The sequence below is a fragment of the Quercus robur genome, chromosome 9 (genome assembly GCF_932294415.1).
Source record: "Quercus robur chromosome 9, dhQueRobu3.1, whole genome shotgun sequence".
In the NCBI taxonomy this organism is placed as follows: Eukaryota; Viridiplantae; Streptophyta; class Magnoliopsida; order Fagales; family Fagaceae; genus Quercus; species Quercus robur.
In genome coordinates, this window is record NC_065542.1 from 27,677,369 (window position 1) to 27,749,457 (window position 72,089).

The window sequence follows — 72,089 nt, forward strand, 5'->3', positions numbered from 1 at the left end:
TATCACATATTTCCTCATTTGTGAATGGGTCGTGGTGTTGTATAGGAGATTTCAATGCAATTCTGCATCAATCAAAAAAGCAAAGTAGACATCCACCTCAGTATAAACAAATGGAAGAGTTTCAGGCAGCATTGGAGTTATGTAATTTATTTGATTTGGGTTTTCAAGGGTACAAATTTACGTGGAATAACAAAAGACTTGGGGCAGCTAATACTAGAGAAATATTGGATCGAGCAGTTGCAAACCATGAGTGGAAGGAAAAGTTTTCAGCTAGTACTCACTGCCACGGGTTCAGCCATGCATCTGACCATGTTTCGATTTTTCTCCAGACTAGAACAGACCGTGATTTCAAGGGAGGAAGGCCTCGTGGTTTCAGGTTTGAAGAATCTTGGCTAATGTGGGATGATTGTGAAGGAGTGATTATGGACTCTTGGACCAATTCAGGTGGAGTGGCAGATGGGCTACATGCAACAGTGGACAAGATTAAGGGGTGTGGGGCTGATTTCTTGGCTTGGGGTTTGGCCAAAACAGCTCCTGCTATGAATGAGATAAAACTCTTAACTAAAAAGATTGAAAAGATGAATGAAGAAGAGTTGACGGAGGAGAGTAGAGAGGAAGTCTTGGCAGCAAGCAAAAAATTGGATGATCTTCTTCTTAAGCAAGAATTTTTTTGGGTACAACGATCTCGGGTATCCTGGTTGAAGCATGGAGATAGGAATACAAATTTTTTCCATTCAAAAGCTTCCCAAAGGTGCAAGAGGAATTTCATTCATGGTATTAAAAACTAACATGGTAATTGGGTGGAGGACATTGGAGAGGTGGCGGAGGTGGCTATTAATTATTTTGAGACAATTTTTCACTTAGGTACATGTGAAAGGATGGAAGAATGTCTAAACACAATTTCCCCCAAAGGATGACTATAGATATGAAGGAAGAGTTGTCTAGGCCATGCAGTGTGGAGGAAGTAAAAGCAGCATTATTTCAAATGGGACCCACCAAAGCTTCGGGACCAGATGGTATGAATGCTCTTTTTTATCAAAAGTTTTGGCATATAATTGGTAATGATGTTAGTTTTGCTGTGTTGGATTTTTTGAATTTTTGAAATATGATACCTGAAATAAATTATACTCATATTGTTCTTATTCTAAAAGTTAAGTCACCGAAGAAGATGACAAATTTCAAACCCATTAGCTTATGCAATGTTATTTACAAAATAATTTCTAAAGTGCTAGCTAATAGACTGAAGACTATATTACCCCAGTTGATCTCCCCCATCCAGAGTGTTTTTATGCCAGGTAGACTCATCACTGATAATGTGTTGCTAGCTTATGAAACTTTACACGCCATGCACGGGAGAAAAAAGGGGAAGAAATGAGCCCTAGCCTTGAAATTAGATGTCAGTAAGGCTTATGATTGAGTGGAGTGGGCTTTCTTGAGGGGTCTGATGGTTAGACTAGGATTCCCGGAGGAATGGATGACTAGGGTGATGAGTTGTGTCACCACCCCTTCGTTCTCGGTCCGGATTAATGGTAAAGCATATGGAAATATTATCCCTTCGAGAGGGCTTCGCCAAGGGGACCCTTTATCACCTTATCTATTTCTTTTGTGTGCAGAAGGGTTTACTTCTTTGCTTTCCAAAGCAAAATATGAGGGGCGGCTTCATGGTGTCCAAATTTGCAGAAGGGGGCCTAGTATTTCTAACTTGCTTTTTGCAGATGATTCTTTAATTTTCTGTCAGGCAAATCAGGAAGAAGTGCAGGTGATTTCTGATACATAGCAATTGTATGCAAAAGCTTCTAGACAATGCATTAATTTTGAGAAGTCGTCTGCATATTTTAGTAGTAATACATCTGAGAGACAAAGGCAATGGATCAAGCAAGCTTTGGGAGTAAGGGAAGTGGATAGATTTGATTCTTAATTGGGTTTGCCGACTTTGGTTGGGAGGGCCAAGTACCAAACATTTGCATATCTTAAGGAACCGATGTGGAAAAAACTTCAGGGGTGGAAAGGCAGAATGTTATCTTATGCTGGAAAAGAAGTACTAATCAAAGTAGTGGCCCAATCAATTCCAACGTATACTATGGGAGTGTTCTTGTTGCCGATAAAGCTTTGCAATGAGTTAGATGCCCTATGTGCATGATTTTGGTGGGGGCAGACCAGTGACGAACATAAAATTCATTGGAAGAGTTGGAATTTTTTGACGAAACCTAAGAAGGAAGGTGGCCCCATTCTATTCAAGTTTCTCCACAATGTCAAGCTTGTTCTAAATCAAGAGAGAGATATCATAATTCATGTAATCCTCAAGAAAAATAAAAAAAGACTCAAAATAAAATATTTTTGTCTTTTTGAAAATTTTTCAATGTTTTTGGATTTTTTTTATTTAAAAAAACAAAAACAAAACATGTCCACAAATAATTAAAAGAATTAAATCAGGGACAAGTCAACAACACTCACCTTAAAGAATCTTTTCTCACCCATCTAGCACGAGTCTTCGGCTTTGTAGGTGAAAATCCATGAGAAGCAGAGTGTATTTGAGGGATTACACCAATCTTCTGAGAAAGACTAAAATCCTGCAAATTCCTTTCACAAGCCAACAAGCTTAAATTTTTCAAAAGAATATGAAACAATTTATATGGACTTATGGTAGGAGAAATATCATCACAAATCCTAGACTGAAACATAGAATGCTTAAATTTCAGTTTATGACAATTAGGACGAATGTGACCACAGACACCACAAAAGTGGCAAACAGGGACAAATTTAGGAACATGAATATTCCTAGTGGGGTTTCCGGTCACAGGCTTTGGTTCTTAACTCAATAAAGAACAATTTGGTCTAATATGACCAACAACACCACAAAGGTGACAAGTAGGCACAAAAACAGATTTATTGTGCTCTCTAACAGTAGGTTTAGACTTAGGTTTAGAAACTTTAGCGTCTACATCAGAACTTTTACCTTTGTCTAACCTAGCAAAATAAGTTTTTTCTTTATTATTCCTCTTAAAAGGAGGGATATAAACTTTCTCAGTTTTAGGCTTAAGAGAAACAGAAACACTTCTGTTATCAACAGCAGGCTTGATACTAGTCAAATTTTCAATTTTAGCTTTAGATTCAACTAACACTTGTTCCAAGCTTTTCATCTTCTCATCTTGAGAGGAAATTTGATTTCTCAAAAATTCATTCTTTTTATTAGATTCATCTAATCTAACAAAAAATTCCTCTTTTTCAAGATTAGCCAATTTTAACTCTTCCTTGAATTTCTTAGCAATTTTCATAGATTTCAATAATTCCTTACGAAGAGTTTCACAGGCATCAATAAAATCAACAGAAGCATGAGCAGAAACATGATCAGAAAGACACTTCAAATTATCCATGACAATAGGGGTCAAGGATCAGCTCTTAGATCAAAAGATCTAAAACAAAAGAGCAACCCGCTCTGATACCACTTGTTAGTTTTTAGACCCCTTAACAAAAATTGATTTAACCTAGGTAATTAGCCAAGTTGTTACTTAGTCCAATTTGACAAATCTAGGTTATCACAATTATAGAGATCATATCATGCAAAGCAGTGGAAAGATAAATAACACAAAGATATGGTCACCTAGGAAACCAAACCGGTAAAAACCTGGGGAGGATTTGACCTAGCTATCCTCAAGGTAAACTTGAATCCACTATCTTGAAAGAATCGAAGTTCATACAATAAGACTTACAAGCCCCCACACTTGACTTCTTATTGCTACCCACCAGTAGAACTTACTGACACGACCACGTGCAAGCTCCGAATCCACGGACTCCTTTTTTCTTGGATTCACCACCTAATACAAGCACACCCGCTTGTCTTTTCTTTAAGCTTCAATGGTAGCAACCGAGTTGATCATCAAAGTGTAGATAAAATCTCCTCCTTGAAAATCCTAAGTTTGTGTAAAGGAAAGCTCCTCTAGATCTCACAAGAGATTTACACAAACAGCAATATGAGCAACAATACAACTCTCTAGCAACCAAGGCTTTAGAGAGGTTTGGGTACAAAACCCTAAAACCAAAAGAGGCACAAGAGGCACTCTAATCTCTCTTTCTTCAGTCTCAAAAACGTGGCTTAGGGTTTCCTTTATATAGTGGGAGAAGTAGATCTGAAATCCTAATCCTTAATGGGCTTAAGCTGTTGTTTGGGCTGACTTAAAATTTTGCAGATACGATTTTCGATTGATTGAGCCTGTTCTTCGATCGATCGAACCAGGCAGAATATGAAGTCTTCTTCCTGCAACTTGTATGTTCTTGAATCTTGACTTGAATCACTTTGAGTATTGTCTAATAAAACCTATAGACTCTAAGATCTATATCTAGACAAGTTTGTGTTCATGATTTGTCAATTGTTCTAAACATTTAGAACCTAACATGGGATATTAGGAGCTTTAATCTAGCAATGCTGGCAAAGCAAGGTTGGAGGCTAGTACAAGACCAAAACTCACTCTTATCTAGGTGTTTCAAGGCCAAGTACTTTCCAAGATGTAGCTTCATGGAGGCAGCTAATTGTCCTAACAGTTCCTATGTTTGGAAGAGTGTGCTAGCATGCTATTGGAGGGTGGGCATGGGTTCTTCAATACAAGTAATGGAAGACAAGTGGATACCGAATCATCCTGAGGATAAGATTCTGTTTCCAACTGAATATGATGAATGGGAATGGAGAGTCTCAGATTTAATTGATTGGAGTGTGCACCAATGGGATAGGGAAAGGATTTACATGTTATTCAATCAGTTTGATGCCAAGGAAATCCTTAGAATTCTGTTGAATAGGAGACAGGTACAAGACAAATTGGTGTGGAAGTTTTGTCGCAATGGAAAGTATGCTATTAAATCAGGTTATCATGTTGCTCGCATGTTAGATGGAGACACCAATGGGAGGGAGGAGAGTTCTGTTCAGAGGGGCGACCACCGAGTATGGAATCAGCTTTAGCAACTCCATGTACCTAGCAAAATCAAAGTTTTGGCTGGCGAGCTTGCCTTAATATTCTGCCATCAAAGGTGAACCAAGTTCGAAGACAAGTGCTGCAAGTAGATAGGTGTGAAATATGTCAACGATGCCCGGAGACGGTTATCCACGCAATCTGGGAATGTAGCGCTGCTCAAGATGTTTGGGCTGGGTCTACTACTCGGATAGAGAAGTGTGATAGAGAGAATGATGATTTTATGTAGCTTTTTCAATTTATGATGGCCAAACTATCAGTTGAGGAGCTTAAGACATTTATAGTCCAAAGCTGGCTCATTTGGCTTCGACGGAACTCACTGTTATATGGCAACAGTATGCAACATCCGGGGTAGTTAAACAAGAAAGCCATGGATTTTTTAGAGTATAGAGAAGCTCAGACTTCACTTTGGTTCAGCCTCTCCTGGTTTTCTGCAGAATCGGAAGCCTTTAACGGGTCAGCTGTATAAGCTGAATTTTGATCCAGCTACTTTTGCTAATGGATTAGGGGTAGGTGCGGTGATTCGCAATGCAGCTGGGGAGGTTATGGCAACTTTATCAACAAGGGGTGAAGTCGTGGCTGACAGTGAGGAGGCAGAAGTTTTGGCATGCCGGAAAGCTATGGAGTTTGCTATTGATGCAAGGTTCTCGGAGTTGAATGTTGAAGGGGATAATTCGGTGGTTATGTCAGTTGTTTCCTTCACTACTCCAAATTGGTCTCACCTAGGGGTGATTTATGATGATATTGGTTGTTTAGCAGCAAGTCTTCGTTATGTGTCTTTCAATTGTATTCGGCGTAGTGCCAATTCAATAGCCCGTTCCCTAGCTCGTTATGCTAATGTCCTAGATGGGGAAGTTGTGTGGTTGGAAGATTCACCACCATAGCTCGTGATGCTTTGTATTTTGACTCCTCTTTTTTAAATGAATGAGTTTTGATTGGGCTTTCAAAAAAGAATGTCCAATACAATTCATTCTAGTAAAACTACAATGACATTTAATGGTTAACATTTTCAGGCTATATAATGTTTTAATTGTGTTGGAGAGAATCCTCATCTTTGCTTATGTTTGTGGCATGTATTTTATCAATATTTTAAACATCTTCGTCTAAATTGTGATAGGTTATATTTTAGATGGAAGAATTGAATTAGAAACTTTCTAAAAGAATTTTGACAAGTTTTATTTCATACAGATTTGCCAATCTCATAATTGGCTTTGAGGAACTACACTTAGGAAAAACCACTTTTTTAAAACTCATGTAACAAACATCTTTGAGAAATCTCAATGATTGGTGGCGACTTCATACACACTCTCACACTTTCACAAGTTGTGCAAGCAACGCATGCACGATATCACCATGAGGTAATGGGGCCACCATCTCATCTATCTCAAGCACAAGCACCTAGTTGTCATTTACCCCAACCTATCGATATACTATTGGTTCACTGTAGTAGGATCCCCGTCATTTATGACAAATTGACTTTAACAACCTTGGGAAGCTAATATCACATCCTAGATCTTTAACAATAAAACTCCAAAATAAACCTACTGGTTTCCAAGAAATTTCAACACCCACAAAATATATGCTAAGAACAAAGCAAAGAACAAATTAAGCAAACATACACAAAAACATACAGAAAGAGAAAGATAGAAGCATATTGAAATGAAATCTTCATTGTTAGGTTCTAAAAGTTTTGAACAATTGGCAAACTGTGAACACAAACTTGTCTAGATATAGATTCCTAAGTCTATAGGTTTGATTAGACAATGCTCAAGGTGTTACAAGTCAGAATACAAGAAGATTCAAGCTGCAAAAAGAAGAATTCAATTTCTAAAGAGTTAGACCAATCGAGAAACAAGTTCGACCGATCGAAAGACGAGTTCTGCAGAATTTAATTAAAGCCCATCAACCCATAGGCCCATCAAGTGATTAGGGTTTCAAATCTATTTCACATAGTATTTAAAGGAAACCCTAAGACACATTTTGAGAAGATTTTGTGAGATCTAAAAGGTATTGTGCCTTCTCCTTTCGAAATCACAACTAGAAATCATTCTTATACCATTAGAACCGGTAGATCTAAAATTGTTGCTACAAGATCAACAATTGATGGTGATCTGAAACCTTTGAGTGGGATCTCAAAGTCACAAACGTGGGAGTTTGTGTTCAAGCAAATTCAAGATAGAAGAGTCCGTGGAGTCAGTGCTACACATGGTCATCTTAGTAAGTTCTACAATAAGTAGCTTTAGATTTAGGGTTTAAATCTATTGTAATCTTCCATTCTATCATAGTTGATTTGTTTACCTTGAGGATAGCTTGGTGAAATCCTCCACAGGTTTTTACCTTGAAACTGTTGGTTCCATTGGTTTTCCTAGGTGATCATATTACTATCTTCTTTATGTTTCCGCACTAAAGTAATATGTTTGCATGTGTTTAACCTAGATCTCATAATTAACCTAAGTAAACACTTGGCTAATTTATTAGGTTAAACTAATCTGTTTTTAAGGGGTCTAAACAAACAAAAAGTCATGTTTAGTTTCAAGCTAATCAATTATCAAATACACCTAGGAGAACTCTTGAAAATTAATGCTACCCACTCACAAAGTCACAATGGATCACGTAGACAGTGGCTTTGGTGGCTTCTGTCTGATTGCAGTGGCCTATTCTAGAATCTGGTGGCATATTAGATCTCTGGTTACGTCACCTGAATGTTTCAGTTTCTAATTTAACTAAATGGCTACTTTAGGTTTTAATTTTCTGAATATATTGTTTTAATTGTCTAATTATATTAGACAGGTTCTTTGTTTAGTGTCAAAATTTTCTGGAAACATAAAAGAGAAAAAGCAAATAAAAATCACATAAAACAACCAAAATCATATGAGCAATAAAACGATGATGATGATAATAATAATAATAATAATAATAATAATAATAATAATAATAATAATAATAATAAAGCACCAAAAGAATTACTTTTTTTTTTTGAGGAAAAATAAAAGAATTACCTCGTAGTAAATGACTACTAATTCCTTAGAGAGAAAAAAGAAAGCGGTTTTTTTTTTTTCTTTTTTTTTTTTTTTAAGATTAATCAGAGAAAGAGAGACATTTATTTTTGTTTGATTTTAGTAACTAACTTGCCGGTTAGAAGGAATAAGGGTTCGAGCTGCGGGATTAGCAGCATGTTGTAATTATCTCTCAAAAAAAAGGAATAAGGAAAAATGGAAGTGCCTAATTTTAAGGGATATTGATAAATAGCTAAAATTTAAGAGTTTTTAAGTTAGTACTTTTACACATTTAACCATATTATTTAAACTTTCTAAACATATAAATTTGAGGGTAATTTGGTACGCAAAATTATGAAACCCAAATAGAGATATCTTGTTATTAGTAGTATAGAAGATAATAAAGTTTCAACGAAAGTATGATCATGTGTGTTAGCCTTTATTATTTTATTTACAAAAATCTGACATGGCCCAATACTATTGGATGGTGTAAATAAGGTCTTTTACATCATGTCCTTAATTGAGTTTAACCTTTTGGTTTTTATATATGGGTTTGGTTAACGGGTGCCTTTCGGGCACTTGTTAATGCACTATTTTAGAAAAGTTGTAATATCACTCTTATAGGAAACATAAAAAGCTGTTAAAAAAAATAATTACTTTTTTTTCCCATAAAAAATTTCTAAAAATACTTTCTAAACCAATATTTTTAGGGCACCCATTAACTTTTTTTCCTTTATATAAAAGGCTCTCAATCCCTTCATGGTAAAGTGTATAAACTATTCTAAGCATCAACAAAAATTCTGTTAAATAAAGAACTTCTTTAGTTACTTTATTTGAGTATGGCGAGGTCAATGGTCAACTATGTCATATTTCAATTCGATATATTCTAATATTCCTTTATGCATAATTTATAATTGTGACGAAACTTCCGCAAACAAATCTCAACATTCTGATGAAACAAAGAACAGAAAATCGGACTAATATAGTTTGGTGTATGTTACCATTTAATTTTGATTAAAACTATTTCTCTTTCATCTCGAAGTGAGCTAAGACAAGCTGACTAGAGTCCATGCTGCGCCTAAAAACGTGCAGTGTGATATTAATTATACCAAACCAAGCAGGAAAATCATTGATTGTCACAACCATATTTCTTTTTAAGTACAGAATGTGCAACCAAAATGACTTGGTGCAAGTTGCCCATCCAAAGTGCCAAGCTGAACCCTTCTGAAGCTTTCCGTCTTTGTATAGAAATAGAATATATTTCATTATGGTCAACAAATTGATGCAGATGACAAATGGAAGAAAAAATGCAAGTCCAAAATAAGGACTAGAAAATTTAGTCAGCGCTACGTAAAATTATGTAAGGGTCCGAATTCGATTATTTCATTTCTTATAAATGGAGACTTTAAGATGTAGTATTTGGCATCATACATTTGAAATATTGTTTGAGAGGAGGAAGAGAGATCGAACATGAGTGATAGGCCAAGAATGTATTGACCCCTTTGGTAACTCAATCAAATTAATTAGCCAAGTGAAATTAATTAGATTCAATTACATGCAATAAGCGTGGTAGCACAAAGAAATCACCAAAAACTAAATGCAGCAAAAATTGAATTTGACATGGGTGATTTGTTTACGAATGGGGAAAACCACTGAGACAAAACCCCATGAGGTGAATTTAAGGTCACCACTCCCGATAATCTACTATTATCAAAACAAATGGTTATAAGTAAAAGGAATCTCAGTACCTAATACCAAACTACAGTTGAACCCTTACCTCAATACCCAATTGGACTTGTAATGTAGTGACAATCTCTCCTTTCAATGCACGGCTCTAATACATGACTAACCAATCAATGCACAGATCCAAGTACGTAACTAACACACCAAGTTCAGAAAGATGTTGGCTGCAAAGTTCTTCAATTCATCCAATGATGAAGATCAAGAAGCTCCTTGGTTACAAAACCCTTGGCGTAAAAACGCAGCAGCTTCTACAAAGAATATGATGAACTAGGGCAAATTGTCTCCAGTCACAATATGCATGCACAATGACTTTGCATTAAGTTGCATAACCTTGCATCATCTTTGACGGCCCTTATAATAATCCTTATATATGTCTAGAGTTGTGAGAAAAGAAACCCTACACAAATAATTTGGATATGCGTGAAAAACAGATCTGGAAATTTGAATTTTGTAATTCTCGATAGATACAAATTTTGTCAAGAGCTATTGAGAATTCTTATTAAACCTTGATAAATATTATCTATTGAGATTTAATGAACATCACTTCTTTACTTGTTTCTTGGACAGACTTGCATGGCTTAAATACTAGACTTGAACTCTTGTTCCTTGAAATACTAAAACATCCCAGATCTATCCAATTACAAGTATAGTGCATTTTGTCAAAGAATTAGCCAATTTACAATAACATATGTTCTAACAAGTTCCAAATATTTCCTAACAATCTCCCCCTTTGGTAATTCGTGACAAAACCACAACAAACAAATGAAGTATGAGAGAAGTCATAAATCACTAAACTTATAATCACTTGTTTAGTACAATAAAATATAATCCTAACACAAACTCTTGAAAAACTTTGCAAGAGGAGAGTTCATGGCATGATAGATTTTGGCAACCTGTCTTTCTGAAACATTTTAAACAAAACTCATCAAGGCATCTTAGTGTGAAACAGAAATAAAATATTACATACATTAAAGAAACATGTGTATAAAGAGAGAAAAGAAACAACACATGGAGATATAGGTGAAATGATAACAGCATCATCATATATATAAAAGATAAATAAGTACAATGTTAGTTATCACTAAATGGTCACAAGACCGATGTACAAAAGGATAATGTAACTACAAAGAAAGAAAAGAAAAGTACATAAATCCTCACTACATCCCTAAAAAACAAAGACACTCCCCCTATCAAAAATTTCCTATGCTAACTCTCTCCCTAAATACATGACTACTCTCATCCCAAAACTACTCCCCTTTTTTTTCATGAATGACAAAGGGTAAGTCACTGAGAAGTCGTCATCTCCTTATCATCGGAAGAGCTAGCATCCTCATCCTCATCATCATCATCACTAGCACCATCATCATCATCCTTGTCCTCAGAAGCCTCTAGAGAATGAGAGGGAGATTAAGACGTGGCGAAGCCACCCATGTGAGCCTGTCGTCGTGCGATACGACTAACACAGATGTTCACCTAATACAACTCAGTAGTGAGTGAATCAAGGCGAGCATCGATATGCTCAAGCTATGTCATGATGGCCTCAAGCATCACACCACCACTCGAAGAAGAATGAGCAGAGGTGGATGGAATGGAAGGGTCTGAAGGAATCGTCTTCTCGGTCTGTGGTCGCTTCGGTTGAAGCTGGGCCTCGCTCCGTCGAACAGACACCACGCTAATGGCACCCATGACGGTGAAGTGAGAAGACTCGGGATAAGGATTAGAAGAATGGCGAATGATCCTCGTGATAGCTGAATGAAAGATAAGCTTATCACTGGTCGTCGTATCTCTATAGACATCTATGAGAGAATGAAGTGAGAAGGAAAGTCTATAGTAAGGTCCTCAATGAGGGAAACCAAAAGGCGAGCACAAGGCTCAATAATGGAGTTATAGTGAGACAAGGGATGGAGAACAAATGTCATCACCATGTTAAGGAAACTTGGACCTTTTGCAAAGCCCAAGCATGAGGTGTTTTGGCGTTAACCCCATAAAGAAGGTGTCTCATAGAAAAGAGACAGAAGTTCGTCTTTGGACATAGTCCTCAAATGTGGACACACAAGGTAATCAAGATGAGAAACCCGTGGAACATGTAGTACCTCGAAAATGAGCTCTGGAGTGACTACGATACGTGTACCTCGAACCTGCGTAACAAACCGAGGTATAAAGGTATCAAAACCATGCATATTGGAGTAGAACTCCTGTATGATCACGGTGGGACAACTCACGGGTATCTCACATAGAGATTCCCATGCCCGACTATGAATGACAGTGGGTAGTATCGAAAAAGTCCGATAGAATCACGTGGCGTTTCGAATGAATGCCACGTTTGGAGAAGTTCTCCAAGAAGTCCTAACAGGCCTTCTCATCACAAAATCGAACATGAAGAGGAGTAGGATCAAAGGAAGATGCCCTAGAACAAAGAGGGTTCTGAGATGGAGCGGATTTGTGCTTGGGTGCCATGCACAAACTATCCGAGAGAGAGAGAGAGAGAGAGAGAGAGGAGACAAATAGAAACATCACAACAAAGTACCAAAAGATAGAAAATAAAGGGTACATATGCATGAAAAATGCATGAACATGTGGTATGCAAAAAACATTGCATCATGGGTTCAACCCAATCCAAACCTATCAGCACACAATTTTCAACATATAAACACACATCTAAATGCATTTAACATTATGAAAATGCAAATGGAATGCAATGCATGATCATATAGCATTAAAAACACAACACCCAACCCAAAAATTTCACAAGAAACTCAAAAGTTTTCAAAAACCCCCAAAAATTTCACAAAAACCCAAAACTTAAGTCTAAATGCATGAAATGCATGAAGAACGAAGGATTAGAGAAGCATACCAAGGGATAAATGCTCAAACTAGGCCAAAATCTAAGATGGTAGGAGGTTTTGAGTGAAAGGAGGGTGTTTGGGAGGTGAAAAGAAAATTTCTGTCGAGAGAGAATGAGAGAAATGAAAACTAATTTCGCGCTGAAGCTATTTAAAGAAATCACAGCTCAATGGATCGAGGATCTGTTAAGCACAAAATCTCGACAGATAGAATCTGTCGAGGTGCTATCGAGAATTTGTTGATGGCAAAAATACCTAGATGGATCGAACAGCTATCAACCAGACAGAAACTTTCTCAATGGATTATTGAGAAGCTATCAAGACAAATTCCAGATAGCTCAATGGATCAAAGATGCAATAAGATCTGTCAAGAAAAAAAGTCCAAAGGTCTCAATAGATAGCTATCTATCGAGGATCTGTCAAGAAGCTGTTGAGCTAGATAAAAAACAGTTTCTCAAAAGGAAAAAAAAAAAAAAACACACATAAATGAATGCAACCAAGCAAGCTACTCAACCAAAGATCCAAACAACATTTTAAACTTTCAAAAACATCTCTCAACAAGAAAAATGCAAAGCATTCAAAGATCCAAAACACACACACACACACACACATACTAAATAAGTCTAACCAATTTTATATTTCAAAAAACAAGTCAAGACAGTTTAGTGAGTACACATTAACACATGTATCCCTTGTGATGGCCAAATCACATTGTACCTGCACATGTATCAAAAGTAGCAAAGAATATGCGTGTTGTGTGTGAAAACATCACAAGAGTGCATAAATGTCCCAAGTTATGACGATTTGAGATATGAGAAAATCAATTTTAACTCACACACAATCATAACTGCTTAATGGGGACTATCACCTTCGAGGTACATCCTATAACTCCTACATATCCTAGAAACATGCTTGCAACCTTGTTAGTTTTTAGACCCCTTAAAACCACAATCAGATTAACCTAGGTAATTAGCCAAGTGATTAATTAGTCAAATTAACAAATCCAGGTTAACACAAATATATCATATCAATGTATAGCAGTGGAAAATAAAAAACATAACGATATGATAACCCAGGAAAACCAAACGGGTAAAAAACCTGGGGAGGATTTAACCTAGCTATCCTCAAGGTAAAAAGCAAATCCACTAGAAAGAATCGAAGTTTTACAATAGCAACTTAAACCACTAACATCCTATTGCTACCCACCAGTAGAAACTTACTGACACGACCACGTGCAAGCTCCGAGACCATGGACTCCTTCTTTCTTTGGCCTTTGCAAAACACAAACACCCACGTTTGTGACTTTGAGATCCCACTCAAAGGTTTAGCAACACAAACTCTCCTGTTTGTGACTCCAAGACCACCCTTGAAGGTTTAGATCATTAGCACCTTTGATGACTAAAGAAGGCAGCAACTTCTACAATACCGGATCTTGAGATTCTTCAAGTAATAACACCGGTAGAAGATATGAGGGAGCTTTTTAGGAACAAAACCCTAAATACAAAAAAGGCACTCTCTTCTCTCACTAAAAAACCTTATAAAAACGTGCTTAGGGTTTTCTTTATATACTAGGAGAAGTATATCTAAAACCCTAATCCTTAATAGGCTTGAACTGCTGTTTGGGCTTAATTAAAATTTTGCAGATACGACTTTCGATCAATCGAACCAAACAAATTATGAAATCTTCTTCCTGCAGCTTGTATGTTCTTAAATCTTGACTTGAATCACCTTGAGCATTGTCTAATAATACCTATAGACTCTAAGATCTATATCTAGACAAGTTTATGTTCACAATTTGCCAATTGTTCTAAACTTTTAGAACCTAACAAACCATATTTAAAAGCATTTTGATTCTTTTTTTTTTTTTCTTTGCATATTCTTTTTCTTGTTAGCATAGCATGCATGGGCATATAAAAGAAAGAAGAAATACCCAATTATGTTTTTAAACATTACAATTTTGCTATGTCGAAGCACACAGATGTTATTCATGATTGGAGGGCTTTAGTGGTGAGATGGTTATTTATGCATTTCTCTTAGGATTTTTTTAGTCCTTCCCGTCAAAAAGAGTAATATGAGTATTAAGTATAAAAGATTACTTAATCGTACTCATTACAAACACGAGCCACAAAACTCACTTCCTTAGTTGTGCATAGAGATGCTCATCTAAGCTACAAATGATACAAAGTTTAGAAATTTTGTTTCAATGGCCGTCCAAGGTACACAAGTACCAATGTATACAAAACAGACAATATTTTTGTATTTTTCTAATTTTTCAATTTTTTTTATGAAAAAAAAAAATAAAACAAAACTGAAAACGAACATACAAAAACATAGCATAAAACTAGACTAACTGTACAACAAGAAAGAAAAACAGACAAGTAATGCATAAACAAAAAAAGGGAGAGAGAGAAAAAGTAACTAAATCACTTTGAGCCTTTTTTCCTTCCACACCTTAAAAGAACCTTTCCATTGAGCGAACCTTTGATCTGGCGGTGAGGGGGAAGAATTGAAATTGTTCAAGTTAGAAAGGAACATGAGGGCTTTAAGAAGATCTCCAAGAGGAGTAAAAGAGGATGGAAACTGATTTTGGTTTCCAGATAAGATCATACTATTGCTCTGTTGAGCGGCTAACCACTTGTAGCAATTTGGACAAGTATGCCCTAAAACTCCACAGTGATGATAGAGATGCTGCTTCTTTTGTTTGGACTTTTGGTTGTTACCCTTCTTAGTCCTTGGGTTTCTAGTTTCTTTCTTTTCAAGTTTAGGGGGGTGCTCCTAAAGTTGAGTTGCCTTTGTCTACGTTCTCACTAGCTATATCAGTTTTGCAATCATTATTCTCAGAATTAACATTATTAGCAGGTGAGACAAACACAGTAGTGCTAGAATAAGCAATATTATGAGAAGAAAAATTATACCCCAAACCGGTTCTATCAGAAGCAGATTTCATCAAGCTAAGCATTTCATCAAGTTTTGCACTAAAAGTCCTATCCGTTGAGCTCTGACTTGAAACAGCTCCGTTTTAAGCTTCTTGGTCCTTTTAGCAAGAAAGTTGTTCTCAAATCGCAAAGCTCCAATGGTTTAATTTGCTTCATCAAACTTTGTGGAGAGCTCCTCTCGATCTAGCTCAACATCACTCAACTTCTTGGTGGCTAGCCTATATAGTTTCTAATGCTTCTTAGAAACCTTGTACAATTTTTCATAGGCTGTATGGATATCATCTTGATCATCCATTTTCTCAAACTTAGAGTCCACCAAGTCCTCTTCATCATCTACTATTTCTGAAACCCCATCAATAGGATCAACTGTAGCAATGAAGGCATTCAAGATTCCTCGTCATCTGACTCATCATCAGGCTCAGTGTCACTCAAGGTAGCAGCAAAGGCCTTGCTTTTCCCAATAGTCTTGAGATAAGTTGGACATTCTTGTTTCATATGTCCAAAACCTTGACATCGAAAGCACTTTGGTCCGAAGGGAATAGTGTACTGACCGCCTTCCTTAGCATCCTCCTTCCCTCTATCTTGGCTCTTAAATTGTGAAGAACTGGATTGCTTACGGTCCTTGTCAAATCCTTTTGCATTAGCATCCTTCATAAATTTCTTGAATTGCCTAGTGTTGTAATATTTCATCTCGGAATCTTCATCATTAGAAGACTCATCTATATCACTGCTTTTGGCCTTCAGTGTCATGCTCTTACTCTTGCTTGATTTCCTGATCCTAGTCAGACTCAATTCATAGGTTTCCAAGTTGCCAACCAGCTCTGTCAAAGGAATTTTGTCAATTTCTTTTGATTCCTCAATGGCGGTGATCTTGGCATGGAAACTTTCCGGTAGAGATCTGAGCACCTTTCTTACAACCTTGGGTTCAGGAATGGTTTCCCTAAGTAAAGGCGGAGTTGACTATGTCCTTTAGCTTGGCATTGAACTCGTCAAATGACTCATCCTCCTCCATCTTAGTCTCTTCAAAACTCGTAGTGAGCCTTTGAAGTTTTGAATTCTTGATAGCCTTAGTCCCTTCATAGGTTGTCTAAAGGATAGTCCATTCTTCCTTAACAGTTTTAGTAGAGGATATCTTCTTGAACTCCTCATTGGTGACCGCACTAAATAAGGTATTCAATACTATGCTGTTGAAGTTTGCCGCTTTGATCTTGGTATCATCCCAATCAATCGGCGCTACCTTTGGCTTTGTCCAACCAATCTCCACAGCTTGTCGTACCTTCTCATCCAAAGACTGCAAGAAAGCTCTCATGCGTACTTTCCAATATGCATAGTTAGTGCCATCAAATAAAGGAGGTATAATTGGAGACTGTCTTCTATCCTTGACAAACAGTGGTTAATGGATCACACAGCAAAGATTAACCCTAATCAGAGTGTGCTCGCTCTGACACCATTTGATAGGCCAAGAATGTATTGACCCCTTTGGTAACTCAATCAAATTAATTAGCCAAGTGAAATTAATTAGATTCAATTACATGCAATAAGCATGGTTGCACAAACAAATCACCAAAAACTAAATGCAATGGAAATTAAATTTGACACTCTCATGCATACTTTCCAGTATACATAGTTAGTGCCATCAAATAAAGGATGTATAATTAGATACTGTCCTCTATCCTTGACAAATAGGAGTTAATGGATCACACAGCAATAATTAACCCTAATCAGAGTGTGCTCGCTCTGACACTATTTGATAGGCCAAGAATGTATTGACCCCTTTGATAACTTAATCAAATTAATTAGCCAAGTGAAATTAATAAGATTCAATTACATGCAATAAGCATGGTTGCACAAACAAATCACCAAAAACTAAATGCAACATAAATTAAATTTGGCACGGGTGATTTGTTTACGAATGGAGAAAACCACCGAGGCGAAACCCCACCGGGTGAATTTAAGGTCACCACTCCCGAAAATCCACTATTATCAAAACAAGCGGTTACAAGTAAAAGGAATCCCAGTACCTAATACCAACCTACAATTGAACCCTTACCCCAATACCCAATTGGACTTATAATGTAGTGACAATCTCTCCTTTCAATGCACAGCTCCCAATACGTGACTAACCAATCAATATACAAATCCAAGTACGTGACTAACACGCCAACTTGAGAAAGATGTTGGCTGCAAAGTTCTTTAGTTCATCCAACAATCAAGATCAAGAAACTCCTTGGTTACAAAACCTTTGGCGCAAAGACGTAGCAACTTCTACAAAGAATATGATAAACTAGGGCAAATTGTCTCCGGTCACAATATGCATGCATAATGACTTTGCATCAAGTTGCATAACCTTGCATCATCTTTGACGGCCCTTAAAATAATTCTTATATATGTCTAGGGTTGTGAAAAAAGAAACCCTACACAAATAACTTAGATATGCGTGAAAAACAGATCTGGAAATCTGAATTTCGTAATTCTTGATAGATACAGCTTCTGTTGAGAGCTGTTGAGAATTCTTATTAAATCTCGATAGATATCATTTGTCAAGATATCTATCGAGATTTAATAAACAGCACTTCTTCACTTGTTTCTTGAACAGACTTGCATAACTTCAATACTAGACTTGAACTCTTGTTCTTTGAAGTACTAAACCATCCTAGATCTACCCAATTACAAGTAAAGTGTGTTTCATCAAAGGATTAGCCAATTTACAATAACATATGTTCTAACAAGTTCCACATATATCCTAACAATGAGGATAAGAGTCTTATTTGGTAGCCAAGGATGACTTGCCTGCTGCTCCAAGGGGTTTCAATTATTGAGTCTAGAAACTCTTGCATGGTTCTTAGGCAGTCTCTCCTTGGCTAATCTGACAGGCTCTTCTTTCTCATGTTGGGCTTTCTCTTCTTCTAATTGTAAGCCTTCAACATTATTTTGCAAGCATGATTCGTACTAGAATGTTGGAAGCATGAGTTTAAGATCAGGAGTAAAGGTACATGAAAATGAAATTCTTGTTAATGGCTTGCCTTCTCCTCCAAACAGGTTTAATTGTATGGTTATGTACTAATTAATCTCTCACTCATTGCGCTAATAGGCTATTCTTGATCTCTAAATTTGGGCCTTCGTTTGCAACAAGCACCAGGTCTTACTTCTACGAGACAAGTGTGGATTGGGCATTGTAGTAATAAGAGATGCTCAACCCAAGGAGTATGTATGGCAGCATTGTGCAAACAACATACGTGAAACAAGGACTGACACCGTCAACATGAAAGAGATAGACTCACAAAAGTTATTCCAAATCAAATGAATTGATTTTCAAAAAAAGAAAAATCAAATGTACATAGAATTAATGGAAGGACAAGGTTTGGCTACAACTCCATTCAATGTCTTTTTATTGGATATAAATTTTGACAAACCTATCATTGGATTAAATTTTCTTCCTATTTCCTCCATATATACTTACAAAATTTCTAGAAGATCAAAGATCAATAAGTATGTTATTAATCAAATATTTATATTTCAAATTTTTGTAATCTAAAATTATGTATAGAAAAATAAGTTAATGGATCTAATAGAAAATAATATCTGATTGCCATGAAATTTGACATACGTGTTAAGAACATAAAAATCAATAAATCATGGTCTTGCATTTCTTCTTCCATTTGTCAACTGCATCAATTAGCTGACCATAATGGAATATATTCTATACAAAGATGGAAATCTGAAGAAGACTCCAACCTGGCATTTTTTTGATAGGCAACTTGCACCAGCTCAATTTTATTGCACCTTTTCTACTTCAAAGGAAACATTAGTGTGACAGTTAAAGATTTGCCTGCTTGGATTAGCATAATTATATTGTGCTGCACTTCTGCACGTTACTATGGTGAAAGTAAAGTTTTAATTGTTAAGAGAAGCACGGACTCAAATCAGCTCGAGGTTTATTTATTTGTGGAAGCTAACGTTAATTACTTCGGGAGGAAAAGAAATAGTTTTTTAACTAAATTAAAAAGGCAAGTGTTTTCATGCCCGTAACTATATGTGAGTCTGATGAATTGTTTCTTCTTTTTTCAGAATGTTGAGACTAAGGGGCTGTTTGGTTTTTGTGTTTCCATCACCCATAACTTTGTTTCCATCACCTATAACTCAAAATATGTGGGTCCCATTGCTGAATGGTTTGTTTGGGGATGTTTTCAGTTTTTGTTTCCATCACTTAATTCTCTTATTTTTTAGTTATGAGTTATGAAAACTGAAAACACATTTTAGGTGTTTTCAAGTTATGAAAACAGAGTTTTGATGGCATTTTTGTAAATACACACACAATGAGGGACCCATCAGCTGCAACTTTTGACTTCACTCTCCTCTTTTCTTTTTCTTTTTTCTTTTTTTTTTTGTCTCTCTTCTTTCTCTATTCTTCAGTTCGTTCTTCTTCTTTTTTTCTTTTTTCTTTTTTTTCTTTTCCTTCCTTTTTGCCAAACACATTCTCAATTCGTTGTTTCCTTTTCTTTTTCTTTTCTTCCTTTTCGCCTTTCTCATCTCAGACCCATTAAAAAAAAATCAAGAAACAAATTTTTCTTTCTCTGTTCTTCGCTGCAAGCATTAGATCTTCCTTCTTCTTCTTTTTTCCTTCCTTTTAGCCTTTCTCATCTTAGACCCATAAAAAAAAATTCAAGAAACATACCCACAGAGGAATATTTGAAGAAGAAGACATACCCATGGAGGAATGATGGTGATTGGAACTTCCACTGGTATGGATCGGTCTTTTGGCACACAAAAGCGACAAATAAGGGGCTGGGTGATGGTGGAGATTGGCGGCGCTGGGTGATGGCGGAGATCGGTGCTGCAAGTCCAAACTGTGATTTCCGTTGTTGGGTTGGTGGAGGGGTTTGGGAGAATATCAGGGGAAAAACGAAGAGAAAATCACCAAAAAAAAAAAAATGAAGGGAGAAAAACAGGGGAAAAACAAAGAGAAAAGCAGAGAAAAAAAAAAAAAAAGAGGACAGTCTTATGACATGGGTCAGTGTATGGGTCTCAATTTTTTTAGATTTTTTGGGTTGAAAACATAACTCAATGATATGTGCCAAACGGGTGGGTATGGGAAATTGGAGTATTTTAAGTGATGAGTGATGAGTGATGAAAAAAGAAAAATCAAACAGCCCCTAATTCTGCTGTGGAAATTCACATGCTACAATTACATTTTCTCTTGTAGTCTACTCTAAATAAACACATGTATATACAATTGAAAATCAAACTTAGGATTCACCGACACCCTACATGCTAGAGTCGGCAATGAATCTCAACAAAGAACAGTTTTGACCCTTCTTTTTTGGCCTTGGTCCATATATACTCCTAGTTAATTTTATTTTATAATGAAATTAGAAACCTTGAAATATTTAATCAATTCAATGATATATACATGGGGGGAAACTGTTTTAATGGCCATTTTCTTTCTTTCTGCTGTTTTTCAACAAGTTAAGAAATACAATATTGTTGATAGACTGTTGAGGCCGGTATCATGGTACAAGTGTCAATAAAAGTAATGTTAATAATAGGTTAATGTGAAAAATGATATTATCTCAATTACAACTTGTCACAACAGCAATAATGATTGATGGAACACAAACTCGTCAGTAAGAGTGGGCAGATGGAATCCCTTGTGGTGTGCGAAGGTTTGTTCGATGAGGGTCACCGGTGTGGTGCCTGCCACAACGTCTCTGATGCCAAAGTTAGGATAATGATCAAACAAAGTAAAGAAATAGAATGTACTCTCAAAGTGTCAGTGTATATCGTACCTTCTGTTGACTGTGTGAGAGCTTTATACCTGCGGCCTTAGGGGCTAGCCGTTGGGGTTGTTAATGCTTTCTCAAGTAACGCCCCTGGTCCAGTAATGAGACTTTTAAGAGGCTCCCAACGGTCTGCTTGGTTGATTTCGTAACTGCTCAGGTCATTGATTGACTGCATTGAATGACTCCCTGCCTTCATCAGTGATGATAGCTTTCTTCGTTGTTCCTGATGACTTCGTCAAGGATGCTTCCTTCGTCATTAATGTTATCTTCGTCCGTGGGATGTAGAATCGTCATTCCCATCAGTTGCCCCCCAGGTTCTGGGGTCGTCGGTGACGTGTCATGATGATCACAGAAGATGAAAAGTTTTTCTTGTGACTCTTGGGGTTCTGTTCCGCTGTTAATGCTTAGTGGCGACGCTACACGCAATCATGGCCACGTGGCGCGTGATGATCTGTGGAATTAATGGTATGACCCTTGGGTTTCCCGCTGGTTTTTCAATCGTTTTTTGGCCTAAGTTTAAAACTTCTCCTCTTTAATTTTTCCTTTACTTTTCAGAGAGCAAAGACAAAAAAATTCCCCAGTGATACTCTGAGCATTCTCTTGAGACCTCCTTTCTTCTCCAAATCACCTTGCGTTGTGCTTTTGTTGTTCCGCCATTGGAGGTGCGTTTCTCTTTCCTTTTACTTCCTTCTTTTTTCTTTTACTGTAGCATAATTTCTGATTCTCTATTTCCTTTTATTTCTCTTCTGTTGTTGGTCTCTGTTTTTCTTTTGGGGATTTAGTTTGTACCGTATTTCTCTGCCCTCTGATTTCTGCATTTCCATGGTTGATAGCTTGGAGGTTAGGATAGCTTGCCCTTCGATCTCCTTCCTTTTTGCGCGTCTAGGGGGGTCTTTGGGTACTTATCCGTTTTTAGAAAATTTTGTGTTTGAGGGCAATTGTCTGAGCGTGGTTTTGGGCGACTTGTTACCCTTGCTCCGTCAATCGCTTAATTGGTTCGAGGGTTTAGGAAGGAGAGGGTTAATGTCTGAGGTTAGGTCTAGTGACCTTGAGACTGGGTTGTCATCTAGTGGTGACCCGGCTGAAGGAGATAGAACCGTCTCTGGCCCTCGGGAGGTTAGGGCTTTTTACGCCCTCAGAGAGGTTTGTGGTTTGGACGCCGAAACCGTAAATAGGTTCAAGGATAGGTTTCAGTTTCCATCTAGGGTTCGTGTTCGTCTACCTAGGGAAGAAGATAGGGCCTGCCACTTTTTTCCAGGTGAAGTATGTTTTTACGAGTCAACTTTCACCTGCGGGCTTAGACTCCCCGTCCACCCGTTCCTGATGGAACTCCTAGCTCACTTTGGTATTGCTCCCAGGCAGCTCATGCCTAACTCGTGGAGGATCGTGATCAACTATATGCAAATATGGTTGGCCTCCAATGGGGATATGATCAGGATAGGTGAGCTCACCTACTTGTACCGTTTGAAAGAGTCCAAGGAGTAGGGTACGCTGAGACGATTAAGAGCTGGGACAAACTGGTTGACCCTCGGTCTCTTGCATTTTACAACCTCGGTCCTAACCCGTCTCCTTACGTTCTTCGTCAACTTGGTATTGAAGGCAAAAAAAAGTAAGTATTATCTTCGTCAGTGCTGATTCTTCTTATGTGCACTTAAGCATTCTTGATAGGCGTTTTCTTCTTGCAGAGATGACGATAAAATTTAACAAGGACATGTACGCGAAGATGAGATCGAAGAAGGACGAACCGTTGTCCAATCTGGGGAAGAAGACTGTGCTTGTGACCGGGAAGGGTCCTGCTCCCATTCCCCTTAATATCGTTCCTTCCATAGCTTCTAAAACGACGAGGACTGCCTCCCCGACCGCTTCAATAGAGGAGATTCCTACTCCCGGCTCCAAAAGGCCGCGTGTGGCTGGCAAAGGGAAGGAGAAGGAGAAGGCTGATGCTCGTTCGTCCACAATATGGGATGACGAGACGTTGGCCGTAGACAGGGCTCACGAGGTTGTCACTCCAGCGGATTTGAGGGCTCTTTCTGACATGTCTTTAAACGATGTCACCTCTCGTCATGTTCACAAACTCGTCCAAGTACGGAGTTCTTCCTTCTACATTTCTTTTTTTTTTTTTTTTTTTACCGACGACTTCATAATTTCCTCCAGGTGTTGGGAGAGAGCCTCCATATTACCACTGAATATCTCACTCAAGAGGCCAAGGTGGTGTCTCTGACAACCCGAATGGAGGCCTTGGAGAAAGAGAACTCTGACCTGAAGACAAACCTGATCACCTCCATGGACGAGGCAACTTCATTAAAGGAGAAGGTCAAAGTGCTGGAGGACGACCTCAGGGTTGAGCGCGGGTTGACTCATGAGAAGGACGAGCAGCTTCTTGCAGCCAAAGAGAAACTTGTAACCATCGCTGCCCGATCCGTGGAGGCTTTCCAGACCACTGACGAGTACAATACTGTGCTCTTCAGTTAGTATTTCAAAGGTTTTGAGCTTCTCCGGAGGTATATGATCAAGCATCCTTCTAAAGTCAACATGGAGAGCCTGGATCTGGAAGAGGTGGACAAGGAGATGGCTCTGGATGAAGCGACTCAGTCTTCTGCCCCGGGTGATGATGCGCCTGAGCCTGCTGTTGACGTACCAGCCAGTGAAGACACTGCTGATGCCTGATTTAAATACTTAGAAAATTTTTCCTTTTGTTTTATGGTGGGTGCCCGTCTTGTTTTGGGCCTTTTCTTTTTGTAAATCTAATTTCAAAACAATCAATTTTATTTTGAAAACAATGATAGTGGCCCAGTGGTTATGGGCTTGAATGAAGCATACTTACTTTTCCTCCAGATGTTTTGGTTGATTTACATTCGTCTACACTTTTGTACCTTGTTAATCGGTTGTTGCATCCCGTTTTGATTTGATGTATGGCTCTCTTTTCTCCGTCAAATAGACTCCTGCCATTTGCACCTGCCAGGGGGTTCTGCCTGGGTGGCTTATGTCCGTCCAGGCAGACTCTTGTCACTTAGTCTTTTTTTTTTTTTTTAGATTATCGTCAGTAACTTACATCCGTCAAGGCGGAATCTTGTTACTAAGTCTTTTAAACCTCCTAGGATGGTCGTCAGTAACTTACATCCGTCAAGGCGGAATCTTGTTACTTAGTCTTTTAAACCTCCTAGTATGGTCGTCAGTAACTTACATCCGTCAAGGCGGAATCTTGTTACTAAGTCTTTTAAACCTCCTAGGATGGTCGTCAGTAACTTACATCCGTCAAGGCGGAATCTTGTTACTTAGTCTTTTAAACCTCCTAGTATGGTCGTCAGTAACTTACATCCGTCAAGGCGGAATCTTGTTACTTAGTCTTTTAAACCTCCTAGGATGGTCGTCAGTAACTTACATCCGTCAAGGCGGAATCTTGTTACTTAGTGATTTATAGGCCTTATGATTGACCAGTACTGCCTGCAGAAAGACATCAGAGGAATAATTCTTTTATTAATTTCAAGAATGAATGCATTCGTCTATTCCATTTACTCATGGTATTTCTTTAAATGCTCAATGTTCCATGGTCGAGGGAGCTTTTGTCCGTCCATAGTTTCCAGATGGTAACTTCCTTGTCTAGAGTAGTGAATGACGCGGTAAGGCCCTTCCCACGTAGGGCCCAGTTTTCCTTGAGTAGGGTCTTTAGTTGCTGTAGTGATTTTGCAAAGGACGAGGTCCCCTATGTCCAGTCGCTTGAGTTTAACCCTCTTGTTGTAGTACTCGGTCATCTTTTTTTGATACTTTGTCATTCTACTGGATGTGTTATCTCTTACTTCATCCAGGCAGTCCAGGTTAGGGATGGCAATGGGGCAGGGCGGGGTCGAAGGATGGGGTCTTCGTCCCCGCCCCGCATGGTTTTATCTTGCCCCATCCCCGCCCCGCCTCGCATGACGGGGAATACTTTCTCACCCCATCCCCGCCCCTTGGGGCCCCGCGAAGCCCCGCCCCGCCCCGTAAAACTCTACTTTTTGTTAATTTGCCCTATAACTAGTACAATTTTTTTAATGAAACTTATTTCATTAATAAAAATATACTTGAAATTACAAATTTATCCCATCAAATCAAATCAATTTTTAGAAAAAAATTGAATAATATATCCAAGTGTTTAACAAGACAATTATAAAAATAAAATAAAAATCTCATATTATAACACATAACAAAATAAAGACAGAGAATCACATTGGGTAGAATAAAATTTGCTATTATTAATATGTTTGTTTAAATAGTAGGGTTTTAGGGTATGAAAAATTTACAATTATAACCCTTAGTAATGCGGGGCGGGGCGGGGATGGGGAGGGGCGGGGCAGGGCGGGTCTAAAAAGTCTAAACCCATCCCCACCCCGCCCCGTGGTGCGGGGCTAAAATCTTGCCCCATTCCCGCCCCACTGCCTTTGCGAGGCGGGGAAAACCCGCGTGGGGCGAAGCGGGGAGGGGCGAAATAAGCGGGGTGGGGAAAAATTGCCATCCCTAGTCCAGGTTGAGCCGCAGTTCATCGTCATTGAGTCCTTCTCTGAAAGTTCCTCGTTTGATGCTTTTTACTCCAACCTTTACTGGGATTACTGCCTCCGTGCCATAGGTAAGTCTGAAGGGTGTCTCTCCTGTTGGGGTTCTGGCTGTGGTCCTGTAAGCCCACAGGACACTAGGTAGTTCTTCTGGCCAGGCACCTTTTGCTTCGTCCAGCTTGGTTTTGATAATCTTGAGCAGCGTCCTGTTCGTCACTTCTGTCTGTCCGTTTGCCTGGGGATGTCCCGGGGATGAGAACTGATTCTTGATTCCAAGGTCTGAGCAGAATTCTCTGAAACCTTGGCTGTCGAATTGCCTCCCATTATCAGATATGATCGTCAAGGGAATCCCGAACCTGCAGATTATGTTTTTCCACACAAAGCTCCGGATCCGAGCCTCAGTGATCGTTGCTAGGGCCTCTGCTTCAACCCATTTTGTGAAATAGTCAATAGCAACTAGAAGGAATTTTACCTGACCTTTACCTTGGGGCAAAAGACCGACGATATCGATTCCCCATTGTGCGAATGGCCATGGGGAAGCTATAGTCGTCATTTTCTCTGCTGGAAGCCGTTGCACATTCCCGTATCGCTGGCATTTGTCGCACCTTCTGACGATATCAGCAGCGTCCACCTGCATGGTTGGCCAAAAATACCCTGCTCTTATCACCTTGTTGACCAGGGATCTGGAGCCGGCATGGTCGCCACAGATTCCACCGTGTACTTCCTCCAGGATGTATTTGGCCTCTTCCTCGTCGACGCACTTCAAGTAAGGCATAGAGAAGCCTCTCTTGTACAAGACGTCATTCAGGATTGTGAATCTGGCTGCTCTCTTCTTGACCTTTCTGGCTTCTTCTATGTTTTGAAGGAGGTGCCCATCCTGGAGGAAAGATATTATGGGCATCATCCAGGTGTCTGTGCTCTGGAGGGTGAACACTGCAACCTCTTCAATACTAGGGCGTTTCTGGACCTCTATTGCCAAGTCCATGGTCGTCCTCCCTTCTTCTGATGATGCTAGTTTTGACACTTCGTCAGCCCCCATATTCTGGCTTCTTGGGATCTGTACGAACTCCACTGTATCGAACTCCTGAGTTAGTTGTCTCGTCAGTTTTAGGCATTTCTGCATCCTTTCTTCCTTTGCCTCGTACTCTCCCCTGATCTGTCCGATTACCAGCTTTGAATCACTCTAGATCAACAAGTTTTTGGCATCAAGAGCTTTCCCAAGCCTCAGGCCCGTCAATATTCCTTCATACTCGGCTTCATTATTCGTGGCTGGGAACTTTAGTTGGACCCCATATTTCATCACTTCTCCGTCGGGGGTGGTTATGATGACCCCTACTCCCCCCTTCTTTTTGGCTGACGAACCATCTGTTTGTATTGTCCATTTATCAACTCCGTCAGGAATTCCATCTTTGTCTGGGAGAGTGAATTCAGCGATGAAGTCGGCCAGAGCTTGCGCCTTGATAGCAGTTCTTGGATGGTACTCGATGTCAAATTGACTAAGTTCAATTGCCCACTGGACCATTCTCCCTGCTGCTTCTGGTTTGTTCATTGATTTCTTGATTGGTTGATCCGTCATCACAAGGATAGGATTTGACTGGAAATATTGCCTGAGCTTGCGCGAGGCTACTATTAGTGCAAACGCAATCTTTTCGATCCTTGGGTATCTGAGCTCAGCTCCTTGGAAGGCTTGGCTGATGTAGTAGACCGGGAGTTGCTTCTTGCCTTCTTCTCTAATCAAAGCTGCACTCACTACCGAGGCTGACACCTCCAGGTACAGGTATAGGTTTTCTCCTTCTTTGGACGGGCTTAGAAGAGGTGGGCTGCTCAGATATTGTTTCAGTTCTTGGAAAGCCGCTTCGCACTCGTCAGTCCAAGCAAAGGCCTGCTTCAAGGTCTTAAAGAAGGGCAGGCATTTGTCTGTAGCCCTAGAGACGAACCTGTTTAAAGCCGCTATCCTTCCGGTAAGTTTTTGAACTTCCTTGACGGTCCTGGGGGACGTCATGTTGATGATGGCTTGCACTTTTTCTGGGTTTGCTTCTATTCCTCTTTGGGACACCATGAATCCCAGGAATTTTCCCGTAGCAACCCCAAAGACACACTTACTTGGATTCAATCTCATCTGGTGTGCTTTGAGGGTTGTAAATGTCTCCTTCAGGTCGTCCAGGTGTGCGAGCTCTTCTTTGCTCTTGATGAGCATGTCGTCCATGTACACTTCCATGTTCCTGCCAATTTGTTGGCTGAACATTTTGTTCACCAACCTCTAGTACGTAGCCCCGGCATTCTTCAGCCCAAATGGCATCACCCTGTAACAGTAGAGTCCTTGGCTTGTGATGAAGGCGGTCTTCTCCTGGTCTTCTTCAGCCATCCGTATCTGGTTGTATCCTAAGAAGGCGTCCATGAATGTCAGTAATTTGTGTCCGGCTATGGAGTCCACAAGCTGGTCTATCCTGGGTAGGGGGAAGCTGTCCTTTGGGCATGCCTTGTTCAGGTTGGTGAAGTCTACGCACATCCTTCACTTCCCGTTTGCTTTCTTCACCAGGACTACATTTGCCAGCCATTCAGGATAATACACCTCCCGGATGAACCCTGCCGTCAGGAGTTTGGTAACTTCCTTTTCAACTGCCTAGTCTCGTTCTGGAGCGAAGGTTTTTCGTCGTTGCTGGACGGGTTTCCGTTCTGGATCCACATTCAACTTATGCTGGATGACTTCTGGGGATATGCCCGGCATGTCCTCGTGACTCCATGCGAAGACGTCTAGATTCTCTTTGAGGAATTTTATAAGTTTTGTTCTCATCTCAGGGCTCAACGTCATTCCTATCTTGGTCGTCTTGTTCACCTCTCCTTCTACCAACTCCACCATCTCTAGGGCCTCTATCCTGTCTTCTTCCTTCTCCTCAATCATCCAAGAATGGTTTTCCTTCCCAACCAAGACGGCTTGGTAGCATTCTCTTGCCAGGACTTGATCTCCTTTCACTTCACCGACACTATTATCTGTTGGGAACTTTACCTTCAAACAATAAGTTGACGTTGCTGCCTTCCACTTATTGAGAGTGGGTCTTCCAACGATGACATTGTAGGATGAGGGACAATCCACCACCAGGAAATCTACTTGCCGAGTCAACTGCACTGGGTAGGTCCCCACCGTCACCGTCAATGTCACTATACCCCGGGGGTAGACCCTGTCTCCACTGAAGCTGACGAGTGGAGAATCAAAAGGGCGTAGTCTTTTTGGATCTAGTCTCAGCTGCTGGAAGGCTGGGAGGTAGATGATGTCCGCAGAGCTACCATTATCGACGAGGATTCTTTTGGTATTGAACCCTTCTATATTTAACATTATGACAAAGGGATCGTTGTGGGGTTGCTTTACTCCCATGGCATCTCCCTCATTGAAAGACATGTCTTCGTATGTTCGTCGGTGCTTGGAAGGGGGTACGGTGTGGACGCTGTTAACTTGTCTCTGGTATGCCTTTTTGAGTGACTTAAACGACCCTCCTGAGAACGGCCCTCCTGTGATCGTGTTGATCTCCCCGATCACTTTGTTTGGAGGATGGGACGGACGATCGTCATCCCGGGAGAACGATTCGTGCTGGGTTTTGTCGTCGTTTCTGGACTTGCTATATTCTCCTTTCTTCACGTATTTCTGTAACTTCCCTTTCCGTATTAACTCCTCTATCTGCTCCTTCAGGTCCCTGCAATCTTCGGTGTTGTGGCCATGATCCTTGTGGAACCGGCAGTACTTGTTCTTGTCGCAGACATTAGGGGATGAGTGCAATGGTCTGGGCCATTTGAGATAATGCTCGTCCTTGATCTGCGTGAAAATCTTGTCAACAGACATGACCAGAGGAGTAAATCTTACTGTCCGAGGATTTTTATCATCTTTCCTCTTATTCCCATCGTTGTTCCGACGATCTGGTCGATCTCTCTTGTGCCCCCGACGATCGTCTTCCCTCCTTGGCTTGTCGCCTGGCTTCTCGGTATCCTTTATGGCAGCTAAAGCGTCTTCAGCATTCATGTATTTTTGTGCCTTCAGGAGCATTTCTGCCATCGTCTTTGGTGGATTCTTAGCGAGGGAGGCCACAAGATCTCTAGACCTCAGCCCTGCTTTGAAGGTCGTCAGCTGCACCTTGTCATTGGCTTCGTCCACCTCCAAAGTCTCCCAGGTGAATCATTTGACATATGATCTCAGAGTTTCCTTCTCTCCCTGCTTCACGGTAAGTAAGTAGTCTACCGGCCTTTTTGGATGTTGCCCCCCTATGAAATGGCGTAAGAAGGCGCTGCTTAATTACTCGAAGTTGTCTATGGACGAGGTCCGCAACTTCGTGAACCATTCTCTTGCAGCTCCTTTGAGAGTGGTTGGGAAGGAGCGACACAGTTCGTCAAGTGGTTGTTGAAGACCCAGAGTCGTCTTAAAGGTACTAAGATGATCCTGAGGGTCCTTGAGTCCGTCGAATGGCTCTAGTTGAGGTAAACGGAATTTTGACGGTACGGGGCATTCAAGCACCGCTGCGGTGAAGGGTGAATCCGTAGCCCTTACCATTTTGTCTACACTCCGGTCCGCTTTTTCTTTGATGGCGCTCCTTAGTTCGTCCATCTCTTTCCTCATTTCTCGAAGAAGATCTGAATTCTGTTCGTCCGGGGTAGCTGGCCTTTGGGGGGTACCTCTCCTATGGCTATCCCCTTCTCCCTCCAGGTTACCCTTGGACCGGCTTTCATCCTGCTAGGCCTGCTGAACCTGCTAGAGTCGTAGCTTCATCTCCTGGTTTTGTTTGGTAAGTTCTTCAATGGTGGCTGCAAGGGCTTGAACTTGCTGGGGCAAGGCTGCTGAATCTGGGTTGGATTCCATCTGGATATAGAGAATGAATGGAAACTACGTTTTCGAATATGAATCTGAAAACTCATTTCCCACAGACGGTGCCAAACTGATGGAACACAAACTCGTCAGTAAGAGTGGGCAGATGGAATCCCTTGTGGTGTGCGAAGGTTTGTTCGATGAGGGTCACCGGTGTGGTGCCTGCCACAACGTCTCCGATGCCAAAGTTAGGATAATGATCAAACAAATTAAAGAATCAGAATGTACTCTCAAAGTGTCAGTGTATATCGTACCTTCTGTTGACTGTGTGAGAGCTTTATACCTGCGGCCTTAGGGGCTAGCCGTTGGGGTTGTTAATGCTTTCTCAAGTAACGCCCCTGGTCCAGTAATGAGACTTTTAAGAGGCTCCCAACGGTCTGCTTGGTTGATTTCGTAACTGCTCAGGTCATTGATTGACTGCATTGAATGACTCCCTGCCTTCGTCAGTGATGATAGCTTTCTTCGTTGTTCCTGATGACTTCGTCAAGGATGCTTCCTTCGTCATTAATGTTATCTTCGTCCGTGGGATGTAGAATCGTCATTCCCATCAATGATAATGAAAACAAAATTGTGACCTTGGATAAGGATTATTTTTTAATAAGCGATAGTAGTTATAAGTAACTTTGACTTCTTAAGAAGGAATCATGAAACAAAAGTTTCATCCTTATGGTAAAGGCTGCCTATTAATAAAATCCCTTTAGGATAAATATTCAACATCTTAGTTCATTCATTTCCAGAATTCCTGCCCCTCACTTTGTGGGCTCATGATTCTTCTAGCAACGTCAAGAATATAGAGTCAGTGCTTTCCCACTAAACAAAGATTTTGTTCCTGACATTGTGCTTTTAGGCCCACATCATGCATTCTTATTTGAAACTTTTTTTTTTTTTCAAGAATATGGTAAAGGTTTTTTTTTCTTCTCATTTTTGCCATGCTTAAGGATGGGCTTCCAGCGCATGTTGCAATTCTCTATATCTTAGAATAGAAATTCTATCTTTCTTCTTAAAAAAACAGAATAGCAATAATAATTTCGAATTTCTGATTCAATTCATTCTCGTGTAACTACAATGACATTAACTGCAAGCATTTTCTGGATATAGAATGGTTTAATTGTGTTGGACAAAATGCTCATATTCGCTTATAGTGACTCTGGCTATTTCTGTCTGACTCCAGTGACCTTCTAGACTCCAATAGTCCAATGGCATCTCAAATCTCTGGCATAATTATAAACATAATTTAATAAAAATATTTAACTTACATAATTAAAATTTTGTTTTATATAAATCAAGAAGATGTTATTGAAATGACTTTTTAAAAATATGTCATAATCAGTTGATCGACAAATGACTAGTTTGAACATATCTAAGAATATTATAAAAACAAATGTACACCCTCATTCTATGGAACACACGTAACATTAAGTTTAACTTATTATTATATATAAGTTTAGAATTATAGTTTTTTTTTTCTTTCAAAATATAAGTATAATGCTTATAATCTTGAAACTTGAATTTTTATTTTTATTTATTTTTTAGGAATATTTATCATTTATATTGTTTTTTTAGGGCTCATATCTCTAATTTCTAATGTCTATTTGTTTGTATTTCTTAGCCAAGAACTAAAGAGTTTGGTCCAAATAGAATAAATTTTCATACTTTTGAATCCAAAAATTAAGATTAAAAAAAAATGAATTTTTGAGCACAAAACTGAAAAGACAACCAACAAAAAGAATCAATTTAAGGCCCAAACATTCTAAAATGGACCGAATGGACCAAAGTGGACTAAATAGACCAATGTAGACCGATGTGGACGGAAGGGGACTGTATTGGACAGAAGGGGACCAAACTGGACCCAGTGGACCAAAATGGACCGAAATGCTAACTAACTACTTATCACTAAAAAATACTACTTAGGAATTTGTTTACTATGTTGATGTGAAACTAAGGGCCTGTTTGGGTAAGCATTTTTCGTCACTCAATTTCCATCACTCATCACTCATCACTCAATTTTTCACATCCGTTTGCCTTCATCACTCAGTTTCCATCACTCACTATTTTTCACACTATTTGGAGGGCCCACGCCTATCACAATGCAGCTTTTTTTTTTTTTTTTTCACTAGCAGCTTCTTCTTTTTTTTTTTTCCCTCCTGGGTTGGCTGTTCGGTTTGGGTTTTTTTTTTTTTTTTTTCACTAAGTTTGGTGAGTCTAGGTACTAAAGAAAAAAAAAAAAAAGAATAGAACAGAACAGACGAACCAGTAAAAAAAAAAAAAAAAAAAGAGGTACGAACAGCCAACGCCAACCCAGAGAAAAAAAAAAAAAAAAAAAAAAAAAAAAAAAAAAGGTGGTCAAAAGTTGTGGCTGTGGGTCCCTCATGTGTGTTTATTTATGGAAATGCCATTGAGTTATGAGTTATGGAAACTGAAAATAGCCTTTTGTTATTTTCAGTTTCCATAACTCATAACTCAAAAATCAGAAAATTGAGTGATAGAAACAGAGTTATCGTTTGGCCAAACAACCTTTTTGCTATAGGTCCCACCATTTTTGAATTATGAGTTATGGAAACTGAGAATTGAGTTGTGGAAATTGCTTACCCAAACAGGCTCTAACCAATCATGTCACATTAAGAGACTCTAAGATGCAATTAAACCCATTTGGAGGAGAAATGCAAGTCATTAACAAGAATTTCACTTTCATGTACCTTTATACCTAATCTTAAACTCACGCCCCATATGTAAGATATTTTCCAACATTCTGGTACGAATCATGCATGCAAAATAATGATGAAGGCTTGCAATTAGAAGAAGAGAAGGCCCAGCATGAGAAAGAAGAGCCTATCAGATTAGCCAAAGAGACTGCCTACGAACCACACGAGTTTCTAGTCTCAATACTTGAATGTGAAACCCCTTTGGGGAGCAGGCAAGACATCCTTGGCTACTAAACAAGACTCTTATCCTAATGTTAGATCTCTCTTCCTCAAAATAATATTTCATAAATCCAATGGTTGATGCAAATACATCTTAGAGTCTTTATTTGTAGGAAATGAAAGAATCGAAGTTGGACCACTACATAATTTTACATCCCTCATGCTAAATCGCCCATTCCTTATTTTTGTCTTGCATTTCAGCTTCCATTTGTCAACTGCCTCAATTAGCTGACCATAATGGAATATTCTCTATACAAAGACCGAAAGCTGAATAAGGCTTCAACCTGGCACTTTGGTTAGGCAACTTGCACAAAGTCAATTTGCTTGCACCTTTTATACTTAAAAGGAAATATGGTTGTCACTAGGCAATTTAGTCAGAGGGATGTAAAATTACATAGCAGTACAACTTCGATTCTTTCATTTTCTATAAATAGAGACTCTAAGATGTATTTGCAGCATCCATTGGGATTATGAAGTGTTATTTGAGAGGAAGAGAGATCTAACATGAGGATAAGAGTCTAGTTTGGTAGCCAAGGATGACTTGCCTGATCCTCCAAAGGGTTTCAAGTATCAAGTCTAGAAACTCTTGTGTGGTTCGTAGGCAGTCTCCTTGGCTAATCTGATAGGCTCTTTTTTCTCGTGCTGGAACTTCTCTTCTTGTAATTACAAGCCTAAGCCTTCAACATTACTTTGCATGCAGGATTCGTACCGAAATGTTGGAAAATATCCATACATATGGGGCATAAGTTTAAGATCAGGAATAAAGATAGGTACATGATAGTGAATTTTTGTTATGACTTCCCTTCTCGTCCAAATAGGTTTAAGCGCATGGCTATGTAATCTAGTAGAGTGTCTAAAAATTGTAATCTAGTAGCTGTTGCCGTAGCAATTGAAGCAAACAATCAAATTCAAATGGACTTCGCAATATAACTGGAGGAAATTCCCCCCTGCATTATACATTTAACATGCAGTTCAAGGATTTATAAAAACTTGGCTGCTTACAATTAATTTAAAAAATATTTTTTGTTGAGAATATAATATATATATATATATATATATATATATATTGAAATTGAAGTATTTTCAAACCGACCAAATATTGCTTATTGGTATTGTAAAAAATGTATTGTTGAAGGGTGGAAAAGATTTTGATGAAAGAAATATACCCACTAAAGTAAGACAAATTTTAACGAATCAAGAATAAATGGAATACTGAAATAGGACAGTCAAGAATTTTTGGTCAAATTGAATTATAAGAAAAAGTAAATCTCCATGGAGTTGACTAACTTAGATTTGGCTTACTTTTAGTACTTTTTTAACTGAAATCTCCTTTTATTTTCAATGAGAAATTGTCATATCACCCACTAATTAAATGAAAAGTGAAGATTAAAATCTATTACTACTTGCCATTGTATATTTAAAATAAGAATCCAAATCTTCTGCCCCACTTTTCCTGCTTCACTCTTTACTCCACAAATAAAAATTTGCCACGTGTTCACCTAATTAATTAAATACTATCATTATTGACTTATTAATACTACCATTATTAATTAATAGTAGTATTTAATTAATTAAGTGAACATGTGGCAAGTTTTTATTGGTGGATTATAGAGTAGAGCAGAAAAAGTGGGACAGAAGATTTGAACTCCTAAAATAACAGAAGATGTCCAGTAAAAAAAGTACTGGAGGTAAGCTAAACCCAACTAACTTTTTATATTCAGAGAAATGCCGAATCGGAAAATGAAACTCCTAGATTAGTGATTAATCACAAACCATTAAATAAAGCGCTTAAACAGATACAATAAAAAACAAAAATGAAACTCTAATAATAGATACCAACCCTATTCTATCTAGAATACTTGCTCTCTGCATCAATCCCAAAGGCATGAAACACTTCAATATTAATAACTGGACCAATATGCAACATGCCATCAAAATAAGGGTTATAATTTAATATTAAATTCAATAAAAACTTGGTGTAAAAGCCACTATTTCTAGTTTCCAATAATATTCTGTCACACCATTTTTTTTTTTTTTTAAATAGAATAAGGACTAGAATAGATGATCACGCTCTTGTTAAAACTCTATTACCTAATATAATCCAGAAAATTAAAACCCAAACATTGAGCCGACATCGCCAGAGATTTGAGATGTTGTCATAGTCAGGGAGAAGCTGTTAGAATCGGCGAAGCCACCTCTACGTGATTCCTTGTGAGTGCATAGTATTAATTTCCAATAGTTCACCGAGGCCTATTTGATAATTCAGGGAATTGATTCCAAACACAGGGATTTACGTTTCTCTTTTTCTCTCCATATACAGTTGTTCTTGTTTTCTCAATCTACTTTGTCCCTTAGCATATGATTTTGTGGGTGTTGAAATTCCTTGGCATATCTTCTTCTTCTTTTTATAGAGTTTCAATTAATTATGGTATTCAACCCTGAAGATTACTTTTTATCAATAGACAAGACACCAAATGATTTTTGTTGCATGCAGAGATTGAACCTCATATCACTTATTCAACCGTAAGACTTTTGCTTGGAATATTGTTGGGCTTATTTTGGAGTCCTGTTGTTGAAGATCTAGCTTGGTGGTATTAAATATTTATTTGTTTCAGCAATAATGTTTTCTAGAAAACAAGTCATTTTACAAAAAGTATTTTTTATAAAACTGTTTCATTTTTTAATGTTTAGTAACAACTTTAAATGAGTTAAAAACAATCTCCTAACTTCCCTTATTTAGTTTGGTGTGAAATAGAGTTGTTTTCCAAAAAAATTTAGTGGAAAACAATCTATAAAAATAAGCCATATTTTTTCTATTGACCAAAGATTGTTTTCCTTTGACTCATTGTTTCTGGTGCTACCAAACACTGAAAAATAAGAAAAACTATTTTTACGCAAAGTTTTCCATCTAAACAAACAGAGTGGAATTAGAAGGGAAAAAAATTCACTATCAATTCATGAACAACTCCAAGGAAAGGGGGGAATGCTATACTAAGTAATAATACTCCATTTATTACTCCATGAACATAATGGGACAAGTTGATATGAATGTGACTTGGGTGTTCATTTTCCTTGTTCATGCCATGAGGGATGCTAGAGTATCCACAACATACGTTCTTATCACAAAAACAAGTGGACCTATTTTGAATGTCCAATTTCATTCATTGTAGTATAAATACAATGATATTGTACTGCAAACATTTTCTGGCTATGTGATGGTTTAATTGTGTTGGAGAGAATCCTCATCTTCGCTTATGTTCATGGCACGTATATTTTATCAATCTCTTATTCCACTTCTCGCAAACTAAATTGGGATACGTATTATTTCAAATGAAAGAATTGGTTAATTAATTGGTTAATTTATCATAATGGGTCAATACATTCTTGACCTATCAGAATTAGTAACTTTCTAAAAGAGTTGTGGCAATTAAGTTTCATTTCATACAAATTTACCTATCTCAATTATCTCTTCTTATATGCTGAATTTGACATATTTAATTTTAGATTAAAGAATTGGTTAGAAACCTTTTGTTTTATTCTACTAAAATCCTGATTTTCTGATTTTTCACTAAAAAATCATAAATTTTCATTTCGGTTTTATAATTTTTCACTAAAAAATCATAAATTTTCATTTCGGTTTTATAATTTTTCACTGAAAAGTCTTAAACTTTCAAAAACCAACTTTTTTAAACTCAGATATTGGTTATCAAGTTTTCAACATCAAAGCCTCATAGGCAAATGAGATCATAACAGATGTTTTCCTTCGTGTGATCCCCTAGTTTAAACCCTTCAATAGACGAATTGCATCATTCATCATGGAATATGATGAGATCCCGATGATAGTCAGAATCCTCCTAAAATGACTACAATGGGCACTATTGAGATTTCAAGTCTATCTCAACATCAGGTGGTCAAGATTTTTTTTTTTTTTTTTTTTCAAAATACTTTTAAACTAAAACTATTTTTCCTTTTTCCTCTGAATTAAAACTGTTGATATCAAGTCTCATGTATTACTCTTGTTAATTGCATGCATAATGTCATGGGACATATGCCTTAAATTCAATAAACCCACTGATATTCTAAGAAATTTCAACACCCATAGTATGATAAGGAAAAAAAAAGAAGCAAATTAAGCAAACAAATGCAAAAGCACACAGAAAAGATTCCGAAACAAATCGTCATGTTTAGCAATACCCCATGAATTATCAAATATGCCTGGGAAAACTCCTAAAAGTTAATGCTACCAAGTCACAAGGAATCACGTAGACAGTGATTCTAGCTGCTTCTGTCTGACTCCGATGACCTTCCGGCTTCCAGACTCCAATGACATCTGAAATCTCTAGCGACATCACCTGAATGTTTGGGTTCTATATTTTACGCCAACTTTAGGTTTTAATTTTCTGATTTTATGGGTTTTAATTATCAAAGTATAATTAGTGATAGAGTCATAATGAAAGTGTGATTGTGTGTATTAACCTTTATTCTATTATTTACAAAAATCTGTCATGACAATACTATTGGATGATGTAAATAGGGTCTTTTATATCATGTCTATTGAATTTAATCTCTTAACTTTTATATAAAGGGCTCTCAATCCCTTCACTAGAAAGTGTATAAAGTGTTCTAAGCATCAACAAGAATCTCTTTAATGAAGAACTTCTTTAATTACTTTATTTGAGTATGTTGAGCTCAACTCACTACAAGAAATCTGGATTTAGGCAGCGGTTTTTTTAGCAACGTTTTTAAATTCGCCACTATAAGTAGTATATTGTGACATTTTTAAAAAACACCGCTAAAGAGTGATCCTTTCACGACGCTTTTCTAAAATCGTCGTCGTAACCCAAAACAATAGTAGCGTTTCTTAAAACACCGCAAAAATTACAATTTTAGTGGTGTATTTTTTGTTATAGCGACGTTTTCCAAAAACGTCGCTATAGTTTTTAAACAACACCCAGCATATAGTCCAAAAAATTTTGGGGAAACAAATAGCGACATTTTGGATAAACATATAGCGACGTTTTGAAAATGTCGCTATATGTTTCCCAAAAATTTTTTGTCCTTCTCCCATTCAAAATTTCGCTAAGTGGGAAAGTTCCCACCGTTTTTTCTCTTTGTTTTGGATAAACAAAACGTCGCTATATGTTTCCCATTCAAAATTTCGCTGAGTGGGAAAGTTCCCACCGTTTTTTCTCTTTGTTTTGGATAAACAAAACGTCGCTATATGTTTCCCATTCAAAATTTCGTTGAGTGGGAAAGTTCCCACCGTTTTGTCCTTTTTTTTTTTTTTGGTCTCCTTTCCTTACACGTTTTTTCATTCCTTTTTCTTTCTTATCATTCTTTTTTTCTCTCAAACAAACTTCCCGTCCCACTTCCATATTCTCCCCCCCCCCCCCCCCCACCCCCCACCCTTATCACTTCTTTACACTTAGCCACTGCCAACCACTGCAGCCGCCGCCCTTGCCACCACCAACCCATTGATGTACGAGCTCTTCCCTCTCTAGCCACCACCCATTGCCACCACCATTCTTTTTTCCCTCTTTTTTGGTGTTCAAGTTTCTTTAAAGTGTAAGTCTTTGTGTTTTGGCTTATGGGTTTGCTTTGATTTGGTTTTTCTTTAATGGGTCATGGAGTCTTTGTATTTTGGCTTATGAATTTGCTTTGATTTAGTTTTTCTTTAATAGGTCATGGAACTTTTGTGCTAATTTGTTTTGTTTGCATGTTTTGGTTGGAGTTCGGTATTCAAATTTGGATTTTTGAGCAAAAAGACCTGAGCATCAAAGGCTAAATCATTGTAAGTTTATGTACAAGTTTGTAAATCTTTTTTTTTTTCCAACAATTTTTCTGTAGTGTGTAGATTTTGAATTTTTTTGTTATTAGTTTTGTGGTTTAGCTAGCTTGAAATTAATTTTTTTTTAAAGCTCACTACCCACTAATGTGTGAATAATCTCAACTAAATGCTCTTTATATGTGTATATATATATATATATATTGTTACTAAATTTTCATGCACCATGACTCATTAACATTGGACATTTGATATTGTGGAATAATGATGATAGGTCTATTTGATCTATTACAAGCTTATTGCAAGCATATGTTAGTTATTGTTGAATTTTCAGTAGGTTTATATAGCATTTTTAATATTTTAAAAGAAAAATAATGAGTAGGTTTTGCAACATTTTAAAAACGTCACTAAAAAGCAAAAGGACAAATGCTTTTGCGACGTTTTTGAAACGTCGCTATTGGTGTGATTATTTACCGCGTTTTATAAATGTCACTAAATGTATTTTCCTACATCATGCACAAAAATGTTATATTATTTAGTGATGTTTTATAAAACGTCAACAAAAGTTTCTGAACGCCACTAAAGAGTAACATACAGTGACGTTTTTCGAAACGTCGCAATAGACCTATAATGACCGCTCTATTGCGACGTTTTCGAGCGTCACAAAAAAAAAAGTCGTTGTAGACCATTTGTGTCTATAGTGACGTTTTTTGGCTTTTTAGTGACATTTTACAAACGTCGCCTAAACCCAAATTTCTTGTAGTGACTATATATGTCATATAGAATTTGGTCTATTCTATTCATGTATGCAGACTTTATAATTATGACAAAACTTCCACAGAAAAATCTCAATATTCTCTATAGAGAGAGAAAGAAAATCTTTTTTTTTTTTGGAGAAACCAGTCAGTGCTTGATATTAAATGGACAAAAAACTTCTATCAATTATTACAAGATTTTTTGCATTACAATGGATGTCTTCAATCCAAATCTAAGGATCAGACGAGAACTTAGCTAATTGGGCAAGCTTGTCAACTACAACATTACTACTACGTTTTATATGGGAAAAAGAGGCAGCTCGCATATTCGAAGCTAGAGTGCAAACCTCATCAGTTATGTGACCAAAAGAAGCCCAGCTTAAGTCGACAGTAGTGAGGTGCTTGAACACCACCTTGCAATCACCCTCAAACACTACATCTTGCAGTCCGAGCTCACCAGCCAGTGTGACTACTCTTCTCCACGCCATTGCTTCCACATCCTCCACTGATGGAGGCAGAGGGACCTGTTTAGCAAGAGCTACCATAACCATGCCTTCATGGTTTCAGATAACCACTCCCAGGCCAGCACAATTAATGTCATGAAACAAAGCTCCATCACAATTTGCTTTGAACTGCTGAGGCAGTGGTGGAAGCCAATGAGCTGGGTGTGATTCAATAGGGATGTGCAGTGGAAGATCGATGGCCGCCTAGAATTCTTGGAGTCACTCCAAAGCATCCAGATGAATCTGAGTTATTGGCAACGTTAGGCTACCCACTCTCGAGGCATTGCGGTTAAACCAATAGCTTCATGCAATGAAAGCCACTTTTTCAGCAAGGTTGTGGCTGTTTAGCAGCATTACTCTCTCTACAGGTCCCTAAAATTTACAAATCTTTCGGACAAGAAACTCCTACACGGCTCCACTTCCCACCATAATTCCTTTAGCATTTGGCAACCCCATAGCGCATGCACTGTATCTTCAATCTCACTGCCACACCTCTCACAAATTGTATTTGGAATTGGGATTTGCTTGCTTAAATTCAGTTTGGTGGGAAGGGAATCATTGCAAGCCCTCCAAATGAAGTGCTGAACCTTGCTTGGAACATTCAGTTTTGCCAAAAAATTTTGTAAGCATTCCTGTTTGAAGGACCTGTTGCAGCTAACTTTGCCGTGTCATTGAGGAGCTAATATGCTAATTTTGTTGAGTAAATGCCATTTTTTGTGGCAGCCCAAATCAGTTTATCTTCAGCACAAAGGTGGCTTAGAGGCAGACTAAGGATGGTAGTTGCTTCATGAGGGAGGAACTCATCTCAAACCCGATCTTCCAACCAACATGAATTGTTTTCATTAATGAGAGCACAAACACGAGTGTTGCTTGGGAAGTTTTTTTGTGGAGAAATGATGCAGCTTGAATGTTGATTTGGGAGCCATTTATCCTTCCGAATGATTACCTTTCTTCCATTGCCAATTCTCCACCTAGCACCCAAACTCACAACCCGCCTGGCTTTCATGATACTTTGCCAAGCATAGGACCCATTTAGCTTCACTTCCTCATCCATGATTGAGCAATTGGGGAAGAATCTTGGCTTAAACACTTTGTAAAAGAGTGAATCGGTGTTGTGAAGGAGCCTTCATACCTGTTTTCCCAACAATGCTAGACTAAAATTCTCCACATCTTTGAATCTCAATCCTCCTTCGCATTTTGGGAGGCAAAGTTTGTCCCATCCAAGCCAATGAATTTTCCTTGTTTCCCCCTTGTACCCCCACCAAAATTTGCGGATTAGAGATTCAATATCCTTGCACAAAGACTTGGGCAACAAAAAACAACCCATGGTGTAGGTTGGCATGGCTTGGAGAACTGCCTTTATCAAAACATCCCTAACCCCTTGTGATAGCAATTTTTCCTTCCATCCTTGAATCTTGTGCCAAATCCATTTTCTTAAGTAACTGAAGCTCTTTTTTTTCCTCTTCCAACAAAAGTTGGTAAGCCAAGGTATGACTCAATATGATGGGTGGCCGATACTCCTATCTTGGATTTGATGTGCTCTTGCATGGCTTGATTTGTGTTGGTGCTAAAAAATAGTTGGGTTTTTTCTCTATTTATTTGTTGGCCCAATGCTCTCTCATATTGATGTGGTATCTCCAGAATGGTGTTGCTATCTTGCTAGTTAGCTCTACAAAATAGCAAGCTATCGTCAGTAAAAAAGAGATGAGACACCTTTGGACCTGCCCTACAAAGAGACACACCCCGAAGTGAACCAGAACATTCAGTTTGCTGGATAAGAGAGTGTAAACCTTTTGCACATAAGAGAAACAAATAAGGGGAGAGGGGGTCCCCTTGGTGGAGTCCTCTATTGGGGGTAAAGTGACCATGGGGTTCACCATTAATCAATACTGAGAATGAAACTGTACGCATACATGAGCTTATGAGAGAAATCCACCTGCTATCAAAACCCAATTTCTCCATAAGTTTTTCTAAAATGATCCATTCTACTTGGTCATATGCTTTGCTCATGTCAAGTTTAAGAGCCATAAACCCAATTTTCCTTTCCACTTATTTTTAATGTGGTGAAGTGTTTCAAAGGCAACAAGGATATTATCAATCTATTGGACATGAAGGCACTTTGTGACTCAAAAACCAGTTTGGGTAGGAGTTTTTTTAGGCGGTTGGCTATGGTCTTGGAGATGATTTTGTATAGGACATTACAAAGGCTTATTGGTCTAAAATATTTTGCTTGTTCCAATGATTTGGTCTTTGGAATGAGGGCTATGTAAGTGTGGTTTAAGTTTTCTGGCATTGTACCCGAATTAACATAGTTTGGGGTATGAAAACATTTACCATTTATTTTTGTTAAAAACTCTTTCTTTTTTTCTTAAAGGTTAGCTGAGACAAGCTAACTATTGAGTCCATATTGCCCCTAAAATTAATGCTTTAAATTTCACAATAATAGCGTGCAACACAATATTAATTATACCAAAATAAGTAGAACCTCATTCCATCTCTTTTGTGTGTGTATTTGTTTCACCATAATAACGAGTAGTTGAGCAGCACAATATTAATTATTCCAATCCAAGCAGGCAAATCTTTATCTGTCACAACCATATTTCCTTTGAAGTACAAAAGGTGCAAACAGATTGACTTTGTGCAAGTTGCTGCCTAACCAAAGTTTCAGATTGAAGCCTTCTTCATCTTTCCTTCTTTGTATAGAATATATTCTATTATGGTCAGCTAATTGATGCAATTGACAAATGGAAGGAGAAATGAAAGACCAAGATAAGTACTAGGCAATTTAGTCAAAGGGATGTAAAATTATGTAGTGCTCCAACTTCGATTCTTGCACTACCTATAACTAGAGACTCTAAGATGTAGTATTGCAGCATCCATTAGGATTATGAAGTATCATTTGAGGGGAAGAGAGATCTAACATGAGGATAAGAATCTAGTTTGGTAGCCAAGGATGACTTGCCTGCTCATCAAGGGTTTCAAGTTTTATGTCTAGAAACTTGTGTGGTTCACAGGCAGTCTCCTTGACTAATCTAACAAGCTCTTTTTTCTCTTGCTGGGCCTTCTCTTCTTGTAATTACAAGCCTAAGCCTTGAACATTATTTTGCATGCATGATTAGTACCAGCGAGTTGGAAAATGTCCTACATATGGGGCATAATTGAGTATCAGGAATAAATGTACATGAAAAATGAAATTGTTGTTAATGGCATGCCTTCTTCTCAAATGGATTTCAGGTGTATGGTTTTTTTATAATTTGATTAAGAAAGCTCAAATTAATATGAGAACACTAGAGCTTGTCCTGACCCCAAATTAAAAATTAAGGCGAGATTGCTTTTACCCTAACTAATAAAGTGCGGAACAAGAGTAAATATGCGCAATGAACCGATAACACTACTCTAAGCCATATCCAACCACAATGAACAATAAAAGTAAAGCTTAAAAAGTAGGGAAGAGAGATACGAATACAAGATAACACCAAGACGTGTTATCAAATAGGAAACCGAAGACCTCGGCGAAAAATCTCTCCACGACCCTCCAAGTCAAAATCGATCCACTTGTGAATATAGTTGGAGTACACAAATAACAAAAGACCCTCCAAGCCCAGTCTACCCCAGGTACTTAAGCCCTCCAAGCTCCTTGTAAAGTTGTGATTTATAACTATGTTTTATGTTGGGTTTATTCCATGATAAAAAGTATTTTAATTAGATTAATTTTGTTCCTTGTATTTTGTGGGATTTTATTGTATTGGATTTGTTAGGTTCTAAGACTTTAGGTTTAAATGTATTAGAATTTCATTTTGTAATGTTGGCAAACCATGATCAAAACGTTTAGTCTTGTTTTAGACTTGCTCAAAGTATGTTTATGTGTAAAGTTGGAATCGAGTGTACTGTATGATTTATTGAGTAAATCTGCCTGGCTCAATTGATCGAAAATTTGACTCGATTGATCGAAGCTCACGTAGATTGTTTTTTTGCAGAATTTTCCTACTCATCCCAAGCCCGTTTGACGTGTAGGGTTTTATTTTTTGCCTTAAGTATTAAAGGGAAAACCCTAACCACGTTTTTAGGTTGTTGTTTATGGTGTGTATGTGAATCTCTTGTGAGATCTCGAGGTGTTTGCCTTCACATATACTTAGGGTTATCAAGAATCAAGATTATATCAAGAGCTTGATGATCAGTTCGGTTGCTGCATAAAGAGCTTAAAGGTACACAAGTGGGAGTACTTATGGTTGCTGTGAATCCAAGAAAGAAGTAGTCTGTGGACTCGGAGCTGTCATGTGGTCGTGGTAGTAAGTTTCCTAGTTGAGGTAGCAATAGGATGTTTGTGGTCTAAGTTGCTATTGTGTAAAGTTCAATTCTTTCATAATGGATCTGTTTTACCTTAAAGATAGCTAGGTTAAATCCTCCTTAGGTTTTTTACCGATTTGGTTTTCCTAAGTCATCATATCTTTGTGTTATTTATTTTCCGCTGCTTTACATGATATGATATTTTTGTGTTAACCTAGATCTGAATAATTTGACTAAATAATCACTTGGCTAATTAATTAGGTTAATCTGCTTGTGTTTTAAGGGGTCTAAAAACGTACAGGGTTTAGTATTAAGTTGGTGAAGAATCAAGCATGTATTGGATGAACAAGTGTATTTTGCGAGTGTCTTACGAAAAGCCTACCCATGAAAAAGCCACGTGAGAAGCACATGCTAGAAGCTGAAGAGTCGTGCCAGGCTGTCAGTTTCACAAGTGTCTCACAAGAAGGACCAACCCATGAGATACCCGCGAAACTCTCTACCTGGAGGATTTTAAGTGTGACTTTCTTATCCTTTACCCATACTATATATACCCTCATTACCCACAAAATTATGAGAGGCCATTTAGAGAGAGAAACCTTAGATAGGTTTTCTACAACACAACACACCCATCTTTTAGAGCAAGAGCTACTCATCCTTAGTGAGAAATCATTGTAGCCTCTTCTCCTTCCCTCTCCCATTGCCATATCTTGAGAGGAGATTTATACCCAAACACAACCCACACATTTTCAGAGTGTAGATAGTGTTTTAGAGCTTGGGAAGCTTTGGGGATTTGCCAAGAGAAGCCAATGAAGCTTGGTGGATGCAATCAAGCATATTGTGTGATCCGGAAAGTTAGAGAAGACATGACTCCAAGAAATCCGTTGGTAGCAAGAGCTTGGAGGGCTTAAGTACATTGGGTAGACTAGCCTTGGAGGGTCTTTTGTTATTTGTGTACTCCGACTTTATTCTCTAGTGGATTGATTTCGACTTAGAGGATTGCGGAGAGGTTTTTTTCCAAGTTCTTTGGTTTCCTCTTCGATAACACATCTTGGTGTTATCTTGTGTTTGCATCTCTCTTCCCTTACTCTTGTGCTTTACTTTTATTGTTTATTGTTCATGTGTATGCACTAAAGTAGATTCGGTGATTGCGCTTTATATACTCTTGTTCCACACTTAGTTTAAGTAAGAGTAAAAGCAATCTAGCCATAATTTTTATTTGGGGGTCTAAACAAGCTCTTGCGTTTTCACACAAATCCGAGTTTTCACTCCTACTACCAACGGACTTCTCAGTGTCTTGTCTTCACTAGCTTTCTGGATCCCGCAATTCAGCCCGATTGCATCTGCCACTAAATGGCTCCTTCCAATGCTTCCTAATAGCACCAAAACTTCACTTAACACTCAGATTGGGTGCGATAAGTGTTTGGGCTAAGAACCTCTCAACGATGTAGAGATGGAGAGGTAGAAGTAGAGGAAATGTGTAGATGATTATGGGTATAACAATCTCTGACTCTCAAATGAATTTGCTAGGGGTTTCTATATGAAAAGCACTCATTACAATTCGTTGGTAATGGGGGTATATATAGTATGGGTAAAGAATTTGGTAAAGAACTTATCTTTTTGCCAAAAAGAATGTTTCGCAAGTACCTTGTGGGATGACCTTTCTCGCAAAGTACTCACAAAATGACAGGCTGGCATGATTCTTCAGCTTCTAGTCATGTGCTTCACACATGGCCTTTTCGTGAGATACTTTCTCGCGAGCTAGTCGTGAAGTGCCATCCTTTAATGCTTGATTCTTCACCAATCTCTCACACTCATCACTTACAAATAAACCCACATAAATACAGGGAAATGATTGAAGAAATTACAATCAAATTTGGCACGGAATTAAAGCAAACAAAGGCTAGTTGGAAATTACAACTTTAGAGATTGATACAATGCAGGAAAGGGATTTGAATCTTGGATGTCTCCATTGAAAACATCAGGAGGTGCCAATTGAGCTACAAGGCTCTAAGCAGATTTAAGTGTAAGATTATGTAATAATTTCTCTCCCTAATTATCCTTGAACTTTTGTTTGATTTTCAGCCAGTCACCATTGCTAAGCAAATAGCATTTTCTTCATCTCTAATGTTACACCTTCTTTCACAACAAGCTCATGACTATAACTATCTGTGAAGTGCCAGAAAAGCATTTGCGTGGGAAAAATATGTGAAGAAATGACAAACAAATGCATATAATAGTGTTTGCTAGTTCCCTTTTTTTTGGGGGGAGGGGGTGTGGAGGTGGTGGTCTTGAATAAATGTCATGGTTACTAGTACTCTCTACATTGGTGTTTGGCATGTATAACCTTCAAGAGGTCTCAATATTGCTAATACTCAATTTATCATTTATCTTTGTATTTGGTTTTATTTTCAAACCCGTGGAGTTCTTTACACATTCCCTACTCATAATCGAACCCTGGATCTTTCCTCTTCTTTTTTTGGTTCTAAACATGGTTTTATCTAGTACAGGCTTTGAGGAACTACACTTAGGAAAAACCACTTTTTAAAAACTCATGTAACAAACATCTTTAAGAAATCTCAATGATTGGAAACAACTTTATACAGACTCCCACACTTTCACAAGTACTGCAAGCAATACATGCACGATGTTAGGACATATGTGTTTCACATGTTAGGAACATATGTCACTAATTTATGTAATTGGCTAATCTTTTGACAAAACACACTTTACTTGTATTTGGGTAGATCTAGGATGTGTTTAATACTTCAAGAAACCTTGTTTCAAGGTCAAGCGTTAAAGCCATGCAAGTCTATCCAAGATTTACGCTAAGAAAGTGTTGTTCATTAAAGCTCGACAATTAGCATCTATCGAGCTTTAAGAGCTATTCCAGCCTCGTGGCTTGACAGAAGCTCGACAGATAGCTATCTGTCGAGGTTTATGAAAAACAGAGTTTCAATTCTGTTTTGACTCCAATCCATGATTATATGTTTGGGCTTTCTTTTCTCACAACTCAAGACATATAAAATTATTATTTTAAGGGTCGTCAAAGGTGACACAAGTTGCACAAGTGTTGAACAAAGTTTGTTCAAGAAAATTGTGACCGGAGACATAATTTGCCCTAGTTCATCTCTCTTGTGAAGAAGTTGCTATGTTTGTACATCGTAGAGTTTTGTGACCAAGCATCTTCTCGATCTTCATCATCTGGATGAACTAAAGAACTTTGCAACCAACAACCTTCTTTAGTTGGTGATTGAAAGCCACGTACTAGGATCCGCGCAATTAGTTAGTCACATACTGGGAGCCATGCATCAAAAGGAGAGATTGACACTACAGAACAAGTCCAATTGGTTATTAGGGTAAGGGTTCAACTGTAGGTTGGTATAAGGTTCTAGGATTCCTTTACTTGTAACCGCTTGTTTTGATAATAGTGGATTCTCGGGAGTGGTGACCTTAAAATCACTCGATGGGGTTTTTGCCATATTGGTTTTCCCCATTCGTAAACAAATCACCGTGTCAATTTAATTTCTAGTGCATTTAGTTTAATTAGTGATTTGTTTGCGCTACCATGCGTTTTGCATGTTAATTTGATTAATTAATAAACTTGGCTAATTAATCAATTGATTAATCACAAGGGATCAATACATTTTTGGCCTATCAAGTGGTATCAAAGCAAGCACACTCTGATTAGGTTTTAATCTTTGCTGTGTTGATCCATTGACCCCTGTTTGTCATGGAAAGAGGACAGTTTTTAATTATACCTCCTTTATTTGATGGCACTAACTATGCATACTAAAAAGTATGCATGAGAGCTTTCTTGCAGTCTTTAGATGAGAAAGTGTGGCAAGCTGTTGAGATAGGCTAGACTAAGCCGAAGGAAGTACCGGCCGATTGGGATGATGCTAAGATCAAGACGACAAACTTCAACAGCAGGGCATTGAATGCTTTATTCTGTGTGGTCACTAATGAAGAGTTCAAGAAGATATCCTCTACTGAAACTGCTAAGGAGGCATGGACCATTCTCCAGACAACCTATGAGGGAACCAAAGCTATCAAGGATTCAAAGTTTCAGAGGCTCACTACAAGCTTTAAAGAAATCAATATGGAGGAGGATGAGTCGTTCAATGAGTTCTATGCCAAGCTCAAGGACGTAGTAAACTCAGCCTTCAATCTTGAGGAAACCATTCCTGAACCCAAGATTATGAAAAAGGTGCTCAAATCTCTACCCGAGAGATTCCATGCCAGAATCACCGCGATCAAGGAATCAAAGGACATCGACAAGATTCCTCTGACAGAGCTAGTTGGTAATCTGCAGACCTATGAGTTAGGTTTAACAATAATTAGCAAGTCGGGTAAGGGTAAGAGCATGGCATTGAAGGCCAAGAGTAGTGATACTGATGAATCTTTAGACAATGAAGATTCTAAGATGAAGTCCTACATCACCAAGCAATTCAAGAAGTTTATGAAGAATGCAAATGGAAAGGGATTCAATAAGGACTTTAGGCAATCCAGTTCTTCTCAATTCAAGACAAAAGGAAGAAGGATGCTAGGGATGGTGGTCGGTTCACTGTTCCTTCAAGACCAAAGTGCTTTGAGTGTCAAGACTTCGGTCACATGAAACAAGAGTGCCCCACATATCTCAAGACCATTGGGAAGAGCAAGGCACATGCTACTACTTTGAGCGACACTGAGCCTGAGGATGATTCCGACAATGAGGATTACGGAATCTTGAATGCCTTCACTGCCACTGTTAATCCTACTGAGGGGATTGTTGAAGATGTGGATGAAGAAGAGGAATTGATAGAGTCCAAGTTTGAGAATATGGATGAACAAGATGACATCCACACAACCTATGCAAAGTTATACAAGGTCTTAGAGAAGCATGAGAAGATGTATAGGTTGGCCTCCAAAAAGCTTAGTAATGTGGAGCTTGAGCGAGAAGAGCTTTCCACAAAGTTTGATGAAGCCAATCAGACTATTGGAGCACTAAGATTTAAGAATAATTTCTTGGCTAAGAAGACCAAGAAGCTTAAAGTGGAGTTGTTCCAAGTCAGAGCTCAATTGGAGAGAAATTCAAGTGCAAAGCTTGATGAGATGCTCAGTCATTAGAAATCTGCTTCTAATCGACCCGGTTTAGGGTATAATTTCTCTTCTCCTAGTATTGCTTCTACCAGTTCTACTGTTTTTGTTTCTCCTACTAATAATGTTGAAATTGAGAACACTAATGTCAAAACTGATTTAGCTAGTGAGAACATAGACAAGGGTAAATCTATCTTAGGAGAACCCCCTAAGCAAGATAAGAAAGAAGTTAAAAACCCTAGGGCTAAGAAGGCTAACTCTTAAAAGCCTAAACAAAAGCCGCATCTATGTCATCACTGTAGAGCAGCTGGTCATACTCGACCTAATTCCTATAAGTAGTTAGCCACTCAACAGAGCAACGGCATGATCGTATCAGGAAACCAAAATCAGTTTCCGTCCTCTTTTGCTCCTCTTGGAGATCTTCTTAAAGCCCTCATGTTCCTTTCGAACTTGAACGGTTTCACTTCTTCCCCCTCACCACTGGATCAAAGGTTTGTTAGACAGAAAGGTTCTTCCAAGGTGTGGAAGGAAAAGGGTTCCAAGTGATTCCATCACTGTTTCTCTCTCTCTCTCTCTCTTCTTGTTTTTGTTTGCATTACTTGTGTGTTTTGTTTTATTTTTTTTTTTTTAGTCAGTCTAGTTTTTATGCTTTGATTTGTTTAACATGTTTTTGCTTGTTTTCTGTTTTGTTCATTTTGTTTTTCATTAAAAAAAAATTTTGAAAAATCAAAAAAACACAAAAATAGTGTGTGTTATGTATACATTGGTACTTAGGTACCTTTGATGGCCATTGAAACAAAGTTTTCTAAACTTTGTATTCTTTGTAGCTTAGATGAGCATCTCTATGCACAACTAAGCAAGTGAGCTTTGTGGCTCGTGTTTGTGATGAGTAAGATTAAGTAATCTTTTGTACTTAACACTCGTATCACTCTTTTTGATGGGAAGGACTAGAAAATTCTAAAAGAAAGGCATAAATAATCATTTCACTACTGTTGCCCACCAATCATAAAATGACATTTGTATGCTTCGGCATAGCAAAAGTGCAATATCAAAAGCTTAACATCATTGGGTATTTCTTTTCTATCTCTTACATGCCTATGCATGGTTTTCTTAAAAGAAAAATATGCAAAGAAAAAAAAAAGCAAAAAGAATAAAATGCTTTAAATATAATTGCAAGCGTGTATTCTAGAAGATGTGAGAGTTATAAGATGTGAGAGTTATAAGATGTACCTCGAAAGTGATAGTCCCCATCAAACAGTTATGATTATGTGTGAGTTAAAGTGATTTTCTCATATCTCAAATCATCATAACATGTATACACTTATGCAATCTTGCGATATTTTTCACACACAACACGCAATATTCTTTGCTACTCTTGATACATGGGTAGGTATAATGTGATTTGGCCATCACAAGGTTTATATGTGTTAATTTATGCTCGCTAAACTGTCTTAACTTGTTTTTGGAATATAAAATTGTTTAGACTTGTTTAGTGTGTGTGTGTGTGTGTGTGTGTATGTTTTAGGATCAAAGTGCTTGACATTTTTCTTGTTGAGAGATTTTTTTGAGAGGTTAAAATATTGTTTGGATCCTTGGTTGAGTTGCTTGTTTGATTACATTCATATCTGTGTTTTTCCCTTCTTGAAAAACTGTTTTTAAGCAATCTTGACACCTCCTCGACACCTCTCGACACCTGGCTTATCTATCGAGATCTTCAACTGTTTTTTATCGTAATCTCGACACCTCTCAACAGCTAGGTGGATCAATTGAGCTTCTTTATAAACTTTTCTATTGAATTGTTCCTCGACAGAACCTCGATGGATGGCTCGATAGCTAGACACGTGTTTAAACCTCAACACCTTCTCGACAAATCCCGAACGATCGAGCTTAATGAGGTTCCTATTTAAGCGTTGTTCATGATTTCTTCTCACTTTTCTCAATCACTCTTTCTCTCTCTTGACAAAACCGTCTCCTCACCTTCCAAACACTCACTTCTCTCTCAAAACCTTCAAACCCACATGATTTACAGCCTTTCCTTGCTTCAAATCACTTGGTATGGTCTCCTTTTCTCTCATTATTCATGCAGTTCATGCATTTAGACCTAGGTTTTGGGGTTTTTGAAAACTTTTTGGGGTTTTTCAAAATTGTTAAGTTTTTGTTGAAATTTTGGGATGTGTCTTTGTTTAAATGATCTTTAAACCTCATGCATTGCATCACATGAGCATTATAACAGTATTATCATGCATTTAGATGTGTGCAACTAATTGTGTGCTGATAGGATTGGATTGATTGCATGTCATATGTTCATGCATTCCCATACATACGTTATTTCCCTTCAATATATCTTGATATATTTGAATTGTTTTGGGGAATTTTCTGATTGTCTCTCTCTCTCTCTCTCTCTCTCCTTCTCTCTTCTGTTTGTGTTAGTTTGTGTCTATGGCACCCAAACACAAGTCTACTCCCGTCCTGGAACCCTCTTCGTTCTAGGGCATCCACTTCATTTGATCCTACTCCTTCATCTATTCGGTTCCGTGATGAGGATGCCTGAAAGGCCTTTTCATAGAACTTTTCTCGACAAGGCATTCATTCTGAACGCCAAGTCATCCTGGCGGACTTCACCGACACTGACCTACCCACTGTCATTCACAGTCAGGGTTAGGAGTCACTATGTGACGTCTCGGTCACATGTCCATCCGTGCTGATCTAGGAGTTTTACTCTAACATGCATGGATTTGATTTTTCAGTACCTCATTTTATCACTCGCGTTCGAGGTTCGCGCATTGCTGTCACACCGCAAATTGTTGCAAATGTGCTCCGTGTCCCTAGGGTAGAGTTTCTTGACTACCCTGGTTGTAAGCGTCTAAGGTGTGTCCAAAGACGAGCTTATGTCTGCTTTCTATGAGCACCCTTTTGATTGGGGTGAGCGTCAGTTCACTTACTATTTAGGCTTTGCAAAAGGCCCTCAGTTTTTGAACATGGTCATGACTTTTGTTCTTCACCCTCTATCTCACTATAACTCTATCATAGAGCCTCGAGCTCAATTTTTGTTGTCCCTTCTTAAGCATCTTACTACAGATTTTCCTTCTCAATTTATTCTTTCTATCATAGATGTCTATAGGGATACGACGTCCCGTGATAAGCTCATCTTCTCTTCTGCTATCACAAGGATCTTAAGCCATTTTTTTTGTTCTCTTTCCAGTGTCCAACCACTTTACCTACATGTGTGCCATAGATGCCACTACCGTTAAACGGAGCGAGGCGCAGTTTAGGTCGAGACAGTCTGGGTCAATAGCTCCTCTCACCCGTTCAGCTCCATCCTAATCTGCTCCATTCACATCCGCTCCCTCCTTTTCTTTGAGCGATGTGACTCTCGAGGACATCATGACGCAACTTCAGCGCATGGATGCTCGCCTTGATACACTCTCTACTGAGCTGTATTAGGTGAACATCCATGTCGGCCGTATTACACGATGGCAGGCAGTCATAGGTGGCTTCGTTTTTGAAACTTCTCCTCCACCTACTCCAGAGGCTTTTAAGGCTGAGGATGATGATGATAAGGCGCAATAAACCAATAACTACTTTAGTGCATAAATATGAACAACAAACAATAAAAGTAAAGCACAAGAGTAAGGGAAAAGAGATACAAACATAAAATAACACATCGATGTCTTATTGAAGATGAAACCAAAGAACTCGGTGAAAAACCTCTCTACCGCCCTTCCAAGCGGTAAATCGATCCACTAGACAATAAGTTGGGATACACAAATAGTAAGAGACCCTCCAAGCCTAATCTACCCAATGCACTTAAGCCCTCCATGCTCCTACTCCAATAAGGCTTCTCGAAACCGTGTCTTGTCTAGCTTTTCAAATCCCACAATACGTTCGATTGCATCCACCAAGCCACACCGACTTCTTTTGGCAAATCCCCAAAGCTTCCCAAGCTCCAAAACACTCTCTACACTTTGAAAATGTGTGGGTTGTGTTTGGGTACAAATCTTCTTTCAAGGTATGACAATGGGAGAGGGAAGGAGAAGAGGCTACAATAATTTCTCACTAAGGATGAGTAGCTATCTCTCTAAAAGATGGGTGTGTATGTTGTAGAAAACCTATCTAGGGTTTTTCTTTCTGAATGGCCTCCTTACAATTTTTGTGAGTAATGAGGGTATATATAGTATAGGTGAAGGGTAAGAAAGTCACACTTAAAAATCCTCCAGGCAAAATGTTTCGCGACTACCATGCGAGAAAGCCTTACTCGTGAAACACTCGCTAAACTGATAGCCTGGCACGACTCTTCAGCTTCCAGTCATGTGCTTCTCATGTGGCTACTTCACGGGTTAGCTTCTCGCGAGCTTCTCATGAAATCCACTTGATCTTCAATTGAGCTTGAGTCTTCACCAACTTAATACTAAACCCAATACAATAAAATTTCACAAAATACAAGGAACAAAATTAAAGCAATTACAACACTTTTTGTCATGGAATAAAGCCAACATAAAATATAGTTGTAAATCACAACTTTACAATCTGCCCATTTAGCTATCCCGTGACAAAACACCCTATAACAAACTCTAGACTTAAATGTGAGTTTGGGAACAATGGCAGAACTCACTCACACCTAAATCTAGAAGATATGATGAGCTTGGAACATATAAATCTGTAACCTGAAACACTTGCACAAAACACATTAGACCCTCAAGGTAAAGCAAGTAATAAAATGACAAGTATAATGTAACAAGTAAATTGCGATCAAGTAAACATGATGTAAAACATGTAAGCAACTTAATCATACACCAAAACAATCATATAGAAATGACTACAATAATCACATAGCAAAGCAAATGATCATCCGAACATGCAACCAATAAAGCACAATAACATAAGGATGTATGCATGTCCAACACATAAGCATGATGTGATGAGAGCAACAAAGCTAAACATAACTCAAAGCACCATAAAACAACAAGAAAACAAGCATAAAGTAACACAAAACAAAACAAGGTTTTCTCAAAAAGATATCTTCTCCCCCTTAGTAGATGCATCTCCCCTATAGCTTTCTCCCCCTACGAATGTGCACGAGGTAGAATTTTTCCCCTTAAGAATGTGCACATGAGTCATATAGAAATGACAATACTCACCGGTATACTCTCCCCCTTTTTGTCACAAATAGACAAATGCAACAAGAGGAAGGAGGGAAAGAAAAGAAGATATGAACAAGGGTAAAAGATAATGCATAAGGGGTGCAAGACGAACGAGAAAATAAAGCTCAAACAAAAGACAAAAACAACTAAAAAATGCTACAAAGCATAAAGTAAACATAACATGCTAAGGAAGATGGAACATGATATAGACCTAGGCATGACATAGACACAAGACCATGTTATATGTGCTAAGAAGTCTAAAAGGCTTAACTAGCATGAGTGAATGCAAAACATGTCAAGTGTTAGAGTGTGTGTAACAAGGTGCATCTAGTATGCATATGAGATGCATGAACATATAAAAATCTTGCCTGAATACATGTTATTTTTGCCACAAGGGGCCAACATCCACAGCAAAACATCATTTGAAACAAAACCCAATCATAAAAATTGACAAAAATTAAGTTTTCCAACTCTCATTTGAGAAAAATCCCAACTATGAACATAAAACCCCCCAAAAACATAATCTAAGGATCAAATTCAATGAAAAGAGTTAAAGATTACCTTAGAGATGTTAATGGAATGAAAAAGACTTGAATTTAGTTGGGTTTCGATGTAGAAACATGAAAATAGGGGTTTGGGAGAAGATGGGAGAAGTTTAAAACAAATGTCCCACAAAATACCCTTAAAAAAGCTGATCTGGAAGTTTTTGCAGGAAGCTTACTTGCGAAATTACTCGCAAAATTTTTCGTGGGTAAGTCTTACTCGCAAAACAGTCGTGAAACTCTCTGTCCAAAGTTGAAAAAACTTTAAAATTGGACCATTTAACTCCCAGTTGAACTTATACATGAAATAAGTCACGAAAACACCCAGAAATCATGTTTTTCACACAAAAACAACTTGAAAAACTTTGAAAAACATGAGTGATACAAATCACTTCCAAAAGCAAACAAAAAGAACAAAAATCTTTTTTGTTTAATCCACATATAGTTGAGCACATACACATCACATTTGAACATATACAATCACACAAATGAAATAAACATTCATTGAACAAAAGTCTTGTATGTTGTGTGTGAGTATCAAATGTGGAATAGTCCTTAGTCTAGAGTAAAGTTTCAATGATCAATTCAATCAAGTCATACACAATTGGTACTAAGTCAAGTGGTCTATCTCAATTATAGAAATGAACATATATGACCTCCTACAAGAAAATGATTACACATCTTTGAAGCTTTTCATTTGGCTTCTTTACAAATCTTAACATTTGATCATTTTTGAACAATACATCTCATTTTGAAATTGGTGCTTGAAATTTTTTATATTTCAATATTGAGAATAAGCCTTTGGCTTTTTGGACACCATACATTTCAATACAAAGTTGCTTTTCCTTTTCCCTAGTCAAATACTAGTATGTGCAACGACTTTTACATTATCTCTTTTCATTTTGAGATTTACATTTGTTGAGCTCTTTAAGAAAAAACATAAAAAGTGTGGGAAGATATATAGGCACAAGTCTATACATGTATTAAAACCAACAAAACTATTAACCAATCATTCATGACAAGCTTGAAGATCGATTTACAATAGTCACACATAGATTTCAAGATTTTTCCCACAAAGATAGATGTGCATACATAACAAGCTAAGCTCGTAAATGCACTACGCCATTAGTACGAAGGTACTAGGCCAAACTCACATGTGAAATGTGCTCAAACATATACAATCAAACTTTTTGAATTTTTCACTTTTTATGTAGTTTTGGATTTTTACTCACACAAAACAAAAACATAAAAATAAGATCAAAAACAAAAAAAAAACAATGCATATAAAGAGATCCATGATGCACAAATGCATGACAATGAAGCATCTAATGCATGAAGGGTCCTACAAAAATCGAAAGAATTAGATTAAGGACCAAAAGAGCAAAAGCTCAACTATAGGAACCCTTCCTCATCCAAATGGAACGATTGTTTGGAATGAGTGTCTCATGAGAAGTGAGACGAGGGTTGGAAGAATGAGAACCGGAGATACACATAGACAAAGAGGTAAGAACATCAAAAACTTTCTTTAACAACTTACCATTTTACCCCAAAACCAGTTTTGCTTTCATAGCACAACTTCCAAGAAACTCAAATTTCTCCTTTCTTTTTATTCTTTTAAAAGCTTGAAACTTAGAGCAATGAGATCTAAGATGACCAAAGACACCATAATGGTGACAAATAATGTGTTTAGGTCCACTAGGCTTTTTGGGAAAGGATCTAGTAACATGGTTTTGTTCTCTTCAACTTGGGACATTGAGGCCTTATGTGACGGATCACACCGCAATGGTGAAAAATTAGAACAAACTTAGATCCATCCAAAACCTTAGGTTGAGACCTAAATAGAGGCTTTGGCTTAAGAGCCTTTCTCTCCACCTTTTGATTTCTTTTGTGTAGAAGAATGTACACCGATTTGTCCTTTGAGATAGAACACACAATAGGCACAAAATCAAGTACCACAATATGATTGCAACAAATATTTTCATCTTTTTTAGCAATAGATTCAGCAATCAAATACTTGGCATGCATCTTAGGAGATTCATTTTCAGATTTAAGATCATCAACAAGTTTGTTAGACAAAACAAGTTTAGCATCCAAGTCCATATTCAAACACTCAAACTCCATTAGTTTTTCAAGAGACTGTTCAGCAAGTTTCTTATACTTTTCAACCAATTTATTGGATTCATTGAGCTTAGCAATCAAATCATCCTTTTTCACAAATGAACTTGCTGAAATTCTCATGAAACTTCTTAGCCTTTTTCTTTAAGAGTTTGACATTTTGAATATCAACAACAACACTCATTGATTCATGTAACATGTCATCACAATTATGAGGATTAACACTTATAGAGGCATTTTCACAAACGCATGGCATGTTACACTCAACAACATCCAAAACATCCATAGAAGCATACAAAACACTATCCATGGCAATACACACAAGGAGTCAAGGATCACACTTAGGTAATGAAACCAAAACAAATGTACCCGCTCTGATACCAATTGAGAGCTCGAAAATGTGTTAATACACAAGAGCTTGTTTAGACCCCCAAATCAAAATTATGGCTGGATTGCTTTTACTTTAACTTATCTAAGTGCAGAACAAGAGTAAATGAGGCACAATAAACCGATAACTACTCTAGTGCATAAACATGAACAACAAACAATAAAAGTAAAGCACAAGAGTAAGGGAAGAGAGATGCAAACACAAGATAACACGCCGATGTGTTATCGAAGAGAAAACTGAAGAATTCGACTAAAAACCTCTCCGCCGCCCTCCAAGCGGTAAATTGATCCACTAGACAATAAGTTGGGATACACGAATGGCAAGAGACCCTCCAAGCCTAATCTACCTAATGCACCTAAGCCCTCCAAGCTCCTACTACAACAAGGCTTCTCAAAATCGTGTCTTGTCTAGCTTTCTGAATCCCGCAATACACCCGATTACATCCGCCAAGCCTCACTGACTTCTTTTGGCAAATCTCCAAAGCTTCCTAAGCTCCAAAACACTCTCTCCACTTTGAAAAAGTGTGGGTTGTGTTTGAGTATAAATCTCCTCTCAAGGTATAACAATGGGAGAGGGAAGGAGAAGAGGCTACAATGATTTCTCACTAAGGATGAGTAGCTCTCTCTCTAAAAGATAGGTGTGTGTGTTGTAGAAAACCTATCTAGGGTTTTTCTCTCTGAATGGCCTCCTTACAATTTCCGTGGGTAATAAGGGTATATATAGTATGGGTGAAGAGTAAGAAAGTCACACTTAAAAATCCTCTAGGTAGAATGTTTCACGACTACCTTGCGGGAAAGACTTACCCGCAAAACTGACAACTTAGCACAACTCTTCAGCTTCCAATCATATGCTTCTCACGTGGCTACTTCGCGAGTTAGCTTCTCATGAGCTTCTCACGAAATCCACTTGATCTTCAATTAAGCTTGAGTCTTCACCAACTTAATACTAAACCCAATATAATAAAATCCCACAAAATACAAGGAACAAAATTAAAGCAATTACAACACTTTTTGTCATGGAATAAAGCCAACATAAAACATAGTTGTAAATCACAACTTCACAATATAAACTCAAACAAAAATCAAACCAAAACTTTGAGAGAGAGAGATACTACTTGTATTGGGAAACTAAAAATACAACACCAAAACGTATGAACACAAAATAGAGTTTTAAAAATCACAATGATTCATCAATATAAAGTAGAGTTGCAAGAAAGAATAAATATGAAGAGATAGAAAGAGAATAACCACTTTTTAAGAGAGAATGTGAGAGAGAATAATAAGAAATTTATAGAAAATAATATGAGAAAAAAAGTAAAAATAAAAAATATTGTAATAAACATAAAATTATCCAAGTCATGTTATGTTACATAATAAAGTAACATTATTTTTTTATATACTATCTTTATATATAATCCAATAGGATAACATCTTTGAAATCAAAGAGAAGAAAAAAAAATAGCAACTTAATTACATCAACCCAAAATAGAGTTCCAAATAATACAAAATTGTATCAACCTAAAGTAGAAATGCAAGAAAAATAAAAATAAAAACAAAAAATCCACCAAAAATTGTGAGAGAGAAATAACCTTTTGTGTGTGGGAAAACTATGTATAGAATGAAATAGATAATTTCAAATTTATAGTAAAAGGAGAGGAATAAGAATAGCCAAAAATAATTATAGGAAGAGTGATATTAAGATAAATAGTAGAGGGAAGCTAAAAAGGTAAAAGGGGGAGGAAAAGTTGAAGAAAGTATAATATTAAGTTGGGAAATTAATAGGAAAAAAGAGAGTTAAAAATAAGAGAGAGAATGTTGGAAATGGGTGGATGATGTAACTGCTATTGGAAATGCTACGCTTCAGATTTTAGATATATATAGAATTGTCTGGAATGTTTATTAGCATAACTAGTCGCTAATCTCGTGCAATGCACGGGAAATCATACTTTTTCTTTGAACTTATTAAATTTTATTAGAATGAAAAAAGTATATTTACTAAACTATCTACTTGATTATCAATTATATATTTTGATTATAAATTATTAAGCAACAAAATTTGAGTAAAAGATCAACATCAATGCCTAGGAATTCAGTTTATTCTTTTAATAGGTTATACCTAGGAATCATAGCCCTCATCGATCTCATGAACTAATAACAACATGAAACAAAACAAAAAACAAAAAAACAAAAACCAAATTATAGAAATTTACATATATATTCACCAAATGTTCATTTTGTAATCTATGACTATTAAAATAGGGAAAACCCTCGTTACTCCCTACATGAATAGATCAAAACATATAAAAGAAAACAATTGAAGTAATTTCAAATTTCTCTCAAACATTTTGTCAAACACCTTTAATGGTAATGATGAGGCTAAACTCTCTTCATGTCTAAAAGGTTCTAGAAGTCCCAGTTATTAGGGCCATTTGGTAAGAGAATTCTATTAACGTTATTATTATTTTGTGGAAATATGTGTGGGTGAAAAAATGTGTGAAAATACATGTAATGTTATTTAAATACTGAAAACTATTATTTAACCAACAATAACAAACACACCCTATATGTTATGTGAGGGCATATATAAAATTCAAACGACAAATTGTAGACATAAATTCGTAAACTAAATAACTGAATTCTTTTGGTTGGAGTACTTAGACTTTGAATATATTTAAATATTTATTAATTAGAGTTCATATAATTTGTTTAAAATACTTAAAATTATATGTGCATATATTTTAGCTAATATACCTGTCTATTAGTACTTAAATTTCAACATTAATAATAATAATAATAAACGTGGTGATATAAAAAAAAGGACTTGGATGATAACAATAAAAAACTAATAATAATAATAAAAATAAACATATTTTTATTAACAAATGAAAGCATGTATAATTGAAATTTAAAATTTCAAAAAGTTGTTTCAAGTTTCAAAACACTACAGTAAATTCACATGAGATGTCAGGTGGCTCATAAACCAAGAGCCCACAACTACCACATAATATAAAAGAAAAATAAAGGATGGTAGTATGACTCAAAACATGAGAAGAAGGAGATGAAATAGAAAGGTAGGGTAGACTGAGAAAACTTTAGTATAGGGAGATGACTGGCGACGTGAGATGACAACAGGAAAAAAGTGATAACAACGACAACAATGTGAGTTCTACCACAAAATTCTTTTTTTTTTTTTTCTTTTTCACTTTCGAAAATTTCTATCATGTACAGCACGCTATCGACCTCCTTAGCTGTGGCTGGTGAGTAAGGAGTCAACAAAGCTAATATGGCATTCTCTCGAGAGATTAATAAAGGTTCAAAAGTTTCAGTTATATAGTATTTATGTATTTTGTTCTGAGGAAGAAGATGTATGTTGGTATGTGGGTATGATGAGTATGGTGGGTTTTGATTGAGGAATTTGTGGGTATGGTGGGAATGGTGTCTTTAGATGCTTTGCTGTTGGTTTGCCATGAGTCTGATCGTTTGGGGAGCTGGTAGAGGAGGCGCATAAAGGACCATTGGGTTGGGGGAGCCAATAGAAGGAGAGAAGGTAGGGTATGCATTTTGGAGAAAGAGAAGGCAGAGCATCGGGTTTGGGTTTTAGAAAAGTTTTATTATGTTTTTTTTTTTTAAATATTGTGCTGACGTGGAAAATTGTGAGAGTTTCAAAGATTTCGGTTTTTTATATAAATATATAGATGATGTGGGTTTATTTGTTTTAGGTGGTAATGTGTTTATTAAATCTTAAAAAAATAATAAAAATAAAAAACATGAAAAAGTTCTTTGATAATGAAATGATGAGTTCGGACATTTTTTTTTTAAAGAAACAAACACACACATAATGAGTTTGGACATTGAATGTACACAATTGTTTGATTTGTGGATATTTTTTTCCACAATACAGAGTGTAAAGTCTGTACAATTAATGTCCAAATCTTAAAAGAATGTACACAAATTTGTACGTTTAATGTCCATCCCTTCAATAAATGTATACAAGTCTAAATATTCAAAGTACACAATTGTTTGATATGTAGACATTTTTCTTTACAAATTATTCAGAATGTACTGTAAGTTGTACATTCAATATCCAAATCTTCAAAAAATGTACATAATTTAATACATTTAATGTGTAACTTTTAAGAAATGAACACAATTCTATACATTCAACGTACCCAATTATTTCATTTGTGGATATTTTTTTTCACAATGCAAAAAGTGTATAGTCTATACATTCAACTTCCAAGTCTTCAAACAATGTACACAACTCTTTACATTTAATATCCAAAACTTCAAGAAATGTACACAAACCTGAACAGTCAAAGTAAAAATTGTTTTATGTGTGAATGTTTTTCTTCACAAATTATTAAGAGTGTAATGACTGTATATTTGGGTTATTTTTAACACAGGAAATTGTGATGCTAAGAGCTTTATAGATTAGTGACATTACACAGTACATGGTCATTCTTAAAAGGATTGGAGAAGCCAAGCATCAATAAGAATTTCATTTTCATGTACCTTTCTTCTTGATCTTAAACTCATGCCCCATTAGGATCTTCCAACATCCTCATACGAATTATGCAGGCAAACTAATGTTGGGAGGTTGCTTAAAAGAAGAGAAGGCCCAGCATAAGAAAGAAGAGCCTATCAGATTAGCCAAGGAGACTGCCTACGAACCATGCAAGAGTTTCCAGACTAAATTCAATTGAAACCCTTTGAAGGAGCAGGCAAGTCATCCTTGGCTACCAAACAAAACTCTTATCCTCATGTTAGAACTCTCTTCCTCTCAAATAATACTTCATAATCCAATGGATGCTGCAAAATACTACATGTTAGAGTCTCTATTTATAGGTAATGAAAGAATTGAAGTTGGACTGCTACGTAATTTTACACTCCTCTAACTAAATTGCCTAGTCCTTATCTTGGTCTTGCATTTCTTCTTCCATTTGTCAACTGCATCAATTAGCTGACCATAATGGAATATATTCTATACAAAGAAGGAAATCTGAAGAAGACTTCAACCTGGCATTTTTTTGATAGGCAACTTGCAACAGCTCAATTTTATTGCTCCTTTTCTACTTCAGAGGAAACATTGGTGTGACGGTTAAAGATTTGCCTGCTTGGATTAGCATAATTATATTGTGCTGCACTTCTTAATATGGTGAAAGTAAAGTTTTAATTGTTAAGAGAAGCACAGACTCAAATCAGCTCGAGATTTATTTATTTATGAAAAACTTACGTTAATTGCTTCTGGAGGAAAAGAAATAGTTTTTTAACTAGATTAAAAAGGCAAGTGTTTTCATGCCCCTAACTATATGCGATTCCGATGAATTGCTACTTTTTTTTTCAGAATGTTGAGACTAATTGTGCTGTGGAAATTCAAATGCTACAATAACATTTTCTCTTGTAGTCTACTCTAAAGAAACACACGTAAATACAATTGAAAATCAAACTTAAGATTCACCGGCACCCTACATGCTAGAGGCGGTAATGAATCTCAGCAAAGAACAGTTTTGGCCCTTCTTTTTTGGCCTTGGTCCATGTAAACTCCTAGTTAATTTTATTTTATAATGAAATTAAAAAACCTTAAAAGATTTAATCCATTCAATGAGATATACATGGGGGCCGGGAAACTGTTTTAATGGCCATTTTCTTTCTTTCTGCTGTTTTTCAACAAGTTTAGAAATACAATATTTTTGATAGACCATTGAGGCCGGTATCATGGTACAAGTGTCAATAAAAATAATGTTAATAGTGAGTTAATATGAAAATGATATTATCTCAATTACAACTTGTCACAATAGCAATAATGATAATGAAATCTGATAATTTTTAGACCCCTTAAACAATTGATTTAACCTAGGTAATTAGCCAAGTTATTACTTAGTCCAATTAAACAAATCTAGGTTATCACAATAACAAAGATCAATCATGCAAAGCAGCAGAAAATAAATAACACAAGATATGATCACCCAGGAAACCAAACCGATAAAAACCTGTGGAGGATTTGATCTAACTATCCTCAAGGTAAACTTGAATCCACTATTTTGAAAGAATCGAAGTTCATACAATAAAACTTACAAACCCCCACGCTCGACTTCTTATTGCTACCCACCAGTAGAACTTACTGACACGACCACGTGCAAGCTCCAAATCCACGGACTCCTTCTTTCTTAGATTCACCACCAGATATAAGCACACCCGCTTGTGTTTTCTTTAAGCTTCAATGGCAGCAACTGAATTGATCATCAAGGTGTAGATAAATCTTCTCCTTGAAAACCCTAAGTTTGTGTGAAGGAAAGCTCCTCTAGATTTCACAAGAGATTTACACAAACCGCAATATGAGCAACACTAAAACGTGGCTAGGGTTTGCCTTTTATACTTAGGACAAATAGGAAACCCTAAAAACGTTTTAAAACACCTAGGGCGGAGTTGGAAAAATTTGCAGAAAATCATTCTGCCCGAGTTTCGATCGATCGAGCCAAGCCGAAAGGCACAATGCTTTCCTGCTTTAACTTGATTCCAACTTTACATAAAAGCACAACTTTGAGCTAGACTAAAACACTTCTAAACACCTTGTTTTGATCGTGGTTTGCCAACAATACAAATTAGAGTTCTAAATACATAAAATCCTAAGTCTTTAGAACCTAACAAAATCTAAATTGTGACCTTCAAAAGGAGGGATTATTTTTTAATAAGTGATAGTAGTTATAAGTAACTTTGACTTCTTAAGAAGGAATCATGAAACAAAAGTTTCATACTTATGGTAAAGGCTGCCTATTAATAAAATCCCTTTAGGATAAATATTCAACATCTTCACTTTGTGGGCTCATGATTCTTCTAGCAACGCCAAGAATATAGAGTCAATGCTTTCCCACTAAACAAAGAATTTGTTCCTGACATTGTGCTTTTAGGCCCACATCATGCATTCTTTTTTGCCATGCTTAAGGATGGGCTTCCAGCGCATGGGCAATAATATTATCAGAATAGCTATCGGTATCTATTTTCGACCGTAATATTGTAGGTTCACTGTTATCTCAAATAATAAGAATTTAGAGGAATGATAGAAGATAACATGATTCTAAAAATAAAATTAAAAAGAGATAGAAGACAGCAAATACGTACTCGAACGTGGTTGATAAGCGGCAAGAACCTTATAATTTAGTAACATAGTTTGTTTTACTTTATGTCTTACTTCATGAATAGAATGGGACAAATTGACATGAATGTGACTTGGTTGTCACAACCATATTTCCTTTGAAGTACAAAAGGCGCAAGCAGATTGACTTTGTGCAAGTTGCCTAACCAAAGTTCCAGATTGAAGCCTTCTTCAGCTTTCCTTCTTTGTATAGAATATATTCCATTATGGTCAGCTAATTGATGCAATTGACAAATGGAAGGAGAAATGAAAGACCAAGATAAGGACTAGGCAATTTAGTCAGAGGGATGTAAAATTAGGTAGTGGTCCAACTTCGATTCTTTCACTTCCTATAAATAGAGACTCTAAGATGTAGCATTGCAGCATCCATTGGGATTATGGAGTATTATTTGAGAGGAAGAGAGATCTAACATGAGGATAAGAGTCTAGTTTGGTAGCCAAGGATGACTTGCCTGCTCCTCAAGGAGTTTCAAGTTTTATTTTTAGAAACTCTTGTGTGGTTCGTAGGCAGTCTCTTTGGCTAATCTAACAGGCTCTTTTTTCTCTTGCTGGGCCTTCTCTTCTTGTAATTACAAGCCTAACCCTTCAACATTATTTTCCATGCATGATTAGTATCAGAATGCTGGAAAATATCCTACATATGGGGCAAGAGTGAGTATCAGGAATAAAGGTACATGAAAAATGAAATTGTTGTAAATGGCATGCCTTTTTCTTGAATGGGTTTAAGTGTATGGTTTTTTTAAAAAATTTGATAGATACAATGTAGGAGAGATTTGAACTTGGGATGTCTCCATTAAAAATATCAGGAGGTGTCAATAGAGCTAGTGGCGGGTCCAAGATTTTTTTCTAGGGGGGTCAATAATGGCGGAGCCAAAAATTTATTGGCGGAGGGTAGGCGCAAGTGAAAAAAATAAGATGATTAATTGTTGTTTTTGGTTTTTCTATATATACAACTTCCAAGTTTTAAACAATTATTAACAGTTTAAAGATCATTAAGAGTCTTAAGACAACAATCATTGGATGCATAAACAAATAGAATTAAATAACTAATCATACATTTTTTTATCAAATTAATAATAACTTATTATATTTATAAATTATATCAATTGAATAAATAAGAATAGTAGAGTATTCTAAACGCTTTACCTAAAAAAAAAAAAAAAAAAATAGTAACATGGTTAGGAGTAGGGCTGGGAGTAACTGTGAAACTAAGAAAAATAATACTCCAGTAATAAATTTTTGCTTTTGAAGTGTATGGTTTTATAAATATACACGCAGTCACTTTTTTGGAATTAGAGTAAGTAGTACAAGATTTTTTTGATTTGGAAATGTGTAGAGCACTTATCAAACTACTTGATTGAATATTGAGAAAAACTAAGACAACATAAAAACTAAGGATCATGTTCAAGCTTATTTCAATTGAGCTTAACCAAAAATTTAAAGTCAGGGTGTTCATATTTTTTTTGTAGGAGTCAAAACAAGATTAAAAAAAAAAATTTATATATAATTTTTTTTTTTTTTTTTGGAGGGAACCAGGTCAGGGGGTTCATTTGAACCCCCTGGGCTGCTCTTGGAGCCGCCTACAAGGCTCTAAACAGGTTTAAGTGTATGATTATTTAATAATTTCTCTCCTTTATTCTTGAACTTTTGTTTGATTTTCAGCCAGTCACCTTTGCTAAGCAGATAGCCTTTTCTTGATCTCTAATGTTACACCTTTCACAACAAGCTCATGACTATAACTATCTGTGAAGCGCCAGAAAAGCATTTGTGTGGGAAATATATGTGAAGAAATGGCAGACAAACGCATGAAATAGTACTATCACTAGTTCTAGTTTTTTTTTTGGGGGGGGTGGGGGTGGGGGGGTCTTGAATAAATGTCATGGTTACCAGTACTCTCTGCATTGGTGATTGGAATGTATAACCTTCAAGAGGTGTCAATATTGCTAATACTTAATTTATCATTTATCTTTGTATTTGGTTCTATTTTCAAACTCTTTGCAATGTTTGTGGGACTAGAAGACGAGGGAGAATAAATTTCATTTTAGACTTTTATTATTTTATATGAAAAGTGATGATGCGTAAATTGTCAGTCTTGTAGGTTCTTCCAGACGGAGCCGAATCCTCGTCCCTATTCCTACAAACGTAGGACAAAAGCTCTCCTAAGGTGGTCGCCGATGTAGTGTCTGCCACAACGTCTCTGATGCCAAAGTGTATAGAAGCTTTTTGAGAGAAAATAAGAAAGTTCTAAATATCAGAGATATCTATATAAGAGTATTTTTGGGTGTGTCTATGTACCTTATCTGTCACTGCATAGTGTGTATATATAGTTTCGTAGTTTCTAGCCGTTGGGGCCTTAATTGTGGCTTTAGTGCTTCTTCCGTAACGCCTCAAGGCTTATTAATGCAAGTTTGGATGAGCCTCCAAAGGTCTGCCAACTAATTGGTAACTGTCTGAGGCATTAAATCTTTTCATTAATGACTCGCCTGCCTTCATCCACGCTGTGTCAAGGTGGACTAATATATAGGATGAGGTCGTCTGGGAAAGGAGAGTTCGTCGGTCCCATCAAAAAGTAAAAAGAAATTTTGATTGCTTGTCGACTTTGATTATTTTAAAAAGAAATTGTGATTTATTAAGGATTTTTTGTACATTATTTTTTTTCTTGACAAATTATGATTGATAAAATATAAAGTGAAACACAAAAAATGAAATAGAATTATAGAAGATTTGTATTCAACCAGTAGTCAACCCATACAAACTGCATAATGTGTTGTTCTTATGTATAATAGCCAGTTACATTTTATTAACTTCTCATACAAATTCTTATCATTATTATTTAAGGGGTAATTATAGTAAACTCACTTATAGTTTGAACTTTTATCACACCTCTATTAAGACTCCGTAATTCGCCTCATTACTTCAGCGTTAAAAACAGGAGAAAATAAACAAACAAACAAATAAATGATGAATAATCAAAAAGTTTGGGTTTTGTAAAAATCAAGAACAACTCTAGAGAAAAGAGGCATGTTACTAATACTTTATTTCTCTTACTCCATGTGGAGAATGGGCCAAATTGATATGAATGTGATAATGTGATATAGGGTGGTCATTTTGCTAGTTCATGCCACGGGGGATACTAGAGTATATACATCATATGTTATCATAAAAATAAATAAATAGATAAAACAAGAGGACCTATTTTGAATGTCCACTTCAATTCATTCTAGTAAAACTACAATGACATTAATGGTAAACATTTTCAGGCTATATAATGTTTTAATTGTGTTGGAGAGAATCCTCATCTTTGCTTATGTTTGTGGCATGTATTTTATCAATATTCTAATCAACTTTGTCCAAATTGTGCTAGCTTATATGTCAGATGAAAGAATTAAATTGGAAACTTTCTAAAATAATTTCGACAAGTTTTATTTCATACAGATTTGCCTATCTCATACTAATTGGCTTTGAGGAACTACACTTAGGAAAGCCCACTTTTTTAAAACTCGTGTAGCAAACTTCTTTAAGAAATCTCAATAATTGGTAGCGACTTCATACACACTCTCACACTTTCACAAGTAGTGCAAGCAATGCACGCACAATATCACAGAAAGAGAAAGACAGAAGTATGCTGAAATGAAATCGTCATGTTTAGTTTCAAGCTTATGAATTATCAAATACACCCTGGAGAACTCCTAAAAATTAATGCTAGCTACCCACTCACAAAGTCACAATGGATCTCGTTGACAGTGGCTCTGGTGGCTTCTGTCTGATTGCTGTGGCTTTCTAGACTCTGATGGCACATTAGGTCTCTGGCTGCGTCACCTGAATGTTTCGGTTTCTAATTTAACCATATGGCTACTTTAGGTTTTAATTTTCTGAATATATTGTTTTAACTTTTAATTATCTAATTATATTAGATAATAATTATTTGATTTACAAAAATCTGACATGGCCCAATACTATTGGATTGTGTAAATAAGATCTCTTACATCATGTCCTCAATTGAATTTAACCTGTTGGTTTTTATATAAGAGTTTGGTTAATGGTTGTCTTCGGAACACTCGTTAATGCTCTTTTAAGAAAAGTTGTAATATCACTTTTATGGAAAATATAAAAATCTGTTAAAAAATCAATTACTTTTTTTCCCATAAAAAGTTTCCAAAAGGCTCTCAATCCTTCGCATGAAAGTGTATAAAGTATTCTAAGCATCAACAGAAATTCTGTTTAATAAAGAACCTCTTTAGTTACTATATTTGGGCATGGTGAGGTAAACGGTCAAGTATATCATATTTGAATTAGATTTATTCTAAAATTCCCGTATGCAGACTTTATAATTGTGACAAAACTTCCACAGACAAATCTCAATATTCTAATGAAACAACGAACAATAAATGGGACTAATATAGTTTGGGGCATATATGTTGCCATTTAATTTTGATAAAAACTAGAATTTCTTTTTCATCTAGAAGTGAGCTAAGACAAGCTGACTTGAGTCCATGCTGCGCCTAACAACGTGCAGTGCGATATTAAATTATACCAAACCAAGCAGGAAAATCATTGACTGTCACAACCATATTTCTTTTGAAGTACAGAATGTGCAACCAAATTGACTTGGTGCAAGTTGCCCAACCAAAGTGCCAAGTTGAACCCTTCTTCATCTTTCCGTCTTTGTATAGAAATAGAATATGTTCCATTATGGTCAACAAATTGATGCAGATGACAAATGGAAGAAAAAATGCAAAGTCCAAAATAAGGACTAGAAAATTTAGTCAAATCTATGCAAAATTATGTAAGGGTCCAAATTTTATTTATCTTTCATTTCTTATAAATAGAGACTCTAAGATGTAGTATTGGCATCATACATTTGAAATATTATTTGAGAGGAGGAAGAGAGATCGAACATGAGGATAAGAGTCTTGTTTGGTAGCCAAGAATGACTTGCCTACTCCTCCAAGGGGTTTCAATTATTGAGTCTGGAAACTCTTGTGTCGTTCGTAGGTAGTTTTTCCTTAGCTAATCTGACAGGCTCTTCTTTCTCATGCTGGGCCTTCGCTTCTTCTAATTGCAAGCTTTCAACATTATTTTGCAAGCATGATTCGTACTAGAATGTTGGAATTAATATCTTACACATGGGGCATGAGTTTAAGATCATCGGGAATAAAGGTACATGAAAATAAAATTCTGTTTATGGCTTGCCTTCTCCTCCAAACAGGTTTAATTGTATGGTTATGTACTAATTAATCTCTCACTCACTACGCTAACAGGCTATTCTTTATCTCTAATTTTAGGCCTACTTTAGCAACAAGCCCCAAACCCTGGCTTCTGCGAGACAAGTGTGGATTAGGCATTGTAATAACAAGAGATGCTCAACTCAAGGAGTATGTATGACAGCATTGTGTGAACAACGTGAAAAGGGACTGACACGGTCGACGTGAATGAGATAGACTCACAAAAGTTATACCAATTCAAATGAAGTAATTCTCCACCCAAAAAAAAAAAAAATGTACCTAGAATTAATGGAAGAACAAAGTTTGACTTCAACTCTACTTAATGTCTTTTTATTAGATGTAAATTTTAACAAATCTACCATTAGATTTATTGGGTTAAAATGAATTGACCCCTTGCAAATTAATTAATTACCCAAGTTAATTAATTAGGTTCAATTACATGCAATAGCGTGGTAGCACAAACAAAACACCAGTTATACTAAATGCAGCGGAAAATAAATTTGACACGAGTGATTTGTTTATGAATGAAAAAAACCACCGAGATAAAACTCCACCGAGTGATTTTAAGGTCACCACTCCCAAGAATCCACTATTATCAATCACAAGCGGTTACAAGTATAAGGAATCTTACCAAACCCTTTGGCCTATCCCAAAATACCAACCTACAGTTGAACTCTTACCCCAATACCTAATTAGACTTGTATTGTAGCGGTAATCTTTCCGTTCAATGCACAAATCCCAATATGTAACTAACTCTTTTGCACGAATCTCAGTACATGACTAACTCCATAGCAACTCTTTGATTGATGTAGTTGATTTGCAACAGCTTCACATAGAAATACCAATAAGATCTTCAATGATGGTGTGAGAAACTTTGATTGGTTATAGAACCCAAAGGCATACAAGAAACACAACAAGAACTCTTTTTTTTATAGGAGGAGGCTAGGGTTTCAAAAAGAAAACCTTATAAAACTCTCTAGGGTTAGATTTTTCTTTTTCCACTTCTTTGTTTAAATAGGAGCTCAAAGAGCCCTCGTATTCCAAATAGGTATACACAAACCTTGAGGTTTCCTAGTCCAATAAGGATTATACAAACCCATAAATAAATAGCCTTTTAAAATAAAAACGTTATTGGCTATAAACTAAATCCCGTAAGCTCGATAGATCGAGACATATGTCGAGCTTTAAAGAATCTCGACAGATCGAGCTTCTATCAAGGAGGTATCAAGACCTGCAGATTGCACTTTTCTTGAGCAGTTCTTGAGTAATCTCCATATGTTCAATGTAACCACTTGTAATAATCATCTTGAACCTACTTAGATTTACCAAAATACAAGTAAAGTGCGTTTTGTCAAAAGATATGCCAATTACATAAAAACATGTCCCTTACAAGATTACATTTTCTTCTTATATCCTCCATATATGTTTGCAAAATTTCCAGAAAATCAAAGATCAATAACTATGTCATCAATCAAATATTTATATTTTAAGATTTTGTAATCTAAAATTATTCATAAAAAATAAGTTGATGGATCGAATAGTAAATAAAAATCCGATTACTATGA

At 37.1% G+C, this 72,089-nt stretch overlaps 1 protein-coding gene across 1 annotated transcript; it reads right to left on the reverse strand.

Annotated features, from left to right (window-relative positions):
- Nucleotides 1-28,408: 28,408 nt before the first annotated feature.
- LOC126700920 (uncharacterized) lies at nucleotides 28,409-29,830 on the reverse strand. Its single transcript, XM_050399084.1, has one exon. It carries the CDS (start codon nucleotides 29,828-29,830, stop codon nucleotides 28,409-28,411), a length of 1,422 nt encoding a protein of 473 aa, XP_050255041.1.
- Between the last annotated feature and the right edge of the window lie 42,259 nt (nucleotides 29,831-72,089).

What these genes read in the sequence shown, in the direction of transcription:
- LOC126700920 (XM_050399084.1), bottom strand. Translation starts at nt 29,830, where the DNA reads ATGGCAGAAATGCTCCTGAAGGCACAAAAATACATGAATGCTGAAGAC.